This window comes from Neoarius graeffei, chromosome 1 (assembly GCF_027579695.1).
Source record: "Neoarius graeffei isolate fNeoGra1 chromosome 1, fNeoGra1.pri, whole genome shotgun sequence".
In the NCBI taxonomy this organism is placed as follows: Eukaryota; Metazoa; Chordata; class Actinopteri; order Siluriformes; family Ariidae; genus Neoarius; species Neoarius graeffei.
Window position 1 is genome coordinate 79,396,039 of NC_083569.1, and position 72,089 is coordinate 79,468,127.

A 72,089-nucleotide genomic window follows, 5' to 3' on the forward strand; every position below is an offset into this window, starting at 1 on the left:
CAATGTTGTTACAACATTGTAATGATGGTGTGCCTACGTTGTTTGTTATACAATGTTGTAACAATGTTGTAATGATGTTGTGCTAACGTTGTTTGCTAGTTGTGTCAACATTGTTTCTTAGTTGTACCATGACGTCTAAATCTGGTTGGATGGAGGTTGATTTTCAACAAGCCCCAACATTGTGGCAACGTTATAACAACATAATACCAACATTAAGACAATGTTAAATTTTATTTCCTCAAATCACACCGAACGCTAAGAGAATGTGAATATTAAACACATAATATGTTCAGCATGTTCTGAATCTTTGCATCTGTAACATGTGACTATGGCTTCTGTCTTGTTCAAGCAGTGTGATTCATCTTTCACTTGAAATTAAAGAACATCTATATAGTTATGGGTAAATAAAACACAAATCAATATTTTTTCTACTGAAATATTTTTATTCTGTTCTTTACATATCAATCATGGCTTCGGCCTCCACTTCCCCACCTCGCCTGCGGCCTCCACCTCCTCGCCTGTCTGGTGCATATTTGAGGTGGGAACTGATGCACGAACACACCTCTACTTCAGTGGCACCTGTTTGTGTGTAGCCAGGACACTGTCTGTGAAAGATAATAAAGTTGAGAAAAACATATCAAGATTTCATATTCAACTGAAACAAAATCAGTAAATTATATAACAGTATCAAGTAGAGATAATTACAATTATTAATTGTAAAAAAAAAGGTCAATAAATAATTAATTTGGAAGTTTTTTTGCCAACTGTTAATGATCATAAGAGAATTCAGCCTATTATGATTTTAGTCATGAAAAAATTTTTTAGTCAACTTTGAATAATGATAATATTGATAATGGAAAATTAAAATGTTGCCCGAAATATTCCCATTACATGACGCATTAAAACAGTTTAATGCATCATTTCACATGAAATAATCTCTTTTAAAACAAAACATATGTTCCCATTTGACCATAAATTAAAAGACAAAGTGGGTAACAAATTTATGAAATAACATATGTTGAAATCCATTCATTAGCTTTCTAGTTATCTAGAAATGGAAAATTGTGAAAAAAAAAAAGCATTTCAACTCATATGACCATGATCTTAAAAAGAGTGACTTAAAAATCAATAGGAAGCTTCACTGCTACAAATAGTATCTGGATGAAATGAAACATACACCATCTATACATTTTAGACATTCCTATATCAGCAAAATTTTCATTATTAATTGTAGCTCGCGTTTGGCTCAGTACTTAACACATAATTAAGAGTACACCAGCCTATGCTTTCGACACATAAGGGTGTCAAAAAATCCTATTCATCACTAATTTGTTTTGACTAGTCATTATCATGTCCCCTGCATGCAATATAAAACAAATGTAACAAAACTAGCTGTCATAATTAAAGACAAAACAATTCAATATCACAATGCTACAAAACGTATATTACATACCTCGCACAACTTTGTAAAGATTCAGGTCAATAAAAGCCATTTTCCCTTGTTGCCTTTCAGATTAAAGAGAGACATGACCTCGTTGGACAACACCCTAAAAATAAATACATTAATTAAATAAGCATTTCTTAAAAATGAATTTTGAATCATGTGAGGGGTATGGTGGTGTTTCTTAATATTTTCACTGACTTGGCCCATACCATTCAAGTCATGAATCACATATAACATGTTTCATATCATAATTCCAGTGCCAGTAATTTTTATTTCAAGGTTAAAATCATGATTCACAATGCCATTTTGCATTTCACAAACCCTGAAAATTACTGATCACTGAGAGCAAGAATAACACATACAAAGATTTATCCAAGGTCATAAAGTACCATCCTTTTCATGATCGCTTTTCTTTCTTAGAATTTTTCATTTAGAGTGAAAAATAAATTATTCACCCTCTTACCTGTTCAATATTGCTTGCACATTGATGCTGATTTTCGCTCCACCAACACGCGATAACAGGCGAAACTGAAGTTAATGAAAAATAATTTATCATATAATGAATCTGAATATACCTGTTCCTCAATTACATGTATTAATATCCATGGGATCAATTTCTAAAACATTATTCAATCGTTTCGATTTATAAACATAAAAATATGATTGTTAGGTTAAATTTTATTATATGTAGGTTAAATCAAGATATATGTAGACATATGTAAGTTTAGTTAAGAATTCAGCGAATTATTCTGTGTCAAAATTATATTAGTTGACCTTCTGTCTCGGCTGGACATTGTTTGGGAACATTTTGTTTATGAAATGTGTATTTTGAACAGAGAAGTGTCTGAAGGACCCACCAAGGTCTGTTTTAGTGTCAGATCGACCCACACACACACTTTAATGTTGGATGTAATGGTAGCCTTATTGCTGAACAAAGAGTTAAGACTCATATTATATTTTTATAGTATATATTATAGTATATATTACTTGTAGTATATTTTAGAGCTTTTTAAGATCCTTTATTATTTTGGACTATTACATATACTATGGCAGTGATTTTAAACTGTTCCTGTGTAGCCTGACCTTCGTCCAGTGGAGAAGAACACTTCTTTGTTAGACCAAACATAGTCTTTGTTTAAAACATTGTCGTAAAAACATCTCTCGCGCTTTGACGTACGTAAATGAAATTGCTGAATTGCTGAAATATTATTTTGCTTATGATTGAAGGTTTCATTCACACACACATACATATGGAATTAAGATGTGATTTGCTGACCTAGCACATAGACACAGATATCAAAATGATGTCACTCACTCACACCCTCCCATAGACACACACACACACACACACACTAGGGGTGGCACGGTTCACAAAAGTCGCGGTTCGGTACGTATTGCGGTTTGAGGTCTGCGGTTCGGTACGTATTGCGTTTTTTTTGTTTTTTTTTTAAATCTTAAGTACTCTGTATTTGGGCATATAGCCTACTATTTACCTTAAGTAAACATAGTTTAGGATACAGCATTTAAGAGAGGTTAAAATTATAGTTACAATGAAATAATCATGCACAAACTGAGTTTGAGTTGACATAAGCACATTTTATGAACAATCTCTGATGAAAAGCCAGGTAGTATTTTGAAACAGCAAGAGGGAAGACATGGATGATTTCAACAGCTTTTTTATTTACTACAGTATTTATACAAAGTGTCAGGAGTGTTTGCTGCCATGTTGTGGCATCTAGAGGAACCAGGTGTCTTTTGTCACATACAGAGTTTTCATAATTGGAAGAAATAAAAATGAGTTCTTAAAGCTTACTTTTGAACAGATGTGTGTGTTAAAACTTAAACTTTTATGTGGCGACCAACCAACCACCTATATACAAAAACCGAATCAAAAACTCTTCTAATCCCTGAGAGTGAGGATGTATTTTTTCACTTGAAATTAAAGTGCAGTGTTTTGAAACGTATGGCTGGATTTCTTATCTAATCTTAAAGTGCCACTGTATTCTTAGAACGATTTATAACAAAATACACACAGCCAATATAAAATATTGCAATAAAACCAATCACTGCACTGTTTAAAACAAACCTCCCCTCCCCTCGCCGGAAAAAAAAAAAATCTAGTTCGCCCATTATCCTGTGTCATTCTGAGATGCGCAGATAGACAGTAAAGGGAATTCCGAATTCCCTTTACTGTCTATCTGTGCATCTCAGAATGACACAGGATAATGGGCGAACTAGATTTTTTTTTTTTTCCGGCGCCGCGCGGCGCCGGAACGCTATCACCCCTGTTCGCGCGAAAGAGAACCATGTGGTTTCATACGGGCATTCGGCTTTTTTTTTTTTTTTTTGGCGAACGTCTTAAATAGGGGTACCGCGGTTTATACGCGTATTGCACCGCAACAGGCGTATCGTACGGTTCGGTTTTTTTCCCATAAGCGTGCCAAGCCTAACACACACACACACACACACACACACACACACACACACACACACACACACACACCTCTCTGAGGTCACATACAAACACACACACACATTTGACAGACACAATAGCCGTTTGGAGAGATTATGATTTGTTATAAAAGGTGTTTGTAATCTTTCATCTTTGACGAAGTGACTGTGCGAATAAACCGGCATGTGAAACCTCTGGTTCCTTGTCTGTTTCTCTCGACCTGATCATTCTCGTCCCGGATCCGAGGGGACTCACGAAGGAATCTCGGGGTCTCTTTCTGGGTGAACCCCAACAATTTGGTGTCAGAAGTGCGATACTGCCAACCAGGTGAGTAAATTATTTTAAATTTAATGTATAATTTGATTGGTTAGACTTCCGCCTGGTTGGTAGTAATTTCAAAAAAGAAAAGAGACCCATTATAATTCAGGTTGGTAATCCTCGTGTAGAGGCACGGGACGTTTTGGGGAACCTCGTAGACTTTTTAGATTTTAGACTTTTTAGACTCTTGTTTACGGGACGAGACGGGGCTGGTAGAGCCACGGGATTGGACTGGTAAACCTCGTAATTTGTTTACGGGACGGTGAGCCTCGTGAAGACACTCCACGGGAGAGCTGTCACGAGAAGAGCGCGCTTTTAATCTTTGGTTCCTTCGTGCAGCCACCATGGGGGGAAAATTGTATTATATTAATTGTATTATATTAATTGTATTAAGGTACCCGGACCCCGAGAAAAAACCCACAGGATTGGATGTGGTTTAGCATTCTACACAGATTCTAGACAATTTGGCCGGCTCAGTTTTGATTTATCCTCATCCAGGTATTTGCAATCTCTGGGAGCTGTGTAATGTATCTTTAATTGTTTTAGCATTTATATAAAGCATTACTGGATATGCACAAAATAATGAAACAACAAATCAGTACTCTGGACATGAACAGTCAGAACTGTGTTCCTGGTGTGCATAAATGTCAAACCTTTGGTCAGTCAAACCTGTATAACCAACTTCCAAAATCCTTATTTCCTTTATAAAGTCCTTATAAGATATAAATTAAAATGATTTACCTAAAATTTGAATGATAATTACTTTTTATTCAATAAACTTTAAGAATGAATACAAAGCTTCAATGTTTGACAAAAAACTACAAAGTGTAAATGTTATGTGCTCTTTTATCATCGTGGGAATTGATTATAGCTCTAAATAAATATTGAAGGTTTTTTTTGTTAAAAAGAATCCGTATAACTTTATTTGTACGCCCGTATACTATGTTTATTGAATCAAATCCGTATAAAATACGGACATTCTGTATATTGTGCATTTTAATCTCAACGAAAGCTTCACTGAATCTTTAGAACAAACTCGCATGCGTGTGAATCAATTTACTTGATTCACTCTTGATTCTTGACTCAGAAACTACGGAAACCTTATTTGTATTCCTGTTTTCAAATTGTAAACAATAATCACACTTTCATGCTGCATGAAATTAAAGTATGAACTTTCCTTAAACCATTACGTGTGCATGAACTCAACAAATGCCGTTGATGCGTCTGTATCGATTCGCTTGATCGAGTCATTTATGTTTCGTCCCGAAGAAGATCCGAATCGTTTGTGAATCTCATCACTGTTAGAAATCCAAGAGAAGAGATCCTCTTCCCTTAACATCATCAGAGGAAAAATCTGCTTCTTAATCAATTAGTTTCAGCGTTTGGTGAGTAGATCATCTGCATTTTATTTTATATTCATTGTGTGTTGATAGTCCGAAACTTGTAACTGGAAGGTTATCAGGAAAGTCACGAGTGGTCCGCGAGCACTCTACAAGACTATTAATGCGTTTTAATAATTAATAGTGCAGCTATTAATGCAGTTTCATGTCTAGATCTTATAAATGATGAATACGAAGTATGTGACGGCAAAATAACATGAGAACTCCAGTTCCCATGATGCTTGTGAACTGGATAAAAGAAAAAAACAGCTCTTTAGGGCAAACTCTCGTCTCATCAGATTTGGGCAGTAATTCTATGCGTTCAGACCTTAAATAATGAAATAACTGTACAAGCAAATACAACACAAAAACCATTTTAAAACATTCACTTAAATTAAACAGACATGGTAAAAACAGAAGAAATATATTTAAGGCTTAGAGTTTGATTAATTCAGCCAAATCAAATATCACTTTCAGATTTGAAGATATTTATCAGGAATCATTTTTAAAATATTGAGTATTATACCACTTCCTGTTTAAAGGCATAATAAAAGGCATCAAATATATTTACCCTACGTGTGAATGGAAATGCCGAGAAGTTTAATGTTTAACCTAATGTTTAATGTTGATCTAAAACATTTTAAAACTGATCGTGTGGTGGTCTAGTGGTTAGGATTCAGCGCTCTCACCGCCGCTGGTGTAGTGGTATTTTTATTAATCATATGTAATTCTAACCTTTAAATATCCTATATACTCCTGTTTCTGACGCGTTTTAGCGAAATGTGGACTTGTCTTGTCTGGGAAGCATGAAATTAGTTCAACAGCGAGCTAACCCTCTTTTTACTTCATTTTTGACATTTTTTGAATAATTGTCGTCCTATTATAATATATAATATTTTGAATAATTGTTCCGTAGCAATATGCTCTGTCTCTTTCTCAGTCAGCATTGAGATAAGACTCCCAGACTGTTACAGATAGCTATAATATAAACAAATAACTCATGCAAGAACAGCAGGCAAGGACAGCCACAGAAACCTGCAATGAGCAGAGAAAATCATTATTTTTGGCACTTTCTAACAATAATAAATTTAATTTATACTTTTTTTATTAATTAATTAATTAATTAATTAATTAATTAATACTCTGTCACATATCGAATCCAACAAAGAGTGCTTATCAGCTATTCAATTTTATTCAAATTACATTCAATGAAAGTGTTTGTCATTTCAATTTGCCCTGTTTTTTATCTCCTTATCTTTCTTTAAACTTATTGCTACTTATGAGGCTAAGCTTAAACATGTTCCTCCTAATTTCGAACTATTGATATGAAATGCTCTGATTAACTGTTTGCTGAGTTTTAAACCTCCATACTTTTGCCTTTAAAAACCACAGAGGATATGGAATGGATAGGCTTTTAATGTATTTAGTTAACCATAATTTTTTTCAGCAAGAAACAGTTAACAAACGTTTACTTGAATAACTTTTTGTTTATAAATGGGAGACTTGGGTTTATCTTTGTTTAACCATTAAGAAAAAACTTCATAAATTATCATGATTATGATACATTGGCTTGTATAAGTATTCATTGTCCTTGAACCTTTCCGCATTTTGTTGCACTGCAACCTGGAACTTAAATTGACAAACTATTCATGTGCATCCTGTTTATAATAAGCAATACCTCTCTCTCTGGATCCATGTCATCCTACAGTCTCTTCTCGAGCAAGGCGTGGTGAAACACTTTACACAAGATTTACGTAAGATTAATGAATTGATTGTTTCTTCTGTAATATCACAGGTTCCTGCCATTAATGATCTCTGTTCTGCCTTTTTTTCACGCACATGAGGAGATAGCGTTTGGACTCAAGGTTTCATTTGACTCTCCTGCTGTTTTTTTTTTTTTCCAGCTGTAATTCATAACGTGCTCTGTGACCTTCTCCCTCCCTCAGGACTCTGTGGTCTGTGTGTTCTGGTGTCTGCTGAGTCACCCAAGACACTGACACTTGCGCCTGCTCCAACATCTGGCGCATAAGGGCTTTAAGGTTTCCAGAACCAAGCTGCAATATTGCATGGACACTTAAGTATTTGAACTTTTGAAGTTTTGAACTTTCTCAAGGCTGTCATTCTAGACACAAAACCTCCTCCACTGCAACATCCTTTGACCTGGACTGACGCTATGGTGGTCGCTTATCACTCCCTCAGAAGCACCCTTTGTTCCGCCCCTGGGTTACCTGCTCACTTCAAGCCCTTCCACCTCTATGCCTGTGGACACCGGGGCACAGCCTCTGGGGAACATTGGGGGGGGGAATGCATCATTGTGCGTTTTTATCCAAAACATTAGACAAGGCTTACTTGCGTGTCTGGGGGCTGTCTCCGCATGTGCTTTGATGGTTGTAAAATTGACAGACCCATTAAATTAATTAATCAGTAATTTAATAGATAATTAGATTAACATATGACTATCTATTCTCTGTTCTACTAACAATCTCGAAGTTCGTGTCACATCCTCTTTTGATAATGTAGGTTGCGCTCTCGCACGCCTCCTTAATTCTCGGGATGTTACTTGGGATGACATTGCTATTGTCTGTCTAAAAAATTGTACATACTACTAGTATCAGGTCTGATCTCTCCTCCAACCCTCTAGGGATGGGGGATGTACTCTGTGTTGGTGTTTGTTCTAAACCCTCAGATGGTTCTTGTTTTATAATTTATAATATTATCACACCTCTGTGGTTATTCTGTGTATTCAGTCAATATCAGCCTGATATTCTACATGAGACATACGCTCGCTCTTTCTCATTTGATGGTTGTCATCTTGATTGTGGACAAATTCTCTAAATGGGTAGAAGTTTTTCCCTGTTCTCGAGAGAACACGAAGGTAGTTACTTGTTTTGATACCTCGTTATAATAATAATGATACATTTTATTTATAAGTGCCTTTCAAAGTACCTAAGAACACTGGACAGTAAAAAAGAAAAACAAACAATAAAAGCAGAACAATGAAATAACAACAATAAAATAATAAGAAATCAATAATTATTGCTATAGTTATGGGGTTTCAAATGCCATAGACTCAGACAAGGGTACCCGTTTTACCTCAAAAGTCACACAAAACCTTTGTAAGTATCTCTAAACTAAACTGGTGTTTTCACATTCCTCAATCCTCTGGTATCGTAGAACGTACTAATCGAACATTGAAAGACAAATTAATTAAGGTCATGCAGGACACAGGTTTGCTTCTGTAATCCATAATTCATTCTGGCTGAAATTTGTGTGACACCAAGAAATTATTTTTGGAAATAAAGTTCTCCCCTGGAAGAAGGGAACTCCGGCTCCGGGTACCTCTGATTTGAAAATGCATATGGATGAGTATTCTGCAGCCCTTATAGATAAGTTGTATAAAATTTGTACCAAGGTCAATAATACAATATTATCTCCACCACACACCCCTTTCACGTGGGAGACAGGTGCTGGTGTGATTTTTTTAAAGTAATGATTTGGACAATTGGGAAAACGATATAATGGGCCTGCAGACATAGTCGCCATTACTTTTGCTGCTGTTTTAACTGATCTTTTTCCACAGTGGATCCATGCCACTCGATTGAAGAAGGCTCCATAACAAAGTTGTGTTATAATAAGTTTGCTGCTATTAACGCTTTTTGTGTCCCTATCTAGTCTCCCTCTGGCCAGTTTTCTCTCTCTCTCTATTTCTGAGCTCTACACAGATTCGACTGAGAATCCTCAAGATGTTGTGAACAAAGAGGGGAAGAGATCTTGCGCCCCATTTGGAACCACCCCACCTCACTACAACCATGATGGTCCACATCGCGGGTTTCGTGACTTCATCATTGCTCGGGGCAGGGCTACCCGCCCGAGCCTTCAGGACCACTTCATTGCTCGGGGCAGGGTTACCCGCTCGAGCTGGACTTCATTGCTTGGAGCAGGGTTACCCGCTCGAGCTGGACTTCGAGACAACATCTTCTGGACTAACTTCGCTAACTGGACTGCACAAGCGCACACCACACGAATGTGTTATGTCTTTCATCTGATGCCGTCTTCTACTATTATTACACATCTCTATGCTCTGAAACTCTGTATTCTTACAGGACTCTGTTCTCACTATAGGTCGATATGCCTTCTAATTTCATTTTTCACTGTTTTAGAACAAATTACTCTGAAAGAAGTAGCATGTATCTGGGAATTAAGAGGTTTTGAGTTTCTCTAAGCTCCGGTGAGGTGGGACGAGGGCTGATTGGGCATGTCCGCCCTCTGAGCACCAATATACGTCAAGAAGGGCAAAGATTAACTCAGGATTAATTCTCGATGTAATCACATATATGATCATGAGGATGCTAGGATTTGATAATAGTGATACTATTATCAAAGGGGGGGATTGTTAGGTTAAATTTGATTGTATGTAGGTTAAATCAAGATATATGTAGACATATGTAAGTTTAGTTAAGAATTCAGCGAATTATTCTGTGTCAAAATTATATTAGTTGACCTTCTGTCTCGGCTGGACATTGTTTGGGAACATTTTGTTTATGAAATGTGTATTTTGAACAGAGAAGTGTCTGAAGGACCCACCAAGGTCTGTTTTAGTGTCAGATCGACCCACACACACACTTTAATGTTGGATGTAATGGTAGCCTTATTGCTGAACAAAGAGTTAAGACTCTTATATTATATTTGTATAGTATATATTATAGTATATATTACTTATAGTATATTTTAGAGCTTTTTAAGATCCTTTATTATTTTGGACTATTACATATACTATGGCAGTGATTTTAAACTGTTCCTGTGTAGCCTGACCTTCGTCCAGTGGAGAAGAACACTTCTTTGTTAGACCAAACATAGTCTTTGTTTAAAACATTGTCGTAAAAACATCTCTCGCGCTTTGACGTACGTAAATGAAATTGCTGAATTGCTGAAATATTATTTTGCTTATGATTGAAGGTTTCATTCACACACACACACACACACACACACACATACATATGGAATTAAGATGTGATTTGCTGACCTAGCACATAGACACAGATATCAAAATGATGTCACTCACTCACACCCTCCCATAGACACATACACACACACACCTCTCTGAGGTCACATACAAACACACACACATTTGACAGACACAATAGCCGTTTGGAGAGATTATGATTTGTTATAAAAGGTGTTTGTAATCTTTCATCTTTGACGAAGTGATTGTGCAAATAAACCGGCATGTGAAACCTCTGGTTCCTTGTCTGTTTCTCTTGACCTGATCATTCTCGTCCCGGATCCGAGGGGACTCATGAAGGAATCTCGGGGTCTCTTTCTGGGTGAACCCCAACAATATTTTTAATATACTCACCAAATTGTCTTTCATGGTGCGATCATGTAACTGCTCTTCCAGTATTTCCAGATCAGCCAGAGTGTCACATGTATCAAATGTCATGGGGGGCTCTATGTTCTGATGGGAAGATTCAGACTGCTGGCAGGCTATATTGTTCACACCATTGCGGATTTGTACCAGCAGCTGAATGACTTTTTTCTGGAACTCTGTGTATTGTATGCAAATGGAAATTGTATTACATATATGAAAATATACTGAACAATTACTATGTAACAAATATAAACATATTTTAAACTTGAATAAAATGAATCACACAGTCACTTACTAGCTACACTCATGGGATATATATCCGGAGTTTCCTGCGTTCTTGAGGTGCTGGGAGTGGGCGTGTCCCGTGACGTATGTGCCGGGGTGCACCTGTCATCCCTGGATGCCCTTGGTGCAGGAGTGTGCCTCTTGTCCCTGGACGCCCTAACTGCTGGGGTGCAATTTTCAATGACCCTGGACACCCTCGGTAACGGGGAGCGACTTCTTGAGTTCCTGGGTGCCCCTGACACTGGCGATTCTGCAGAACTTGTCATGTGGTCAAGAGGAAATTTGCCAGTTATATCATCATCATCATCATCATCACTCTCTATACGACACAAACAGATAGAAAATACATCTCAGTAAGCTATGATAATGTTCACAAGTACAATTGTAACTGATATGAAATAAACATTGTATTCTAATATCTATGAAATTACCATTCAAATACATTAACATTAAAATGAATAGCATACCACAAGGTGAAGGTTGAATTCGGCGCTTCTTCTTCTTGATCACAGCTCGCGTTGTTTCATCTGCAAGTTAGAGTAGACAAATCAAAATATGCCATTATCATGATTATATAATTCTGAAATGAAAACTTTCTGAAAACAACCTGCCAAAGAGAAATATGGATTCAATTTTTCTGACAAAAATGTATTAGAATGCATCAAAGTAAAGCTGGACAGTGATTACATGTAAGAATAAGAATTCATACCACTTGATTCCAAACTATGGTGATCCGTTCTGTCACAAACTGCACCACCTTCAACAAGAAAATATATTTATTTTTCAATTACTAAATAAATTGAAAAAAAATGGAATCACTTACAATGAAGGAAAGCCATGTTAACTAAATATTAGAATTTAAGTCTGTAATCTAATATCTACAAAAAATTTGTGGTAATCCAAATGTATATGCCCCTTAGTTGTCTAGCGATTATCGATCACTGATTGATTGATAATGGCTGACAAAAATGTGTGTCCAAGGATTCAGTTTTATACAATGAAGAACATATATATTTAGCAAGTTTGATTTCGATACATACTAATAGAAAAATGTGCCAATTATCTTGCCATATATCATTTCAAAACATTGCAATGATATTTTCTATAACTTACTTTCATATTCAAAGTCATCATCCTCTGTGGGATATCTTTTTCACTTATTGCTGTCAGTGTCAGTTGTCAAGATGTAATCCTGACATTCTTGCATGTTATCTGTAATTTTTAATTGATGGTTCATGGTTTAATATTCAAAAACAATTTGTATAAATTACTGTACAATATATACATTTTTGTTGCATACATATATTATATATATAAAATTATATATATATATATATATATATATATATATATATATATATATATATATATATACACACACACACACACACACACACACACACACATTATGACTTCAAACAGTGATAAAGACAATCAAATGGATCATCATCAATAGAGTAATATATGATCATCTTTAAAGGAACAGTCCACCGTACTTCCATAATGAAATATGTTCTTCTCTGAATTGAGATGAGCTGATCCGTACCTCTCCGAGCTTTGCGCGACCTCCCAGTCAGTCAGACGCGCTGTTACTCCTGTTAGCAATGTAGCTAGGCTCAGCATGGCCAATGGTGTGTTTTGGGGCTGTAGTTAGATGCGACCAAACTCTTCCACGTTTTTCCTGTTTACATAGGTTTATATGACCAGTGACATGAAACAAAGTTCAGTTACACAAATTGAAACGTGGCGATTTTCTATGTCATTACTGAAAGTCCGCACTATAATGACAGGCATACTAACACCTTCTGCGCGCTTCGACAGCGCATTGATACTTTCACTCAGGAGTTATGTGTCAAAGTATCAATGCGCTGCCGAAGCGCGCAGAAGGTGTTAGTACGCCTGTCATTATAGTGCGGACTTTCCATAGCATAGAAAATTGCCACGTTTCAATTTGTGTAACTGAACTTTGTTTCATGTCACTGGTCATATAAACCTATGTAAACAGGAAAAACGTGGAAGAGTTTGGTCGCATCTAACTACAGCCCCAAAACATACCATTGGCCATGCTGAGCCTAGCTACATTGCTAACAGGAGTAACAGCGCGTCTGACTGACTGGGAGGTCGCACAAAGCTCGGAGAGGTACGGATCAGCTTGTCTCAATTCAGAGAAGAACATAATTCATTATGGAAGTACGGTGGACTGTTCCTTTAAAGATATTTGCTAAATATATTCAATTACCCAAGGTAAACTTGACCTTTATCAAAGGAAACCTGAACCACGATTTCCCCGGCTCTTTTCATTCCTTAATTGATCAAGTGACTGCTGTTGGCTGATCTTGGCCAAAGAACTTCACTCCCCTGCACCCAAGTGGATGGCATTACTGTATGTAATATCACCGTAGTGAGATGATCCTCAACAACAGGAACTAAAATAATCAAAATGTATTTATAATTACAGCGCATATCTTTCCAACACAAACAAAACACACGAGATCATATTCAGAACAGGTCTTCAAAAACATTTGTCTTCTGTAAAACTGTGATTGTGAAAAACGTACATTTTTAGAAGCACCACTTGTAATCTATTGTGATGTTTAAATGTTTATGTGAGTGGCTTTCCACTGTATAGCATCAAGTGTTTACTTTTTATAAAATCTAGTAGTGCTCATATGATATGTCTTCTTCTTGCATTAAAATTTGTCATAATTTACAAATAAAATATCAGATTTGATCTCATCTCATCTCATTATCTCTAGCCGCTTTATCCTGTTCTACAGGGTCGCAGGCAAGCTGGAGCCTATCCCAGCTGACTACGGGCGAAAGGCGGGGTACACCCTGGACAAGTCACCAGGTCATCACAGGGCTGACACAGAGACAAACAACCATTCACACTCACACCTACGGTCAATTTAGAGTCAGCAGTTAACCTAACCTGCATGTCTTTGGACTGTGGGGGAAACCGGAGCACCCGGAGGAAACCCACGCGGACACGGGGAGAACATGCAAACTCCACACAGAAAGGCCCTCGCCGGCCCCGGGGCTCGAACCCAGGACCTTCTTGCTGTGAGGCGACAGCGCTAACCACTACACCACCGTGCCGCCCGCCTTCACGTGATCTCATCTCATCTCATTATCTCAAGCCGCTTTATCCTTCTACAGGGTCGCAGGCAAGCTGGAGCCTATCCCAGCTGACTAGGGGCGAAAGGCGGGGTACACCCTGGACAAGTCGCCAGGTCATCACAGGGCTGACACATAGACACAGACAACCATTCACACTCACATTCACACCTACAGTCAATTTAGAGTCACCAGTTAACCTAACCTGCATGTCTTTGGACTGTGGGGGAAACCGGAGCACCCGGAGGAAACCCACGCGGACACGGGGAGAACATGCAAACTCCACACAGAAAGGCCCTCGCCGGCCCCGGGGCTCGAACCCAGGACCTTCTTACTGTGAGGCGACAGCGCTAACCACTACACCACCGTGCCGCCCCCTTCATGTGATATAATATCTAATTTCTATAACTAGTATTAGTTATTATTTATCAAGACTTACGTACCGGGTGTATCCTCAATCAGCCTGGTTTGTCTGTATTCGTGTGAAAGCGCAGGGCGATGACTGCCTGTCCGACGCGTGTAGAGGTGTGTGTGTGTGTGTGTGTGTGTGTGCGGCTGTATGTAATATCACAGTAGCGGGATGATCCTCAACAACAGGAACTAAAATCATCAAAATGTATTTATAATTATAATGCATATCTTTCCAACAAAAACAAAACACAAGAGATCATATCCAGTGTTAAGACTTCTAACATTTTCAGCAAAATAAATTATTTGGTGGATCTAATATAGACAAGGTTGGATAATATAACCAATTCCTCTAAAATATCAAGGCACTGTTTATAATAGGTGTTCTCTATCTAACTAGATCTATATCACACATTTCTTGCCATTTTCTATACTCCGAGCCTTGTGTTGCTCTCAATTTGCATATTAAAGGAATTTGTGACATGGCTGACACTTTTAAAAATTGGCAGTCGTGGACTGTTTAAGACTGATAAACTCTTAAGAATAAGTTGCCTGCTTATGAATCACTGATTGCATTCAAACATTTAAACAGTAGTGTTTGTTTTAGCAGATTTAGAGGACATCTGGGAGGCGATATATATTTATAGAGTCTCTCTCTCTCTCATATATATATATATATATATATATATATATATATATATATATATATATATATATAAAAGTTACTGTTACAGACGCCACACACACACACACACACACAAAATATCCTTAAACAAAGATTAGATAGAGATTAACCAGACTAACAATAACTTAGCATTAGAAAGAGATAATTAACTTACAGCTTTTTTTACTTACATCAATATAACTTTAAGTGGAGGATCGCGAACAAGCTATTAATGAAATTTGATGAATGTTTGAACGCTGATCATGATTAGAGATCTAACACCACGCATGCGCGTTTGTAAAGCCTTTGCGAGGCATAATGTGCTGCGCTCCGGGAAGTCCGCTGCTATGCTCTGCAATGAGCCCCGTGTTGGCGCTCGGTAAGCGGACTCCCCAGAGCGCAGCACACTATGCCTAGCAGGGGCTTCACAAAGGCACATGGTGTTAATTAGCTCGGGTCTTGAGCCAAACGCCGCTGTTCATGTGCTGCTGGTTAACTGGCGAATGGTCTCCTGTGGCCGTGTATGAGAATGCACGCTTGCGTATTCAGCAGATTATGAGCCGTAGCCCGATGCTCCAATTAGGGACTATGTGTTAATGATCAGCGTTTAATCAGTCGTCAAATTTGATAACTAGTTGGTGCGCTATCCTCCACATTATCCAACATTAAGCTGTTTCAACACCAGTCGACAGTCACCATTACATTTTAGCACGGGCGCAGAGAGAGGGGGGGATTCGTCCCACCCAGATTTAAATTCACCTCGTTCGGTCCCCCCCACTTATAGGGAGGAAAAAACGTCTATGCTGTCTTTCTTTGCATAAGGCAAACCTCACGGAAAAATCAAAAGACTAATTACTAGGGCTGCACAATTAATCGAAAATCGCGATTTTGGCTGCCACGATTAAATTAAATGAAAATCGCGATTTATTTCCATTTAAAATGCGAACTCTGCTGCATATCTGATCAAGCACTTTTTGACCAGTACTCCGCCAAACCATTAGGGGGCGAACCGACGCATGTAAGGTTTCATTACTCCGCCTAAATAAGCAAGCAAGCCAAGTGCGCAGAGCTTCAGTGCAGCGGTATCTTCTTCAAGGGGTGATAGCGTGAGAGTAGGTAGCAGATTGAGGTGAGAGAGAAAAGCTAACTATGTCGGAACAACAGACTATTTAGCACTGGAGGCAATGCTGTGACCTGCCTTCGCTCATGTTTAAAGCCAGAGCATGTTGATAGGCTGGTCTTTCTAGCTAAAAACTTGTAGGCCTCAGTATAATGCTATGTAATTGTTGCAATTGAGTTTTCAGTTCCTTCATCCTTTGGTAATTTCTTGGATAAATTTCATTTATTTGTCATTTGGAAATCAGAATTTCTCTTTTAAATTTCATTCTGCACTGAAAGCTGTTCATATTGTTTGTTTGAATATAGTGAAATAAAATTTAAGTGATTTCCCTAACATCAAGCATAACTCTGATTAATAATCGTGATTACAATTTTGATCAAGATAATCGTGATCATTTTTCCATAATCGTGCAGCCCTACTAATTACCATTCGGTTTATTGAGGTGCACAGCAGTACATACATAGTTGCAACAACTCACATAAAACAAAACAAAGACTGATATTCAGTTGGTTGAGCTGCGCGGACTGCACAGGTTGTGAGCTCGAGCTTGGTTGCTATGGTTACCCACAACAAGTTTGACAGGCATATCGGGGACAGCTCCTAGTTCAGGACCCCAACACGGCATGATGAAGGGTGCCAAACCGAAAAGGCAGAAAACGATTGCATCGTTTTTTTTCAAAAAACAATGACTGTAAGTAAACTGTGCCTTACTTTATCATATCACCTTGCAATTTTTTGATAGTCTGTTCAAAGTAATGTCGTTGTGAAAGTAAAATCGTACGGAGTAGAGATGCCTTTCTGGTAGCCTCCTTCTTTCGGTGGTAGCCTGTAGATACAGTGCTCAGAAGGCAGTTTTAAGGGCATCAGAGTATATTCCTCGCACAACACATGTTGGGGGTGGAGTTGGGGTTGGTTTGCTGGTAGCTTTGTCCCCCCCCCAGTTAAAAAAACGTATCTGCGCGCCTGCATTTTAGTCCACGTTTTGTACATTTAGAATCTAATGCTTTACAATATGGCCGCGGTCTAACCGTCAACGTTATGACTTGAATATGTTCACTGCACGCTTTGTCTCCTGCGTGGTTAATTTTGAAATGTGTTTTTCGGAGGGAAAACTGGTAATAGACTGAAAGATCTACATATTTAGAATTAGATTTGTGTTAAACAAGCAATACATATCGTATCATATCTTAGCTAGAATCTTCAGTCGAACACACTGCTTCTCAAACATGGAGAAAAACGCGGTAGAAAAATCCCTGGATGTAGCGATCAGCTCGATCGATTACGCTGAAAGTCGATAGGTGGCAGTGTTTCAGTCACGGTATCAGATTATTAATTATGGATAAATATACGTTATATTACAATCGGAATTTAAATTCTAAGTTTAAGATGAGATTCTTGTCAAAATCTAACAAAAATTCAAATATGCACAAAATGACTGAATCACGACGTCTAAACAACTTCGAACCGACGTCAGTAAGAAACACATGCAACATCATTATGTCGGATTCTCGTCGCACGACGTCGCGACTTAAATACAACGTCGCTACAACGTCAAGGCAATGTTGTGTGCCCACTGGGTAAGCCCCAAGTTCTTTTTAACATTTTTAATTTTCTTGTAAACCCTTGTGATAATTCTCCAGTTGTACCCTCGCTTACTCTTTGTGAGAGTTTTCTCAAATTTTTTTATTGAAAAAAATCTCTGCTCTTAGGCCACCTGCTTTCCCCCCCTCTTCCCCATATCTTATTCTTTTTATATTTGTATATGTAAATAATTTATTTTAATTTATCTAGAAGTTTTCTCTATTTATTTTCTCGGTTTATCTGTAATGATGCTGCTGGAATCTTAAGTTCCCTGAGGGAACCTGGCCAAAGGGATCAATAAAGTTTTATCTAATCTAATCTAATCTCTTCTGCAGGCCCTAGCTCTGATTTCACCGTTCCTCTTTTACATGCTGTTTTTGATCAGTTTGAACCTGCATCCCTCCCTTTACTGGCCAATGTAGTTCAGCATTTGCGACCTACAAACTGTTCTGCAGACAGCATTCCCTCTCGTCTTTTTAAAGAGGTATTCAGTATGGTGGGCTCTGATATCTCATCTCATTATCTCTAGCCGCTTTATCCTGTTCTACAGGGTCGCGGCAAGCTGGAGCCTATCCCAGCTGACTACGGGCGAAAGGCGGGGTACACCCTGGACAAGTCGCCAGGTCATCACAGGGCTGACACATAGACACAGACAACCATTCACACTCACATTCACACCTACGGTCAATTTAGAGTCGCCAGTTAACCTAACCTGCATGTCTTTGGACTGTGGGGGAAACCGGAGCACCCGGAGGAAACCGACATGGACATGGGGAGAACATGCAAACTCCACACAGAAAGGCCCTCGCCGGCCACGGGGCTCGAACCCAGACCTTCTTGCTGTGAGGCAACAGTGCTAACCACTACACCACCGTGCCGCCCTGGGCTCTGATATACTTTTATTTATTAATTCCTGTCTTAGCACCGGATGTGTTCCAGTTGCTCTCAAGCATGCTGTTGTGCAGCCTCTTATCAAAAAGAAAAATCTGGATCCCTCTGTGCTGTCTAACTTCAGGCCTGTCTCTAAACTGCCATTTTTGTCCAAAATTTTAGAGAAAGTGGTTTTTATTCAGATCCAATCATTCCTAGTGGCCAATGATATCTATGAGAAGTTTCAGTCTGCTCGACATTCTAAACTGAATACTTGATCTCCACCTGGTTTGTGAGCAGCTAGAGACATTTCTACTTGAAGTTTCTTTTGTAAGTTGTGCATGTGTTTAGCTAGCTTGTAAGCTAGTTCAGAGTGTGTTACTAGCATTTGTTCATAAAAGCGAATGGACTCTTAGCCGCTGTCTAGCTAATCCAGCTAACGCTATCGGCTATGACTCATCGTTTCAACACAGAACCCTGAGGATTTATCTGAAACGCTGCTAGTGTGTGCAACAAGTCGTCATTCGGACGTTGTCGCTTGCTGCCTGGGAAAGGCTACATCTGCCAATGTTGCCAACTCCTCAGTAAGGAAAGTCACTATTGGCTGCCCCCAAGTCTATTAAGCTGGTGTCTCTCATCTGGTCTTGCAGAAACATATAACTGTGTGTCATCAGCATAATGGAGGAAACTAATACAGTGTTTACGAATAATATCACCCAAAGGTAACATATATAAAGAAAAAAATCAGTGGACCCAAGACAGAACCTTGCAGAACACCAAACTTTACCTCAGTATGTCTAGATAAATCACGATTTACATCAACATACTGATAGCGATCAGTTAAATAAGACCTGAGCCAGGAGAGGGCCGTTCCCTTAACTCCCACAATATTTTCTAGTCTATCCAGAAGAATGGAATGATCAATGGTATCAAATGTTGCACTAAGGTCAAGCAACACAAGCAGCAAGACACAGCTGTGATCAGAAGCCAACAGTAGGTCGTTTACTACTTTAACCAGAGTTGTCTCTGTGCTATGATGAGGTCTGATTCTTGACTGATGCGTTTCATGGATGTTATTCCTATGTAAATATGAGCATAACTGCTGTGCCACAGCTTTTTCAAGGATCTTGGCGATAAAGGGGAGGTTTGATATTGGCCGATAATTGGACAGCTGACAGGGATCAAGGTCAGGTTTTTTAATCAGGGGTTTGATAACTGCTAGTTTAAAGGATTTGGGTACATAGCCGATCCAAAGATAAGAATTTATTATTTTTAGAAGCGGTCCAATTACTTCAGGTATTATCTGTTTGAATAGACGTGTAGGTAAGGGATCTAGTACACAAGTTGAGGCTTTGATGCAAATATTAATGAAAGTAATTTCATTTCTCTAAGGTGAGTAAAATATTCTAATTGCTGATCTGATACAGTTATACTGTTAACTACCGGGTCACTTACATTGTCTGACCTTAAATTAGTAGTTTGAATTTTTTGTCAGATATTTTCAATTTTGTCATTAAAAAAATTAATGAAGTCGTTGCTACTACATACTGCAGGTGTGCATGTGTCTATAGTGGACTTATTCCTGGTTAATTTTGATACAGTTTTAAATAGGAATCTAGGATTAATTTTGTTATCTTCTATTAGGGAGGAGAGATATGTTGATCTCGCAGCACTAAGAGCTTTTCTATACTTCAGGGAGCTCTCCTTCCAAGCTAATTTGAACGCTACCAATTTTGTTTGACGCCATTTACGTTCCAATTTTTGAGTGGTCTGCTTTAAAGTGCGAGTGTCATCATTATGCCAGGATGCTAATTTTTTCTTTCTGATCATTTTCCTTTTAAGTGGAGCTACATTATCTAAAGTATGACGGAACATTGACTCTAAGCATTCAGTTGCCTGATTGAGTTCTGCAGGGGCTGACAGTGACCCAGTCAAAGTTGATAACTCTGGGAGATCATTTATAAAGCTCTGTGCAGTAGTTGACGTGAATGTACGTTTAATACAGTAGCGTGGTGAGGTGCATATATTATTACTCAGACATAGTTTGAATGAGATGAGATAATGATCTGAGGTAGAGGTCTGCGCGGGTCGGATTTTTCAGTCCGGCTCCCGCCCGCCCGCCCGCCCGCAAGCAAGCAAAGAATTATGATTTTCAGTCCCGCTCCCGCCCGCCCGCAAGCAAGCAAAGAATTATGATTTTCAGTCCCGCTCCCGCCCGCGCCTGCCATATTTTGTCCCGCTCCCGCCCACAAATCCCGCATGATGCAAACGTTCGCGTTATTTCTCAGGAAAGTTCTTGTCTTGACACAGCGTGATGGTGCCTCGCCCCCTACTTTGAGTGGATTTGAGCATAAATATCTACAGCTCACGTTCACGTTTATTATTATTTACCTTGTTTCTGAATTCAGCATGTAGCGTCTCTAATAATAATAATTAGTGTTGTCAAGCGATTAAAATATTTAATCGCGAATCGCACATTATCATCATCACATGAGAAACCATTTTAATTCTCTAATCAGCATAAAAAAGTGAATGGGCTTGCTTTGTAGCAATGGTGTGTTGTGTTTTGTTTTTTTTATTATTGCAAAGCAGAGCTAGCAAGAGGAGTGAACTTCACTCTTGTTCCACTTCACTCAGTGTAGTGATTTACTGTTTGAGTTAGTCTACAGCTTTATCAGAGAGACACTGTAGGTTACACAGTGACGGTAGGCTTGACATGCTTGATTATAATATAAAGTACACTATTATATTAACTTTAAGTTGTTCGTTGATAAATATTGCATTGAATCTGATCTTTACTGTTTCAGCTCACTTAACACATTTCGTACTTTTCACACATGCAAACTCCTCACCTTTCGGCGAAATTCGCCGTTTTGGTCCCAAAATAGGTCACTTGTGTGAATCGTGTAGATCCGAAGAGATTTTTTTTTTGGGGGGGGGTAGGCAGGCTACAACGCTATTGTTGCCAAACATTTCACTTACAAGGTTACAGCCAATCAAGATAAACAGTTACTAACACGCTTCTTTTCCATTGGAGTTCTGATCAGCTGGTGCACAACCCACTGCTGGTTGCCAGTCCTCGCTTACGAATATTCCACAGATTCAGACCACAAAGTCACCTTTTTATAGAGAGATCTGGCAACCTCATCTCGCGACTTAATCTGAATACCAATGGAACAGTTTCCAGCGCGCTCGGGGGTGAATAACCATGGGCGGATCTACCGGGGTGGCATATGCCACTCTAAAAGAAAGCCTTGCCACCCCTGCTGCTACCCCAGTTGGCAGCGACGAATTCAAAAAAAAATTACGGCCAATTTGACATTTACGTGCGCGAATTTCCAATGTCCGACTGTGGCGAATGCAGCACGAGATAACGCCAGAGATTGGTTGTTTTGGAAAATTGAGAGGCGCGAAGCGAGGGAGGCAGGAGTCGCGAGGAAAGGAGACACGGGAGGAAAGGGGTAAAAGCTGATTAACTATCTATCAAAAAAAATGAAATTATAATGAATGAACAGTGCTAGCATAGTTGTGATGCTGATTTTGAGAGGATAAAAATCAGGTTGGAGAAGGTTATTTAGCTAACTATACATGTAAGGCAAAAAAAAGTGTGTTTCCGGTAACCCGACCGATCGAGAATTTCCGCGTCGAAATTGCCGACCGTAAAGTTTTTATTACAAATTTCCCTCGATATTTTAGTGTAAGCAGCGTTAGTTTGTCATAATTTTTTTGTTTCAACGCATTCAAGTTGTGAAAGAAACGATAAAAAGTAAAATGTTTTGCCACTTCTATCAGCCCTCCTGGCTGTAATGCAAATTGCTTCCTCTTCAGTATACAAGTGCACTTCCATGGCAGGGAAAAACACTACATTTTGCCGCCTATGTAGTCCCCTATTTATACAAATAGGAGTCATTCAGGATTCAGCCATGTTTTTGCTCCGTGTTTTTGCACGACCCAAGTTCTACAGTAGGCTAGGCGAGGCCGTCTGCTTTTAATGGAAGTAGCCTAGCCTAGGACGTTAAACCATATTTTCACGTTATTTCTTGATAAGGTGTTTTCACATTATCACACGAAAATATCATGAAATAACGTGATAATTTCGTATCATGAAATTACGTGATATGTTATTACATGATAAATATATTGTAAAAACGTGATAACTCTGTTAACAATATCTTTTCACGTAATTACTTGAGTCTAAGCCAAATTTTTTTTTTTTTGAGTGTGGCAGCAATACGCTTCCGCAGATCATAACTCGAACTCTTGCGATATTTTTTTTATTCGTTTAAAGATTTAAAACACTTATTTTATTATGATGTGTGGTATAAAGGATTCTGTGCCAAAATGCTATTTTGTAAGATGTTTACTTGTGTTAATTTTTTCGAACAAAATAAAACAAATTAAGAAAAAAAATTTCCTACCTACCGACCTTATTTTAGTATTTCATGTTACCTGAAACACACTTTTTTTTTTTTTTTTTTGGCCTAATGTTAGCTAGGTCTGACATTAGTTTTGTGTAAAGTCGGCCACAAAAGTTAATATTGATTCACCGTCTGTCAAGGAAAACATTGCTATTGGCTGAAGCTTATGATTCAAATATTGAGGATCTTAAACATGAGTTACATCAGACGAGGAGAGTACTAGACAGAAAAAAGGGGGAACAGGAGAGTCCTACCACTCTCATGGAGTTCACTGTTTTTGGACCCATACCAAGATAATAATGATGTTTTTTTTTGAGTTGTTCAGGTTGTGTAAAATAGCGGTTGTCTTGCCTGTGAGCAGTGCATCCTGTGAACGAAGTTTTTCATCTCTCAGGCTCATAAAGACTTATTTGCAGTTGACTATGACAGAAAAGAGACTATCAAGTTTGGCTGTACTCAGCATTGAATCAAAGCGCACAAAAGCATTAGATCTTGATAAATTTGTGAAGCGTTTTGCTGAGCAACATGGAAATCGCCGCATTCAGCTGTTGTAGGCATGACAAGTTCATGTTATGCTCACTGGTGAGACTTTACAAAGCGTGAGGAAAAAAACTATAAAATGTGACACTGGTGTAAATGGTTTAAATCATGCTGAACTTGAAGCAGTGTTGTTATTGTTGTTTTTTAGTGTCTGTTCTTTTGCATATACAGTATAAAACTGTCCAGAAACGGTATAGACCTCATCTGAGAATGTGTGTTCTTCGTGAACAATAAAGGCATGAGATTAAGTTTATCTGTACGAGTTTGTAAATGGCAGTCTGTGCCCTTTTGTAGTGTGTACATACTATTTGTCGTCAAACTGTGATTAAATTCAGTATATATACACGTCTGTAATACGTTGCCACCCCTCAAAAATTCCTGCCCCCCTCTTGCCACCCCATAAATATTTTTCTAGATCCGCCCCTGATTTCACATAGGTGATGTCTTTAAGAAAATTGACAGACAGGGATTGGCCAGGTGTGTCCTCTGGGGTAGGTCTGTTAGATAGCACAGGCAGTAATATATACCTTTTTGTAAATAGCCCACTGTGTTGTACACAGGGGTGAAAATTAACTTCACAAAATATCAAACTTTACCGGCCACTGACAAATAAATGGTACAATTTACCGGCCACTCAACAGTAACTTATTAAGACATGTTTATGGAAAGTTATTTTGTACTGTATTAAATTCAAGATGTCACTGGTTGCAATTTTTTTTGTAACGTAGACTACGAAATGTACTTTTGCGCGCGTGCCGTGTCCCCGTGCATCCTTCTCACCTTTTTCACCCCTGACCAGTTTGCATGCCTGCTTTTACACTTTTTCTGCCTGTTGATGCGTCGCGCTGTCCAATCAGAGGCGGCCAAATTTGCATATTACAGGAAGGATTTCTGGGATAGCATTGAGTTTACAGACGCTGTCTTCTTAAAACTGAATAAATATTTAAAAAGAGCCAAATGAGCCAGTCTTTTGAACGGCTCTTTTCAAAGAACGGATCACAAAGATGCGGATCCCATCAAAGAGCCATAAATCCCATCTCTACTAGTTTCAAAAGCTTATGAAAAACCTACATCATGTCACAGAGCGTTAATCTCGCGATAAAAAAATTATCGCCGTTAAAATTGAGTCAAGTTAACGCGATAATAACGCGACATTTTTTACAGCACTAATAATAATAATAACTTCTGAAGCACTATGAGATTCAGTAAAGGAGCTCTGCTCTTCTGCCATGATCGGAGATCTCAAACACGGAAGAGGAAAAGAATCGAGAAACGAACGAGAGATATTTATCCTCTCCTGGATCAGAATCAGAATCAATTCTGATGACCAGCTCATCTAAGGTGTCATTGAGGCATCATGTTATTGTGGGTCATTGGAGGCTGGGTGTGAACTGCAAGTCATTAGAGTGATCAAAGGATTTCCTGTTAGGCAAGGCAAGTGATCAATGGCAAATTTAAGATGCCATTCCTCACTCAATCTGGCAATCTGACTCTCTGCAAATTTAGGCATCTTAAAATGTTTTTATTAATGCCAAATAAAATATCCAGCACAAATTATATATGATAGACATAAATTAATAATTTATAAATTTTATTTCAAACACGTTTTTAGTTAGCGGGACTGCAGCTTATCACGGCTCCCGCCCGCGCCGCATATGTGCACTCCCGCTCCCGCCCGCACGCGCATATGTGCCCTTCCGGTCCCGCCCGGGCCCGCAATGAGCTTTCAAAATTTGTCCCGCACCGCACTGCTTTGCGGCGAGTCCCGCGGGACTCCCGCGCTCTAATCTGAGGTAACTTCAGACTGTGGAAGTGTGACTATATTTTCTACGTTTAACCTGAATGTTAGTATTATGTAACCCTGTTAAAATCCCCACACATTAAAATAAATAGATGTTAAAATAGAAAGCATATTTGTAAATATGTTACTTTTTGGTTAAAACGGTGATGAAAATGGTTTAAAAGGGTACTTCATAAAGGTTAAAATAATTTGATAAAAGGATTAAAAGTGTAATAAGTTTAAAAAGGTTTAAAAGATACAAATGTAGATTGTTAAATATTTCCTTTTATTTTGAAAAGTTCATGGTGAAAGGAGGAAGTACTGATTGAGAATAAGGATACTACTGGGGTCGTTCATTGGTTGAAGGTGTGTGATTTAAGGTACAGACAGGAAGAGAGAGAGGAGTGTGTTAATTTTGGGGAGCGAGACAGATGGTACGGATGAGAGATGGCGGAGTCACATCACAGCGAGTGTGTAAAGTGCATTGAGAAAGTGTGTAGTTTTCAGACTGTCTGCTCGACATTCTAAACTGAATACTTCATCTCCACCTGGTTTGTGAGCAGCTAGAGACATTTCTCCTCGAAGTTTCTTTTGTAAGTTGTGCACGTGTTTAGCTAGCTTGTAAGCTAGTTCAGAGTGTGTTACTAGCATTCGTTCATAAAAGTGAATGGACTCTTAGCCGCTGTCTAGCTAATCCAGCTAACGCTATCGGCTGTGACTCATCGTTTCAACACAGAACCCTGAGGATTTGTCTGAAACGCTGCTAGTGTGTGCAACAAGTTGTCATTCGGACGTTGTCGCTTGCTGCCTGGGAAAGACTGCACCTGCCTACAGCCAGTGTTGCCAACTCCTCATTAAGGAAAGTCGCTATTGGCTGCCCTTAAACGAACAGTCCACCGTATTTCCATAATGAAATATGCTCTTATCTGAATTGAGACGAGCTGCTCCGTACCTCTCCGAGCTTTGCGCGACCTCCCAGTCAGTCAGACGCGCTGTCACTCCTGTTAGCAATGTAGCTAGGCTCAGTATGGCCAACGGTATTTTTTGGGGCTGTAGTTAGATGCGACCAAACTCTTCCGCGTTTTTCCTGTTTACATAGGTTTATATGACCAGTGATATGAAACAAGTTCAGTTACACAAATTGAAACGTGGCGATTTTCTATGCTATGGAAAGTCCGCACTATAATGACAGGCGTACTAACACCTTCTGCGCGCTTCGGCAGCGCATTGATATCTGAGCTCCGTATCAATGCGCTGCCGAAGCGTGCAGAAGGTGTTAGTACGCCTGTCATTATAGTGCGGACTTTCCATAGCATAGAAAATCACTGCGTTTCAATTTGTGTAACTGAACTTGTTTCATATCACTGGTCATATAAACCTATGTAAACAGGAAAAACGTGGAAGAGTTTGGTCGCATCTAACTACAGCCCCAAAAAATACCGTTGGCCATACTGAGCCTAGCTACATTGCTAACAGGAGTGACAGCGCGTCTGACTGCGTCTGACTGACTGGGAGGTTGCGCAAAGCTTGGAGAGGTACGGAGCAGCTCGTCTCAATTCAGATAAGAGCATATTTCATTATGGAAATACAGTGGACTGTTCGTTTAAATTCGCTAGAAGTCGCTAAATGACGTCAGCGCCTAATTTGCATAAGGCCAAACAAAATAATATATGTTTTTCCTGTTTCCTGGGTTTTCAAAATAGGGTAGGTTGGTAGGGGAAAAAAAATTGTTTATCCCAAAAGTTTATGACAAATTTTCTAGGGTAGGTAGGAAAAAGTGAGAAGTTTCCTTTGAAAACTTTTTTTGCAAAATACTCATTCAAAACTAAACCTAGTCATCAGATATCGTTGATGATATAAGGATGCACTTGTATATAAATTGTTCTAATAATGATGGCATATTTTCATTTTCCAGGTAAAATGGGAATATTTTGGTGGATGATCTATTTGGTGGTGGCCAGAGTTAAAACAGCTTTGAAAACTGTAGGGCATCAAGATCAGTGTTACCTGCAGTCACTGTATGAAAAGTCAGTGCTCAGGGAGGCACTAAAGATTCTGGACGACCCGACTCACATCCTGAATCAGGAATTTGTGATGCTACCCTCAAGTAGACGATTCAGGATGCCAAACTGCAGATTAAATAAATATAAGAGCTCATTCATCCCAGCTGCCATGAAGATGTTAAATAGTAACAAATAGCAGTGTATTTTTCATTATTCAGTATTTATTCAACCTATATATTGGGCTTATTGTAGCCTTGACTGCTGTTGTTTACTTTTCCCTCCCACGCTCTGTGCTGTGCTCATTTTGTTGAGTTGCAATTATGTTGTGTCTCCGTCTGTGTTGTGTATGATGCAGTGAAGCACATGTTCGTATTTATGTGGTGTTATGTAGTGTGCAAGCTACTGTAGGTCTGTGATGCTGTGACTGGAGCCCAAGATGAATTTCCCTTTTGGGACAGTAAAGTATACTTTATCTTATTCACAGTATCACTTATTGTAGTATCCTGTGTAATGTGCACGCCTAAGTACTTGATTGAGGTTTTGATGGTGATACCATTTGCTGCTACAAGGTGGCAGTTATGTAAAGCTCGTAATTCACACTGATTAGATAAATACAATATTACAATTGTTCAACTGTAAACCTGATGCTTTAGAAAATAAATCTATAATCTGAATAGCCTTTGGAACTTGATCAAACTTTAACAAAATAAATAGTGTCATCTGCTAGTTGATTTATGACTATTTGGTTCTCAAAAACATCTAACTGTTTAATGTCTGATGTTTTGACAAGAATTGACAGCATTTCTGCTTCATTTAAAACGAGTGATGGTGAAATTGGGCAGCCTTGTTTTATACCTCTGTTAATTGTGAAATGATTGGAGGTGCCGTCTGACAACAATATTGAGCTCTTAGTGCCGTGGTAAAAGGATTTGATTACAGTCCTAAAGTTCTCTCTGAAACCACAGAGTTCCAATGACTTTACAATAACAGGATGGTCTCCCATGTCGAAAGCTTTATAGAAATCCAGAAAAAGAATAAAGCCATCATCATCATCAATATAATCACTATATTGAAGAAGGTCCAGAACTTGGCACACATCATGTATTGATCTACCTCTCATAAAACCTGATTGGGTATCACTTATTATTTGAGAGAGTACTTTTTTTGAGACGGTTGGAGAATGTGTGTTTGTTAGTAGTTTGCAATCATTATTAAGGAGTGTTATTGGTCTCCAGTTATCTATTTTTGGATCTTTATCTGGTTTTAGTATAAGAACTATGACACCTTAAATCATAGTTGGTGGAAGTGATACATTTTCTGTAGATTCTTTTAGTGTTTCAAAAAGGGTTTTGATATGATCCTAAAAGTGTTGATAAAAATGTGCTGTAAGGCCATCTGGGCCAGGGGAGCGGTCTGGAGTCAGCCAATGCAATGCTCTCTCAAGCTCCTCAAATGTGATTTGTGCCTCACAGTCATTTCTGAAATCCTCATTTATTTGAGGAATGAAGTCTTTATTCGACCAAAAAAGACTTCTGCTGAATCAGAAGAGAAACTAGAAGAGTATGACTTAATAAAAAACAGTGTGTTTCTTTGGCTATTTTCTTTGGGTCTGAGCATTCATTATCATTAATGATCAATGTTCCGATATTTTTCTCCTGAAGGTTTTTCTCTAATTTGCAAAAATAAGTTTTTCTCTCCCTCGAAAATTTTCTTATTCTAAATTTCAGAAATTCTGATTTGGAGATGCAAGAAGAAAGGCTGGCATCTTCAGAAACATCAGCAATAATATTTTGAACCCCTTGACAGCAGATCTCAGAATAAGCTGGCATTGAACTTCCAATAGCCCTTGTTTCGTTTGTAGGCATTACTAGGTTTCAGAGTTAAACACTTCAAACAGTGGTCAGATAAAGGAGCAGAAGATATACAACAGTTAGCAACAAATTATTTTATATAATCAGAAATTAGCCTATAATCAAACACATTACTCAAACAAGAGTTATGAGTGTGGAGATGGATGTAGGGCTTTATTCAGACTGGAATAATGATTTTCTAGATTATCAAAAACAGTGCATAGACAAGCAACTAGCATCTTTGGAACAATCAAGTTTCATGTAGTGGTTCGCGCTGTCACCTCACAGCAAGAAGGTCCTGGGTTTGACCCAGTGGCTGCCGGGGGCCTTTCTGTGTGGAGTTTGCATGTTCTCCCCGTGTCTGTGTGGGTTTCCTCCGGGTGCTCCGGTTTCCCCCACAATCCAAAGACATGCATGTTAGGCTAATTGGTGGCTCTTAACGGAGCGTAGGTGTGAATGTGTGTGTGAATGGTTGTTTGTCTCTGTGTGTCAGCCCTGTGATGACCTGGCGACTTGTCCAGAGTGTACCCCGCCTCTCACCCATAGTCAGCTGGGATAGGCTCCAGCTTGCCCGCGACCCTGCACAGGATAAGCGGTTACAGATGGATGTAAGTTTCATGTAATATGAGCTTCACCTTGCTGCATAATAGCATTCTGCTATATTCAGTGAGTAATAATTATATGTCAGTGATAGTGATGCATTGGGGGGGAAGGGGGAGGAGGGACCATGATAGCGTTCTTTCTTATGATAGCGGACACCCCAACTTTCTGGTGATATACTGCTCCCTATTTGTTTGGAGTGTGGAGTAGGAATTCACCAAGGGGCCAATTCTTCCACACAGCACCTTTAAAGTGCATATTCTGGACCAATTTCGTTTTTTTAAATATATGAAAGTATGTCCCTTTACACACTCATCCAGAAGGGTAATTTTCCACAAGGCCATCTGTCTAGAGCAGAAAACAATAAAATAACAAAATGTATCTGGAAAAATCCCAAGGGAGTCTGGAGCCAGAATCGTGACGTCACCTGCGGAAGCGCCAGCAGGCTGTGTGAGCTTTGCGCAGTTTCAGTGCACAGCCAGTGTAGCCCAAGCGCTCCCATTTCTCTCTCACTGTCCGGTCTTTTGGGAAACAATGACTACTAATCCCATCATGATTGGTGTTGCTACAAACTCCTACGATACATCTGTTAACCATTTTAATCATTACGTGATAACGTTGAAGAAATTTGCAGAAAACCACCAGATCGTTTTCTCATAAACAAACCAGTGCTGACGTAGGATTCAGAGGGAGGCGTCCCACACGCGACGTCACGAAAATTAATGTTTGCCAGGAAATCCAAATGGCAGTTTTTTTCAGAGGTGGACCAATTCGCCTCAAATGGCCTGATTTCAGCTGAATTTTTCTGGAATTGTGCAAGGTCAAAAAATTGCAGAGAATGCAGAATGTTACAGATATTTGACCAATATTCTTCTTCAAAGTTTAATATAAAATAGGAGAATTACATTGATCTTGTTCCTGAATTTACCCGTGATATGCGCCTTAAAGTGCATATTCTGGACCAATTTCAGTTGTTTTTTTTTTTATATGAAAGTATGTACCTTTACACACACATCCAGAAGGGTAATTTTGCACAAGGCCATTTGTCGACAGCAGAAAAAAATAAAATAACAAAATGCGTCTGGAAAAATCGCAAGGGAGTCTGGAGCCAGAATCGTGACGTCACCTGCGGAAGCGCCAGCAGGATGCGAGAGCTTTGCACAGTTTCAGTGCACAGCCTCTGTAGACCAAGCGCTCCCATTTCTCTCTCACTGTCCGGTCATCGGAAAACGATGAGTACTAATCCCATCATGATTGGTGTTGCTACACCCTCCTACGATGCATATGTTAACCATTTTAATCATTACGTGATAACGTTGAAGAAATTTGCAGAAAACCACCAGGTCGTTTTCTCATAAACAAACCAGCGCTGACGTAGGATTCAGAGGGAGACATCCTGCACGTGACGTCACGAAAATTAATGTTTGCCGGGAAATCCAAATGGCAAGTTTTTTCAGAGGCGGACCAATTCGCCTCAAATGGTTTGATTTCAACTGAATTTTTCTGGTATTGCGGAAGGTAAAAAACTTGCAGAGAATGCAGAATGTGACAGATATTTGACCAAAGTTTAATATAAAATAGGAGAATTACATTGATCTTGCTCCTGAATTTACCTGTGATATGCACTTTAAAGCTGAAAGTCTCCACTTCAGGGCGGCACGGTGGTGTAGTGGTTAGCGCTGTCGCCTCACAGCAAGAAGGTCCGGGTTCGAGCCCCATGGCCGGCGAGGGCCTTTCTGTGCGGAGTTTGCATGTTCTCCCCGTGTCCGCGTGGGTTTCCTCTGGGTGCTCCGGTTTCCCCCACAGTCCAAAGACATGCAGGTTAGGTTAACTGGTGACTCTAAATGGACCGTAGGTGTGAATGTGAATGGTTGTCTTTGTCTATGTGTCAGCCCTGTGATGACCTGGCGACTTGTCCAGGGTGTACCCCGCCTTTCGCCCGTAGTCAGCTGGGATAGGCTCCAGCTTGCCTGTGACCCTGTAGAACAGGATAAAGCAGCTAGAGATAATGAGATGAGATGAGACATTGATTTTCGTGACGTCATCTGTGGGACGCCTCCCTCTGAATCCTACGTCAGCGCTGGTTTGTTCATGAGAAAACGACCTGGTGGTTTTCTGCAAATTTCTTCGTTATCGCGTAATTATTAAAATGGTTAACAGATGTATCGTAGGAGGGTGTAGCAACACCAAGCTTGACAGGATTAGTACTCATCGTTTTCCAAAAGACCGGACAGTGAGAGAGAAATGGGAGCGCTTGGTCTACACAGGCTGTGCACTGAAACCGTGCAAAGCTCGCGCAGCCTGCTGGCGCTTCCGCAGGTGATGTCACGAATCCAGCTCCAGACTCCCTTGGGATTTTTTCAGACACATTGTTATTTTATTTTTTTCTGACGTAGACAGAGGGCCTTGTGCAAAATTACCCTTCTGGATGAGTGTGTACTTTCATATAAAAAAACACGAAATTGGTTCAGTATATGCCCTTTAATCTACCCCCAGCTTGCGAGGCCTGTTGCAGCTTCACAACCATTCACACTCACATTCACTCCTGTGGTCAATTTAGAACCTCCAATTAGCCTAACCTGCATGTCTAACCAATGTCTAACCTGCACCTGGAGGACTTCCATACAGAGAACATGCAAACTCCACACAGAAAGGCCCCTGTTGGCCATTGGGCTCAAACCCAGAACCTTCTTGCTGTGAAGCGACAGTGCTAACCACTACACCACCGTGCCGTCCAAAACAAAATATGTTTTATATTTTAGATTCTTCAGAGTATCCACCATTTATTTGAAACATTATGCTCCTTTTGGGGTGGCACGGTGGTGTAGTGGTTAGGACTGTTGCCTCACAGCAAGAAGGTCCTGGGTTTGAGCCCAGTGGCCAACGAGGTCCTTTCTGTGTGGAGTTTCCATGTTCTCCCCGTGTCCGCGTGGGTTTCCTCCGGGTGCTCTGGTTTCCCCCACAGTCCAAAGGCATGCAGGTTAGGCTAATTGGTGGCTCTAAATTGACCGTAGGTGTGAAGCTGAGTGTGAATGGTTGTCTGTGTCTATGTGTCAGCCCTGCGATGACCTGGCGACTTGTCCAGGGTGTACCCCGCCTTTCACCCGTAGTCAGCTGGGATAGGCTCCAGCTTGCCTGCAACCCTGTAGGACAGGATAAGCAGCTACGGATAATGGATGGATGGATGGATGGATGCTCCTTTTGAATTTGATGTCAGCAACATGTTTCAAAAAAGTTGGGACAGGGACATGTTTATCACTGTGTTGTATCCCTTTTAACAACACTCTGTAAATGTTTGGGAACTGAGGAGACCAACTGCTGTAGTTTTGAAAGAGAAATGCTCAACAGTTTGGGGTCTCCTTTGTCATATTTTGCGCTTCATAATGTACCAAATGTTTTAAATGGAACTGGACTGTAGGCAAGCCAGTTTAGCACCTGTACTTTTTTTTTTTACTGTGGAGCCATGCAGTTTTAATATGTGCAGAAAGTGGTTTGGCATTGTCTTGCTGAAAGAAGGAAGGCCTTTTCTGCACTGTAAAACGTTTCAGCCTTGTTTAGTTATGTCCACTTACTTTTTCTCTTTAACTCCCTGAGCTCTGAAAAGTGTTTTAATTTGAACTAATCTGTGCAAGTTTTCAAAGGTTAGACTTGAATTACTTAGTTGTCTTGACTAATTGAGACTTTTTCTGAGTTGAAACAAAGGTAATCATCAAATTGAGTTAACTTGCATTTCCAAGTTAAACCTATTTGAAATGTTTTACAGTGTGAAAAAGATTTTGTCTGGATGGCAGCATATTGCTCTGAAACGTGTAAATATCATTCAGCATTAATGATGCCTTCCCAGATGTGCAAGCTACCCATGTCATGTGCACTAATGCACCCTCATACCATCACAGACGCTGGCTTTTGAACTGTGCACTGATAACAAGCCGGATGCTCCCTCTCCTCTTTAGCCTGGAGGACGTGGTGTCCATGATTTCTAAAAAGAATTTCTACTTTTGATTTGTCAGTCCTCAGGACAATTTTCCACTTCGCCTCAGTCCATTGTAAAAGAGCTCGGGTCCAGAGAAGGTGGTGGTGTTTCTGGATATTGTTTATATCTGGTTTTAACTTGCATTTGTGGATACAGTAATTACCTGTTTTCACAGACGATAGTTTTCTGAAGTGTTCATGAGCCCATACAGTGATTTCCACCACAGACAGGTGTCTGCTTTTAATGCGGTGTCGCCTGAGGGCCTGAAGATCACAGGCATCCAATGTCAGTTTTCAGCCTTGTTTCTTGCGTACATAGATTTCTCCAGATTCTTTTCAAATCCATTGTGGTGGTGTACAGAGGAAAAATAGCAAAAAAATTGTCACTGTCCAAATACTTATGGACCTGACTGGAAGTTAAGTTTTCATTTAAATAAGTATTTAAATATGCATCAGTCAAAAAACATGACCTAATAAAAAGATCAATATCCTGAATGAGCAGCCTGTCACCTTCTTAAACAGACAGAACACAGTGACGCTCATGAGGAAAGAAGTGACAATGACTCTGATAGAGGAATCAGGGAATCAGGTAAACTAGTCAGTGTAATCTCCTCAGGATGACTTTTCACTGCAGTCACAACACTGTCACGTGCAGCAACATGAAACATCAGAGCCGGAACGTGTCACTGACCAATCAGGTAGCGTTATGTCATGAATATTAATGAGACTCCCCTCTGCCATCCTACATTTAACATCTCATATTTGTTTTAATTTAATATTTTCAACCCAAATGAACCGCATTATTTCACGTTTGTACCAGCAGATGGAAGGATTTAGTGGAGATTGAGGCTTCATTTCGATTTGGAAGAACAGAAAAACCCTGACACTTTTATTTCGAAATAAAATACAAGTTTATGTTTGAGGTTTGAAGGAGAAACAGTTTTGTTTGGTTTTATTTACACAGACATCAGCAGCTGAACTTCATCCATTTTACTGATCAGATTAAATTCTGCAGTAAAACTCAGTGTGAACTGTAAATAATCTTTATTAATATTTGATTTGTAATGACAAAGTTCCACAATCAAAATGCATAACAACAGACAGTAGAAGTAAAATTATTTGTTTATGCAAAAAAACTAAGCCCAGGTATTAAAATAAACTGTACAGCATTTTAAAGGGGAATATGTATTACTAAAATTAACCAGAAAAAGTAAAATATTTTTGTTTATTCTCACCATTTAGTAGATGATTACATTTGTGAGTTGAAAATTCATTCAGTGTTTAATACAGGAGAGATGATCAGTGGGGCTGAATTTTTACCTCCATCATTATTACAAGGACAGAAGTATGGATAGAGTTTCTCAGTGAAAGACTGACCAGTGAAAGAGTAGATATGAGATCTGGACTTCACATCATAAAAGGAGACCAGACCCTCCTCATAATCCACAAACACCCCCACCGTCTCCAGCTTCTCTCTCAGTGTGAGGGGGACAGAGGGACCAGCACAAGCCTGATACTGATTCTCATTCCTCAGTACCACAGTCCAGAATCCATTCTGAGGAGTCGCTGTAATCATCCCCTTCCTGTTAATGTTCTCTCTCACAACTCCTAAATCCCACTTAGTTTTCCCTCTGACCTGCACCTCATAATAAAATCTCCCTGAGGAGAAACTCTGCTTTCCCAGAACACAGGGACACGGATCAAACCTCTGTGGTGTATCAGGGAGATTCTGTCGTTTGTCTCCACATGTCACTTGTTTTCCATCAGCAGGCAGGATGAGATCGGGTTGAGCTGTATCAGGATCCAGAGTCACATCCACTGAGAGAAACACACAGTGTGTGATATGAGTTTGCAGGTAAAAAAGATTAAATCATCATCCAGTAGTGAGGATCATTTGTAGCGTTTACATATCTTAACACGCATTTTAATAACAGGTAAACACCGGTTTCTGAGCAGAGAGAGGTTCCGTTTAGCCCCTTGATGGAAACTCCGTAGTGGCCACATGAGCTGTGGAAGTCACTTGCTGGTCGGACATTTTGAACTCCGACTCAACTTGTGGGACACCGTGGATGCGAGTTTCTTAAAATACTGCCACCGTTTACGTTTGGCTAAGCAGCTAAGTGTTGTTTTACTAGACTCGGGATTTTAACAGTGAAGCGCAGTTTACTGTTTCAAACGAAATATGGGTTCATTTTGTCCGACCACCAAAGCTAACATTGTTAGCGAGGCTACAGACGGCGCTCCAAGCTTAGCGACCCTCAAAAGAATTCTTGCACAAACACTCGGGTGACCAGATTTCCCGAGTCTGAAACCGGGACACTTTTGCGCGCGATCATGCTCGTGCACGCGCACCTTTTTTTTTACGTAATCGTGACAGTCAGAGAGGTGCTCTTATCATTTTGTTGAAGCTCACATTTATCAACATCTCACATGAAATAACACAAACAGGCATGTTGTTATCTAGTAGCATAGTGGTATACAGATCAGTTAAATTATGGTCAGACAGCAGATTTTGTAATGGCTGAGAATAGGCCAGGCTATGTCCATAGGCCACATTTAAACTGATTTATTTCACCTGTTTGTGAGAACACCAAGAAGAATGCATATGCACATGTAGGCTATATCTCTAAAATTGTATGCACTATAGCATGAACTTCAAAAGTAGATATGTGACCTCAACATAGCCTCGGTCAGAATCAACCTTACTAACCATTCCCCACAACTGAATGAATAAAGCAAGAAGATGTGTACAAAAGTGAACACTTTAATGGAAGGTGCAACAAGCTGTTCAACACAGCAATAAACTGTCAGAATGGTATGTTAAACAGAAACAAAAAAGAGACAAGTGATTTGAGAATATATACTACGGAAGCCGAGAGAGGCCCTTCATATAATCCTTTTTTTTATTCACCTTGTTATCCCGAGATAACGACATAATTAATTCAGGATCTCGAGAAAACAACACAACTAATTCAAGATCTCGAGAAAACAAAACTGTTATTTCAAGATCTCGAGAAAACAAAACAATTATTCTGTGATCTTGAGTAAACAGCTGAGAAATGGTTCATTCAGGTGCGCCGAGAGACTTGTGATATGCTGACTTTGGGGCTATTTCTCATTCTGTATAGACGCAACTTTGGTCATTAGAATGTCTGGAATAATCGATCACCTAATAAGGCAATATTTTGATCAGGGGTTGACACAGGGAGAGATTGCATTAAGTCTTTTAATAAGGGATAATTTCAAAATTAGTCCGCGGCACCTCCGCAGAAGACTGGCCCGGCTTCGTCTCTACCGACAGAGATACAGTGATCCAGCTGAGATCATGAAATAATTTTGTTTTCTCGAGATCTCGAAATAACGGTTTTGTTTTCTAGAGATTTCGAATTAGTTGTGTTGTTTTCTCGAGATCCTGAATTAATTATGTCGTTAGGTTGGGATAACAAGGTGAATAAAAAAAGATTATATGAAGGGCCTCTCTCGGCTTCCGTAAATATACACTCAAACAAAACAGCAGTAAAGGAGGAGAGGGGCGACAGCCCGAGGAAAGCCCCCACAGGAGCGCACAGCATTTGCAACATAGGCAACCCAACTCAGTACAAGAAGAAAACACTTACAGTGTGTGCAGTAGGCTTCGTGCACATTGTTCTGCACCTCTCGAAGGAAGGGGTAGGTGCCCTGTAAATCTTTGGAAAAGGTACATTTTCTTTTCGGCATAATTGCTGCGGCATTACTGCTGCTAGCTGCTAGACAAAGAACATTCGCGCCAGTTAATGTTTATTTTATTGTTGCATGGCAACACGTTCTATTGTCTGGAATAATGTGGCTAAATAAACACCCATGCCAAAAGGCCAGGGGGCAGTAACCAGGAAAGTTTGCGATTCCTGTCAATTCATCAAAATAGTAAATGCAGACATTTCTCCGCTAATGATTCCCACACTGCTCAGTCGCAAACGTCGCGAGTGGCGAAAACCGGGACATATCCATGTCCCGGCAGATTTTTGTCGGGACTCAGGACACACAACCCCAAATCGGGACTGTCTCGGTAAAACCGGGACGTCTGGTCACCCTAACAAACACGACTTTATGCTAACTTTAATATGTTGGAACGCACTGCGTGTGTTTATAATGCGTTGTAATTGAATTATGGTGTAGTTTTGTTTGAGGAGGAAATGATGCCCATGAGCACTGGGAGGAGGGGGAGGGGATGACCTGGTTCTGCAGTTAGCAGTAGCCGCGCAGTGAACGCAAACGCGGGGCGATTTGTCAGTCAGAAATGTTACAATTTTGCAGATCCAAGCCAGTGTATAGCGTCATGCGGGAAACTTGCTGATTAAAGTGAAGGGGCTTCGAAGTTGGTTAGACTTGGGCCCAGGAGAAGAGCACAGTCTTCCCAGTGCCTCCCGAATGGACGCTGCGGCAGGAATGTAAATGCTAGCGGTGGGCGGATCGATCTAAAGTATCAATCAAAAGCATCGATCTAAAGTATCGATCGTATCTCCATTAAAGCAACTCAGAATGGAATGTTTCCTTGTGCCAGCTGTTTACACTAAAGGGTCGATTCAACAAAGATCTTATTTAACCTTTTCATGTGTGAAATGTGTGGAAAAATAGTCCAAGTTTTAAGATTTTGTAGGATTTTCATTGTTCAAAATTGTGCTTAAATTGAAATCCATTTAAGTTACTCGGAACATTCTGTCTTATTTAAGTCATTTAACTGTCCATGCATGTGGGGGAAAATGTTTCATCCTCAGTTCATGCTGAACCATATCAGTTATAAAACACGAACATCTATATTTTCATACATATACATGTATCTGCAATTGCTTCATTATTTTAGATTAAACTAATTTATTCTTTTGAAAACTGATTAAAATTATCAAGTTAAAATATTAAACATATTCTTATACTAGCTTCACTGAGATGTCAAGGTTCTTTTCCTTTCATTATAAAATTAATACTTTGGCTGCTGCTCAGATTAAGAAAGCAGTTTGAAGACGTCACTCTGGGCTGTGATCATCTAAGACTTGGGCTTTATTTTGTCAAATGTTTTTGAACCAAGTCTGACTATTTCCCGCTCTTTATTTCGCTCTTATTTTCAGACTTTGTTACTTTGGGTGGTCGTCTTCTCCAAAGAAGCCAGACGAATACAGCTTGCTGTAGCAGAATCTGTCAGTGAACTGATTGATGGACTGAAAGAGAGACTTGGACTTGAAGGTGATTTCTCACTCCAGTTTGAGGATCCAGATGTTGGCAATGCATTACGCAACTTGACAATGTCTGAATTACCAGCTGAGCGTGCAGTCCTGCATATTATGTGGGACTGTAATTCATCTCTACTTAACCAATCCAGTGACCATTCGATTGGTTCAGTCTCCGCTCTTGATACAGCCAGTGTTCACTCTGAGCATTTCAGGTCTAGCTCAGACTCTATCCAGAGCAATTTAAGGCATGTTGCTGAGCGGCCCTCTCCGTTCCCGATCCCCAAGTTCTCATATGATGTTGAACTGAAATTGCGTAAGGGTAATGAGATGTACAAAAAGTCAAAGAAGGGCCTTGACGTGACGAGACATTAAAATGGACATTTTGGATAAAATTGCACAGGCAATTTTTGAAATCAAAAGCTACCCTGACAAAGATGAACTTCAATCAGTTGCCTCTACTCTGGTCCTTAATGAGCTAGGTAGCATCACAGGCTACGAAGAATGGAAAACAAGTATCCAGTACAAGCTTGGAAACTACAGGTCAAAGCTGCACCAGGCAGGCTGCAATGAGGTGGATGTGAACAGGAAAAGAAAAGGTGGAGATGAGGATGACCGCCTGTTCACCCTGAAAAAGCCCAAACATGGAGAGGTCAACCATGTTCCAGATTATCCACACCACCATGATTATTCTACTCTTGAAGAAGAGAGTTGCTCTGGTTGATGAAATGAAGAAGAAGAAGAAAAAGTACCTGACAGTGATGTGGCACAAGATGGAGCTGACATTTTCCCTTAGGCGGAGAGAGTTAGTAGAGGGGCAGCCTATGGTATCTGATGTCCAGGAGAGATGGCCTTCGCTGTTTTCCTTTGAGGAGGTAAGATTGTGCTCATTTATGTCGTAACTTTATTATTCAAATGCTCAATCCAGCGTGTGTAATTGGGCAGGTCTAATTTTACCACATTGACTATAACTGATGAAATGCGCGATCTGTTATAAGGTATACTGGCAAGCTATACTATACCCCGCCCTACCGCTCCACTACAGGCCACTCCACACACTCCAACTCACGACACTATCAGCCCCACAATTCATAATAGAATGTGTCCTCCCAAGGAGTATGTCCCCTAATTCAACTTGTAAATTGGAAACAATTGATGTCATAGTCAGATTGTTAGTCCTTAGGGTTTGTCTTTACAGATGCCAGTGAAACTTAATGAAACTTTTTTGCCAAAACTAAATGATATACATTTTTATAGAGTAATTGTATTGTAGCTTCCTAGGAATTTTCTGTTAAGAAAAAAAAAAACCCTAACAGAATCATGATTGTCCACTTATTTTATTTTATTGTTTGTGTTCATATATCTGAAGAATTTAATTGAATCACCAGCAAAGACCTCCTGGGGACTTTCACTACATCCCTTGACAAATATGTGCCTCGCCTGCTTAGACTGTACCGGGCTCGGGAAGGCAGGCTTTGGTCAGAAGATGGAACACCTCCTTGATAACCTTGATGAACAGGTAAGTGATGTGCCTGAAGCTAAAAGCATTCATAAGTTGAGGGAAAATAACCTGTCATGCTTTTCAACTGCCAAAGCTTGAGCACTTGCTGTGTTCAGTAGCCAAAGAAGACGTGACCGCCCATGCCTCTTTCCTTTGTTGAAAATGTGAAATATTTGCCTGGGATTATTAGGAAAGCATGAATATACTTTTTTCATTCCAGAGAAACAGAAAAGCTAAAAAATGCTTTGATGGAAATGCATCAGTAAAAATTGATGGTACCAGTCATTGCTTTGGTGTTCTGAATTGAAACAGAAAATGATCACAGTATTTTTGATTTGTAAAAGTACAAATTAATGCAGGATTACAGTGGAATTTCTTTCCCGCTTTCCTTTTGCATTTTGTATAAATTCACTTTGGCACTATACTAATTGATATGCTTGTGTGTTTTCCACTGGGTACTGTTAGACATCGGACATTGCGTCTCACCGAAAGACAGCAGCACTGAGGGGCCTGCCTATTTTTGTTCGGGACGACATCGCTAAATTCTTCTTGACGTGTTCGGTGAGTAATAGCAAGTTTATTTCTATAGCACATTTCCTACACAGGTAATTCAATGTGCTTTTTTTTTTAAACTTCCACAAGCTGAATGGCAAGGGTCAGTAGCATGTTACTAAAATTTAGGTTGGAATAAGAAGAAATGCATTTTGTCTTTCAGTTTTCTTTAACACTCAATCATGTTTGTTCCTTCTCTTCAGGACACTGACCCTGAAGAACGAGTGCTCAGAGGTGTGTCTGTTGCCATCCTCACTGTCCTCGAAGACAATGATGCTGCCATTTCACCAAATGTGCAAGACATGGCTATTGTGTTGGAAGGGGCCATTGTGCTCCATGACCTACCAGACCTCAGTACTGCCTTTGCATCCCTCTTTGGCCTTCTGTATGCCATGAACATTGATTATCCAAAGGAGATGAGGTATACCTTTGAAGCACTTTAGACTATCTTTTTCTGAGCTTGGCTCTCGATGCTCACAGCGCATAAGGGGTCTCAAAACAAAGCTATTGCTGTGAGCTAGTCATTTTAAGCATGCAGATCTCTGCCTCTGAAACAAAGATTCATGAAACTTTTGGAGATGTCATCTGCCAGTTCACAAGAGGTGCATATTCCGTGTTTCCACTGTTCATGTTTGTTGTTGGTGCTCAAGTAAAACTTGGGTGTATGCACTATCTTGCATGTGCAGTCATTTTAAGCATGCAACTCCAGTTTGCCTGTGAAATATACATTTTGGTATTGTTGGATGTCAGTTAACAAGAGGCGGTGGCGCTTTATAATTTTTTATTCTTGAAATATTCTAAAAATGCACGTGTTGTGTGACATAATCCAAATTCAAGACGTTTTTGTATGCGTTTGTCTCGATCATTTTACATTTGTAAGAGGCACATAACCAGTGTTTTGCCTGTTCAAGTTTGCTACTAAAATATAGATGAAAGTCTTCTGGATTTACCCGGAAATCCAGATATTTGACAAAACTCTTGAAAATCTCCGGTTTCCCGAATGGAGAAACTTATTTTTTGGATTTTTCGCGTTCCTAGACGCGGCGTAATACTTCACATCGTCCTTGCATGGGCGCAGTCCTTAAATAGCCCAAACACAGTTCATTGATTAAAGACAGGTGTTCTTTGATAACAGCGTGTGTGCCGGAGCTCGTTAGCGCGCCTTCAGGTGCACGTGCTAAGGCGCGCGTAGAACTGACACCGTTCTGCCCAACACAATCGCACTAGAAAGCATGTTCACACTGCCAGTGTAGCTGCAGTCTTTTTAGTTGCGAATTACAAGTATTTCCTCTTGTGTGAATAATTCACCATGTCAAAACAAGCAAAACTTTCCTCCTTCTTTTGACGTGAAGAGAGGTAAGCAATTTATTGTATATATTTTTTTTCCATCAAAGTTGCATTTTGTGGCTTCGAAGCTAAGTTTTAGTGCCGTTGCTAGAACACATCAAGAAAACGTGGAAGAAACAGCAATAATGGAAGAGCCGGTTTCTAAGCTGCCTAAAACTAGCAATGGTAATTTATTTTTTGTGACATAATGTACTGTCTGTGATGACCTGGCGACTTGTCCAGGGTGTACCCCGCCTTTCGCCCGTAGTCAGCTGGGATAGGCTCCAGCTTGCCTGCGACCCTGTAGAACAGGATAAAGTGGCTAGAGATAATGAGATGAGATGAGATAATGTACTGTTTTGGGATTTTGCTGAGTTTACCTTCAGCTGTCTGATATTTTTCAAAGTAATGAACTGTGTAGCAGGAAAATCACCGCGTTTTCTAAATGCACTCCTGAAAATTACTCATTAACTCGGGGAATTAAATTTGATATTTTTGACATGTTAATCATTAATGTACATGAAAGAAAAAGGCTTAAAAGTTATCACTTGTTTTAGTGAAAATAAGTACTAAAATGCACTAGAATGCAGGGTTTTGTGTGTTATGTTATTAAAATTTTTTCGGGGGACGTTGCCCCCCCCTCCCCCCCCAATCTTAGTTTGACTTTCAAAAGTTCAGGATTTTTTTCTTTGCTCCACTTTCATCTCTACTAAAATTTCAATGTATGTGCAATTTTAAACTTGTCTAGTTCATTGTGATTAGTGCTCATTTACAACTTCAAGATACACTTGGACAGGCAATTATTTTATGTATGCATGTCCTGTTCACCACAATGTTTACCAAGAGGAATAAACATAGTGTTGGTTAACTTAATGCTTTGTGCTCTTCATTTTATTTCAATATTAATTTATTTATTACAGCAACATGCATTTTTATCGATTTATAAAGCAATATTTCTATCTCACTGAATCAAGAATTGTGTGTTTATTCAGCAGGAATTTCTGTATGAAGATAGAAATCCATGTTATTGAAGCAAGAATTTCATGGTTAGCCTCGCAAGATTATCAAAATTATGTGAACAAGAAAATCCAAGTCTGCAGAACTCGTCTAAACTTGAAAACTAATAAAAGTCAACGACAGTAGTCAAAAGTTGAGACAATTCAAAAATCTATTGCATCATGTTGCCTTGATAATTTGAGTTTTCTCAACATTTTTGTTTTTACAGTGTAGTGAGGAGGATAATTAGCCTAGTAAACTAGACCCACCCGCCTAGCGGCCAAAAATATTTTTTGCCTGCAAGTGGGTCTAGCCTCGCACCATATCAACAAAAACACCTCGGGCATCAAATCGTGCCCACCAATCACAACGCAAGGTTTTTGTTTGGATTCTTTGGGCGGGCTTTTGCAGGAGTGACGACAAAGCTGCACGACGCTGGAGAAAGCACAACAGGAAAGATGGATACGGCTAGTGAACAGTGCGCGTTTGACTCCGCTTTGGAATCAGTTTTAGAAGAATTAGACTTGGAGTTTTCGTTGAAACATGAGCAGGAAGAGGCTCTCCGCTCATTCCTTTTCAAGAAGGACGTTTTCGCTGTTTTGCCGACCGGCTATGGCAAAAGTCTGATCTACCAGCTGGCTCCGCTCGTAGCCAAAAGGATGGGGCTAGTTTGTGCAGTACGAAGAATTAATAAACAGCTTTGAAACATTACTTTTTGATTGTTTCTTATTTTCCCGTTATTTTAAATTTAAGGGAAATTATTTCACCAAACACCACTAAATAAAAACTCTCAAAAACAGTTTAAGCAAACCCTTGAAAAACACTTGAAAAAAATAAGTGTATGTTAAGTATGTGGTACAGACTCCAAACTTGTGGTCATTATCTCCAAACTTCTTAATATCTAGAACCTGTTTATTAATTAATACGCGTTTTGAAAAATTATTTATTTCAAGGTCTCCCCCACTGCTTTCTGTCGCTCTGACTACGTCACAGTCACTGTTGCGCTGATTGGTCAGAGCGTTGGCCTATACGCACAGAGACAATTTGAAAGACAGCGGGTTGTTCCACCCCCACCCTTTGGAAATGTCTACGAGCGAGGCCGGACTAAATATTCACATTTAGTCTGGCTTGCCAGGCTAGAGGATAATGAGAGACACTTTAAGACTTCCTTTTAGCTGGAGAGATCTACAGATGAAAATAAGTCTGATGATGCAGTGGTGTAATGATGATCTGTACATTTGAATATGAAAGGAAACAGAAACCTCACTGTACCTGCATACTGCTGAATCCTCTTCAGTTCTGTGGAAACTAATTACAACAAAACATCACTTTCATTAGATTTCAGATGGTTTTATTGCAGGATTTGAATCAAATAAAGCTAAAAATGAACAAATATTAGTATAGACTTGTGCCAAGAAAACACATCATATAAAAGTTTCTCACCTGCTTCCTTTAACTTGTCATCGAGTGTTTTAGTGAGTTTCTCATTCAGAGTGTGCTGAAGCTGAGACAGAGCTGTCCTCACAGTGTCCCCACTCAGATCAGTGTTAATACTGATCTCAGTCCAGTTCTTGGTGTGTGGAGGGCTGCACATGGAGGAGTAAATCTACAGTAGAGCAGGAGAGAGGAGAAATCCCTCAGCATGGTGAGTGTTGTTCTGTGATGTTCTGCATTGCCAGTGAGCAGAGAGAGGAACACTGACCTGTAGGAGGTGGAGATGCTCCTCAGTGTGTGAGAGCTGCTCCAGCTCAGTGTCTCTCCTCTTTAGCACAGTGATTTCCTGCTCCAGCTCTTTAATAAGTCCTTCAGCCTGCCTCTCTGCTGCTTTCTGCTTCTCCTCCATCACCTCGAGCAGCTCAGCCTGACTTCTCTCAATGGAGCGAATCAGAGCAGTGAAGACTTCAACACTGTCTGCTTTCTCTTTCTCTGTGCTTCTCTAAAGGAGCAACACATTTTCACTTTCTTTACATCACACTGAATAATGAACTAATATTTATTGCGGATTGTTAATTTCTACAGATTAAAGCAAACAATACATAAACTATTTTCCACACACTTTGCTGAGCTCGACTGAGTGTTTGATCTCTTGGATCTTCTTCAGTCGGTCCTGAATCATCTGCTGCACATCTGTCTGTGTTTTCCCCAACTGAGTCTGAGGACAGAGCAGAAGATAAATAATTGATATTATTTTTAATACTGGGCGGCACGGTGGTGTAGTGGTTAGCGCTGTCGCCTCACAGCAAGAAGGTCCTGGGTTCGAGCCCCGGGGCCGGCGAGGGCCTTTCTGTGCGGAGTTTGCATGTTCTCCCCGTGTCCGCGTGGGTTTCCTCCGGGTGCTCCGGTTTCCCCCACAGTCCAAAGACATGCAGGTTAGGTTAACTGGTGACTCTAAATTGACCGTAGGTGTGAATGTGAGTGTGAATGGTTGTCTGTGTCTATGTGTCAGCCCTGTGATGACCTGGCGACTTGTCCGGGGTGTACCCCGCCTTTCGCCCGTAGTCAGCTGGGATGGGCTCCAGCTTGCCTGCGACCCTGTAGAAGGATAAAGCGGCTAGAGATAATGAGATGAGATGAGATTTTTAATACTTTTGTACCTTTTTCGTCCTGGAATTTGATCTCAGAAATTTCCAATGTGATCTACCACTGGATAAATTAATTTGTATTTTCTATAATAATGTCTAAAGTTTGTTAATCAGTGTTTCTCACCTTCCTCTCTCTGCTCTCCTCCTCTATAGGAACAGTGTCGTGATTCTTGTGGTCTGTCTCAGTGCAGAACTGACACACACACGTCTGATCATTTCTACAGAACAGCTCCAGTGGTCGCTCATGTTTCTGGCATATGTAGTCCTCCAGGTTCCCCACAGGGTTTATTAATTTGTGTTTCTTAAAGCTTGAAACAAGATTATGAAGTTCGAAATGAGTTTTACAGAAAGTTGCACGACAATCCAGACAGGATTTCAGAGCCTTCAGCTTCTCTCCAGTGCAGGCATCACAAAGAACCTCAGGTTTGTCAGGACCACGTTTTTTCTTGAAGTGATCTGCAACCTCTCTCAGTGTTGTATTAATCTTCAGTTCAGGTTTCTTGGTGAATTTCTCTTTACATAATGGACAGTGACAGTGTTGACTCTTCTCCCAGCACTGTGTAAGGCAGCTCTTACAGAAGTTGTGTCCACATGGAGTGGTGACTGGATTGGTGAACACATCCAGACAGATCGAACACAGCAACTGCTCTTCAGACAGGAGACTGCTGGAGTCACCAGAAACTAGGGTTGATAGAAAATAACGTTATACATTGTTTATAAATAGTGTAGAAATACTGGAATTTGTTCCAACCTTGTCTCTACATAGTACACTGCGTCTGTAGTGTAGGTGTGAAAATCAAACACCAGAATTTCTCCATAATTTTTCTGGACTGATCCCAAAACATCCCGGGTTTCAGTAATTACCTGAGCTGAGCAGTAATGGCGGAGTACTCCGTATGGACAAACCAGAGAATGAGTGTAGCAGCTGTCTGATTTCTAAACTGGATATCGCTGCCATCTCGCCCTTACATGGAAGAAGTGAATGAACGGAGAATTGAACAAACAACTGAAAGTCAGATTGTTTTGAAACAATCGGCCACAAGACCAGCCTTAAGGAAGCGAGAACGCAGACAGGTAAGCTGCGACTCTCATTTGGATATAAAAACACGTTGTTTACCTGCATTTAGATTAATACATGTAACTTGTATTGTGTGTTTAAGTTACCAGTATAAGATTTATTTAATTTGCTTCAGAATGTGATTGTCTCAGTTCATCTGATTATTTAATTAGCCTTTTACGTTTTATCAGTGAAAATGCATGCATGTACATGTACTGTATGTTGCATAAGTTATAACACCTGTTTTAACGAGAGTCAACCCACAATCAATGAAGTCAAATCAGTCTTAGTTGAGCAAGTCGGAAACGGTATTTCTTACTTTCACCATAAATTTTTATTTATATGACTTTGGTCTATAGCTGTTAGAGTTGGGTGATAAATCAATTTTTATTGATTAATTCGAATTTACAGTTAAGGATTATGTGTTTTTTATGAAAAACGGTTTTCTCTCAGTTTTAACTTCGGCCACCGATGCTCCCCTCTGTGCATGTGCAGAATGGATCGGGCACTGACACTATACAGGGAGTGCAGAATTATTAGGCAAGTTGTATTTTTGAGGATTAGTTTTATTATTGAAAAACAACTATGTTCTTGATGAACCCAAAAGACTCATAAATATCAAAGCTGAGTATTTTTGGAAGTTGGAGTAGGGCTTTCTTAGTTTTAGCTATCTTAGGAGGATATCTGTGTGTGCAGGTGACTATAACTGTGCATAATTATTAGGCAACTTAACAAAAAACAAACATATACCCATTTCACTCATTTATTTTCACCAGGGAAACCAATATAACAACTCAACATTCACTAATATACATTGCTGGCATTCAAAAACAACAACAAAAAAAACAAATCAGTGACTAATATAGCCGCCTTTCTTTACAAGGACACTCAAAAGCCTGCCATCCATGGATTCGGTCAGTGTTTTGATCTGTTTGCGATCAACATTGCGTGCAGCAGCAACCACAGCCTCCCAGACACTGTTCAGAGATGTGTACCGTCTCCCCTCCTTGTAGATCTCACATTTGATGAGGGACCACAGGTTTTCTATGGGGTTCAGATCAGGTGAACAAGGAGGCCACGTCATTAATCTTTCTTCCTTTAGACCCTTTCTGGCCAGCCATGCTGTGGAGTACTTGGATGTGTGTGATGGAGCATTGTCCTGCATGAAAATCATGTTTTTCTTGAAGGATGCTGACTTCTTCCTGTACCACTGCTTGAAGAAGGTGTCTTCCAAAAACTGACAATAGGACTGGGAGTTGAGCTTGACGCCATCCTCAACCCGAAAAGGTCCCACAAGCTCATCTTTTATGATACCAGCCCATACCAGTACCCCACCTCCACCTTGCTGGCGTCTGAGTCGGACTGGAGCTCTCTGCCCTTTGCTGATCCAGCCACGAGCCCATCCATCTGGCCCATCAAGACTCACTCTCATTTCATCTGTCCATAAGACCTTAGAAAAATCAGTCTTGTGATACTTCTTGGCCCAGTCTTGACGTTTCATCTTGTGTGTCTTGTTCAGTGGTGGTCGTTTTTCAGCCTTTGTTACCTTGGCCGTGTCCCTGAGTATTGCACACCTTGTGCTTTTTGACACTCCAGTGATGTTGCAGCTCTGAAATATGGCAAAACTGGTGGCGAATGGCATCTTGGCAGCTTCACGCTTGACTTTCCTCAGTTCACGGGCAGTTAGTTTGCGCCCTTTTTTTTCAACGCGCTTCTTGCGACCCTGTTGACTATTTTGAATGAAGCGCTTGATTGTTCGATGGTCACGCTTCAAAAGCTGGGCAATTTTAAGAGTGCTCCATCCCTTTGCAATATATGTCACTATTTTTGACTTTTCTGAGTCCGTCAAATCCCTCTTCTGACCCATTTTGCCAAAGGAAAGGAAGTTGCCTAATAATTTTGCACACCTGATATAGGGTGTTGATGTCATTAGACCACACCCCTTTTCATTACAGAGATGCACATCACCTGGTATGCTTAATTGGTAGGAGGCTTTCAAGCCTATGCAGCTTGGAGTAGGCCAACATGCATAGAGAGGGTAATGTGGTCAACATACTCATTTGCCTAATAATTCTGCACTCCCTGTAGAGGATGTGCAGTCACGTGACCCGCACGTGTGTACTCCGCCCACTCCGCCACATTGGACGGCATCAGGATAGTTTACCTTGCGCGAGCGTAATGGATCCAGGCAGTAATCCCCAAGAAAATTCGGAAAATACCCCATCTACATCGCACGATTACTTGTCTAAGTTTGTTCAGCATCTTGAAGGTGACGTGAGGCAGCGTTACGTGGAAAAATGTTCCAGGTTGGGGATTGCAGATCCGTACAACTTGCCGCAATCCTTGTTCAGGGAAATTCGGAGCTGTGGTGCCGGCGATTTGCCCGATCTGGCCTACCACGACATTTACAATTTTCTTGTTAATCGTGAATCGTGTTACACTGGCAAAGCCCTCAAAGCTTACAAGAGCCTGGAAGCTTATAAATATTTTGTTGCGGGATGGGTATCTCAACTATACCTCTGGAAGGTACCAAAGAAGAATGTCTACTTGATAACCTCATGGGTAAGTGGCATTAAGATGTTTATCATAAAGAGACTATGCAGGACGTTTTATCTTAAGAATGTTCGAAATTTAAACTCAGTTCCAGATAATGACAGGGTTGTAAATATGTATGTTTTTGTCTGAAAAACAGTAAATCAAAAAGCTGCGCACATTTGCGCAGCTTCCGCGAAAACGTGGGCAGCTTTCTGATTTACTGTTTTCTTCTCATACTTCCTATTTTTCATGGACTGTAACGACATTTGCTCATTTAGTAATTTTAATACAGAATTTACTCTGATGAAATTATTCAGACACTCCAACGCCCCCCCTAAAAAAAAAAAAATCGGGTCTGCGCGGTGAAAAAGGCGCATCCGCCGTTTGCATCCCTGTTTAAACTCCTAGGTTAACCGACTTTAACCGGCTAACGAGGCTCGGTGGCCGGTCAAGATTTTTTTTAGTTTTTGCCATCCCTACTATGGTTTGGCCTTTCAAAGGCATATATGAGCCAAAAAGATAAAACATTGTCATAGACTAGGCCAGGGTAGTAGGGCTAGGCATAGCCATTTTAAACGTTAGAGACTGTCTGGTTTCTAAGTATGCAGTTATCATTCAATCCGAAAATCAACTTAACAGATGTACTAGGAGTATTGAATTAGAAGATTACACCGACCTGATATGAAGTATTCACTACAAATTCGGCTGGTAGAACTGGGGTTCCAGTTTTCTCTTCGCACAGCGGACACCCATTTTGCGCGTCTCTCCGCGTCTGCGGGGAATCTATAAAATAACAGGCCCTCCTTTTGGCCCTGTCTATTGGTACAACCAAATGCTGAACAAGATATAACCATTCTCGAAAGATCTACTCCCACACATGTGATAATTAGAACAGGTTCGTCTAAGTTCTATGCGCGACCTTGCCATCCAAAATGATGGATAACGAATATCACGTGACCTCGTGACGTCACGTGCACGCTCTCTATAGACCTCCTCCCACGTGCTTGCCATAGACACACACAAACAACATGGCAGCGATTGGGGGAAAGCCGCAACTTGTGCCCAAGAAAGGAGTAACTTCCTCCGTGATCTGGAAATGGTTCGGTTTTGCGGCGTCGGACGCAGACCAAACAAGTCCTCGTTGTAAGGTGTGTTTGAAAACAGTTGCTTCCAAAGGAAGCAGCACGACGAATTTATTCCAACCCCTTAAACAGAAGCCTGCAGCGGAGTGGGAGAAGTGCTGCTCCCAGTGGAATGAACACAGCCGCAGCACGAGCGCACCATCCACAGCAAAGCAAGCAGCCGTCCCAGACACATTTTCCAACTGTGTGCGTTATGATAAGAATGGGGCGTGGTGGAAGGCAATCACAGATGCTATCGCGATGTTTATTGCAAAAGACATGGTGCCCATACATACAGTGGAAAAGCCGGGATTTTTTTCCCCTATTTTGTCAGTTTTACCGAAAAGGACACAATTTTATTTATTTTTTTTTTTTGAGGGGGCATTTATTTATTTATTTATTTATTTATTTTTAAGTTATAGGGTGCATTGTATCAGTGCCAGTTTGAAACTAAGCTATGTTAGAGAAAGCTTTCTAAAAGTTACTGTATGTTCTCACTGTTTACAATGGCATGGTCTGCCATCTCATCTATACAAGCTTGTTTTTGGCTTCGTTTTGGTTTCTGGTTGCACTTTAATCCCAAAGGGGAAATTTAAGTGAAAACAAAATAAAGATAAAACTTGTTTTGAACCATTTCTTTGTCATCTGTAGTTTGATTTTTAGTAGGGGGGAAAAATTGAATAAATCGGATTTTTTGTGAAAAAAATCAAAGGTTTTTTTTTTTTTTTAGGCCATATCACCCAGCTCTAATAGCTGTCAAAGGCCTCAGCCTTAAAACTGGTTCCTGCTGTGACGTCACGCACTCAGGGCTGGCTGGCTCAGCGGGGCAGCTCGAATACCAACTTTGCAGTTGATTTTAACTCTCAAAAAATATATATATTTTTTTTATTCCCATTTATGAAACATACAAAAGTCAAGGATGGAGATACTATCCACTCAGAAATTTATTTAAAAATAAAGGATCTGCGTATCTGCTTTAAAAAGGTTTATTCTACCTTTTAAAGGTGGAGTATGAGATTTTTTTTCAGGAGTATTTTTTACCATATTGCTTGAAAAGCTCCTCACACCCATGTTGCAAGCAGTACAATAGAAGGTTTGACCCAAAACCGAAATATTTTAATCCAGTCTACAGTGTAAAATAAAGGAAAAACGCCATCCAATCATATCGAGGTACCACCTCAAAATGATTGGATACTGACACGTCAATCAGACTGAAGCCCGCGAGCAGCCCGTCCCTCCTGTGTGGTATGAGAGAGAGCGCGCAGAGTGTCACACAGAGCGCAGGATTTTCTCAGTGTGCTGACTCCAAACAACGGGGATTTACACGAAAACGGAAGGAGATATTCACAAACTTCTTTCACAGTGAGTGCCACAAGGCACCCCTGAACACACTGATGTAATTTTTTTGTCTTTAGTGTAAAAAATGAGGTCACTAGAGCGAGTTAAAAATGAGTGACTTTTCTGCCAAGTTTATAATGGCAGTCTATGTGGCTGCGCGGCTGTGCTCTCCTCACTTTCAGGCTTCTCATTCAAAAACTGCAAGCCCTATCGTGTAGGTAGACACATTGTCTGAATCAGGACAAGTGTGGCTACTACTTTTGAGAAAATTATGTGTGTGGAGTGAAAATTGGGGCTGAAAACATAGTTTAAATGAGAAAGTTTGAGCTATTTTTCCAAGCTCTCTACACTCTGCTCCACTGGTGTGTAACGCAATAGAGATCTTGCAGTCACGTGACCGGAAAGTACACAGCCGCCATCTTGTCGGTAAAAAACACAGCTGAATACTGCTGCACTCATGTACAGAATGGATCAATTTCAACCGACGGACTACACGGCTCATTTTTATAATGAACAGATAACTAAATATATGTCTAAAATAAACGATCTACAGATTACTGACCCTTATGGCTTACCGGACGTAGTTTTCACGACCGTGTCAGTGGATATTGAACTGCCAGCGGAATACCCAGATGTGTATAATTACCTCATCAACTTTCCCTTGCTGTTCAGTGGTGAAGCACTGCGTGCTTATAAATCTCTGGACAGTTACCTTTACAGAAATTCAGGATTTGTCAGCGACTCAGCCCCCCTCAGATGTGGCATCTTGTAAACAAGAAAATAATCCTCATTGGACGGGTAAGTCACTTAAGTATTGAGTATAGCACTGACCAGCCGATTATAGAATAGAATAAGGTAATTCCAGCTGTAATTCCAAATCGTCCGTCTTGTTTACCATGGATCTGGCGTTGGAGAGGTAGAGGCTTAGCAGTGGAGATTTGAGTGGCTGTTTTCTGAGCTTAGTCAACAGGCCGGCTCTGCAGCCTCACTTTTGCTTCCGCTCCCGGCGCCGCCTCCTTCGCTTTGCTTCCGATAACAATCCACGGAGACCCCGCTGGTCTCGCTATCTCGTCCAGAATGTTGTGCATGCGATGGAAATCACTACAAACCATCATTTTCTGCTGGAAGCCAATGTCCAGTAAGTCCATATGGTTGTAGTGGATATTGAAGTCCGGTACAGACGAACAACATGCAAAAATACACACAAAAAACATAAAAAACGTGCACAGGTAGGGAGAGCTTGTAGCCGCTGTAGTAGAATTGTATATAGTAGGGTTTTCCAGAAGAAAAGGTAGAAGCAGAAGTAGAACCAGAAGTAGAAGGCGGAAATATGGCGTTTGACCGACAAGATGGAGTCTGTCACAATCTGGATCGGCTGTGACGTCACATGCAAGTGCTCCATAGACACCCATTATAAAGGCTGATTTTCTCAGGCTTTATAAGGGGGAGGAGGGGTGGAGACGCACGGGGGGGGGGGGGGAGCATGGCGAGGGCGAGCGTGTTTCTTTTCAAAATATGGCTTGCAGGAACCGTTATTCCAAAATCTCGTACTGCACCTTTAAATGAATCTTCAGATCAGACCACTTTTCAATATCTTGCTTAAGATCTTTAATTAATGGGAGAAAATTGTCTTTTTACAGCTGTGACTTATCCCCACTGATGCAGCAACTGAGGTGTTTAATATTCCTTGTCTGGAATTTAAATTGTTTTCCAAATTAATTCTGGATATAACCTCATTCATTTTATAACCTGATAAATTAAACTTCTGTCATTTCAATTACAAATGGACTAGACATCATCTCATCTCATCTCATCTCATCTCATCTCATTTCATTATCTCTAGCCGCTTTATCCTGTTCTACAGGGTTGCAGACAAGCTGGAGCCTATCCCAGCTGACTACACGTTAGGTTAACTGGTGACTCTAAATTGACCGTACAGTGGTGCTTGAAAGTTTGTGAACCCTTTAGAATTTTCTATATTTCTGCATAAATATGACCTAAAACATCATCAGATTTTCACACAAGTCCTAAAAGTAGATAAAGAGAACTCAGTTAAACAAATGAGACAAAAATAATATACTTGGTCATTTATTTATTGAGGAAAATGATCCAATATTACATATCTGTGAGTGGCAAAAGTATGTGAACCTTTGCTTTCAATATCTGGTGTGACCCCCTTGTGCAGCAATAACTGCAACTAAACATTTCCGGTAACTGTTGATCAGTCCTGCACACCGGCTTGGAGGAATTTTACCCATTCCTCCATACAGAACAGCTTCAACTCTGGGATGTTGGTGGGTTTACTCACATGAACTGCTCGCTTCAGGTCCTTCCACAACATTTCGATTGGATTAAGGTCAGGATTTTGACTTGGCCATTCCAAAACATTCACTTTATTCTTCTTTAACCATTCTTTGGTAGAATGACTTGTGTGCTTAGGGTCGTTGTCTTACTGCATTACCCACCTTCTCTTGAGATTCAGTTCATGGACAGATGGCCTGACATTTTCCTTTAGAATTCGCTGGTATAATTCAGAATTCATTGTTCCATCAATGATGGCAAGCCGTCCTGGCCCAGATGCAGCAAAACAGGCCCAAACCATGATACTACCACCACCATGTTTTACAGATGGGATAAGGTTCTTATGCTGGAATGCAGTGTTGACCAACAAACATAACACTTCTCATTTAAACCAAAAAGGTCTATTTTGGTCTCATCCATCCCAAAACATTTTTCCAATAGCCTTCTGGCTTGTCCACATGATCTTTAGCAAACTGCAGACGAGCAGCAATGTTCTTTTTGGAGAGCAGTGGCTTTCTCCTTGGAACCCTGCCATGCACACCATTGTTGTTCAGTGTTCTCCTGATGGTGGACTCAGGAACATTAACATTAGCCAATGTGAGAGAGGCCTTCAGTTGCTTAGAAGTTACCCTGGGGTCCTTTGTGACCTCGCCAACTATTACATGCCTTGCTCTTGGGATGATCTTTGTTGGTCAACCAATCCTGAGGAGGGTAACAATGGTCTTGAATTTCCTCCATTTGTATACAATCTGTCTGACTGTGGATTGGTGGAGTCCAAACTCTTTAGAGATGGTTTTGTAACCTTTTACAGCCTGATGAGCATCAGCAACACTTTTTCTGAAGTCCTCAGAAATCTCCTTTGTTCGTGCCATGATACACTTCTACAAACATGTGTTGTGAAGATCAGACTTTGATAGATCCCTGTTCTTTAAATAAAACAGGGTGCCCACTCCCACCTGATTGTCATCCCATTGATTGAAAACACCTGACTCTAATTTCACCTTCAAATTAACTGCTAATCCTACAGGTTCACATACTTTTGCCACTCACAGATATGTAATATTGGATCATTTTCCTCAATAAATAAATGATCAAGTATAATATTTTTGTCTCATTTGTTTAACTGGGTTCTCTTTATCTACTGTTAGGACTTGTGTGAAAATCTGATGATGTTTTAGGTCATATTTATGCGGAAATATAGAAAATTCTAAAGGGTTCACAAACTTTCAAGCACCACTGTAGGTGTGAATGTGAGTGTGAATGGTTGTCTATGTGTCAGCCCTGTGATGACCTGGACTAGACATATTTGCATCATTTATAAAGTAATAAATCATCAGCAAATAAACTGTTTGCATTGCTTCTTACCAATTGTAATGCCACTTATTTGTTCTGTCTAATTTTTTCGGCTGAAGGTTAAACTGCTAATGTAGATATGGAGGGTGATTGAGGGTATCCTTGACCTGTGCCTCTACTTAAGGGAAAGGCTTCAGAAAGAATTCCAGTTGTATACTTGTGCCTTTGGAGATTTGTAGATTATCATATTTATAATTTTCACCGAGACGTCATAAACCTAGAGCACTTTTTAAACAGATAAAACTGTTCAAGTCTATCAAAAGCTTTTTCTGCATCAACCACCATTCGTCTTCAATCCTTCTTATACTTCTTTGCATCCTTTATTCAAGATAAACATGTTTTTGTATCAGTTTTTAAATCTCTATTTTGTATAAATTCAGTTTGATTGTGATGGATAATATTTGGTAAAACCTGTGTGAGTCTGTTCTAACCTTAGTCAATTATTTATTTATTTATTTATTTATTTTTTAAATCACATTTGATTAAACTAATAGTTCTGAAGTCAGAAGGTCTATCACTGTCTCTGCCTGGCTGTGGTGTTACAGAAATAGTTCATAGGTACATTGTTTGTGGAAGCGTATGATTGTTTTTCACAGAATTTGCAACTTCTATCAACAAAGGGGTAGTGTTTGACCAAAAAGCTGAATAAAATTATATTGTTAGACCATCCAGTCCTTGAGCTTTCTTTCAAGGAAATTTTTTAATATCAGATTTAATTTCTGTCCAGATAATGTCTTTATTGAGTTTTTCTTTTTGCTCTGATGATAAGCATTTCAAATTAAGTGATTTTAGAAAGAGGAGAGGGTCATATTCCTTTATTTCTGATGTAAAAAAAAGTTTCTCATAATATTATTTAAATGCTTTTGTTAATGATCTGATTATTTCTGTACACTAAATCTAATGTTTAATGTTTCAGAGATACGGATTGTCTCTAGCACCTTCTTAACGATTGAGGTTAAATATTTAAATGAGTTATTGCAAAAAATGTAATGAAGTTACAGTTAGTTATGAAGTTAGACTTGGATCGCAGGTCATTTGCTTTCTTAAATAAGACATTTTCCAGTTAAGTTGTCCAGAATACCAATGTTTTTACGACTGATCTTGTGGGTCCCCCATTTACACTGGTCTGGATAAATAAATCAATGACTTTTAATATGCTTTGAAAATTCAGTATCCATAAAATAAATTTATTTATTTTCAGACTTTATTAATTGTGAATGAAAGTGTCAGATTTTGGGGAGTATTTCATGATGCTCATTTTCATGGTTTATTTCATGTCAGTTTTTTATGGCTTTCATAGCACCATTTAGATAGACAGATAGGTGGCAAGCAACATATTTAGAGTCACATTTAATTATTTATGATCATTTTAATTATTTATAATCTTTCAAAAATAAATTTATTTATTCCCGATTCTAGTTCAGTATAATTTTTGTCACTTTTAACTGCAGATCTAATTACTGAAGCAATTCATTATCTTATCTCATTCATCTCTAGCCGCTTTATCCTGTTCTACAGGGTCGCAGGCAAGCTGGAGCCTATCCCAGCTGACTATGGGCGAAAGGCAGGGTACACACTGGACAAGTCGCCAGGTCATCACAGGGCTGACACATAGACACAGACAACCATTCACACTCACATTCACACCTACGGTCAATTTAGAGTCACCAGTTAACCTAACCTGCATGTCTTTGGACTGTGGGGGAAACCGGAGCACCCGGAGGAAACCCACGCGGACACGGGGAGAACATGCAAACTCCGCACAGAAAGGCCCTCACTGGCCCCGGGGCTTGAACCCGGACCTTCTTGCTGTGAGGCGACAGCGCTAACCACTACGCCACCCGCAATTCATTATATCGTTAAATATTTGAATAAAGTCAGAAAATTTCTCCATAATGGCACATTCAGTGTCAATAAATGGCTTATGTTTGTGGTTTATTACACACAGCTTATTTTTATATGAAAAGAGTGGCATAAAGTGAACAAAAGATAATTAAAACATTAATTGCGATCATTCACTATTCATTTCATTTAGTGACAGTCCTTCATTAAATGATGTACTGCATGGTATATGCGCTACAAGTCCATAACCACAAACTATCATCTATGAGCTGTATAACTTACATAATGAATGTGGTTGATCCATGCTTCTCCTTCTTCTGTCTTTTGCTGGTGATGAAGATTCAGCCATTTTCTTCCTCCTGTGTTTTGAACCTTTTCAGTCAGAAATCACATCATTCAGTTCACACATGTAACAGTATGAGGTGTTACTGATTAGTCTGTTTGACTCCACAGGCCTGTCTGCAGTGTTAAACCTCAGCAATGACACTGGAAGCATTTAGACTGTGATATAAAACACACGTAAACATTCTCATCTTCATTAGATTGTAATAAACACAGGATTTCACTGATCATTCTCACAGCTCTCAGCTCAGGAACTGGATCATTCACAGTTTCTCACTGACTGATATGTTTCTATAAGTGTTTATGCTTCACCCAGTGATCACCTCTGGACTTCTCTCAGACACACACACACACAGTATAAAGTATGATTGTATTTCAGTGTTCATGTTGGAATCAGTTTAGTTTTGAACAGTTAATAAAACACAGCAACCTTTAAACCTGTTTTTCAGCTTTGTTGTCTCGGTTGATCACTGATCATTAAAGACAGTTTTTAAACTAAACTCAGTAAAAACACTTATAATCAGCTTGTATTTCAGTGTCAGTGTTTCAGCAGTGTGTTAGAGACTCTGTCTCTGTGTGACATTGTTAACATGTACAGTTTATCCTGATAAATCACACACTGACAAAACCTCTGAACTATAAAACATTCACTGAAGAACATACCTTTATTTTACTCGCCTCTTTTCAGGGAGTGAGAATTGTCTGTGTTTATATTTCAGAGTCGGTGAAAATCTTGCAGTTCATTTCAGAAATTAATGTGAAAATAACGGTTTCTTCTCGATGTGAGCTGGAACTGCTTTCACTTTAGTCCCTTCCTTGTTCCCTTTGTAGGGGTTGATAAAGGGGCGGTTCCTCATATGATCACAGTGCAGTTTGTCTCCACCTCCCTGACTTCACCTCTGCTCATGTGGATTTATACAGTCATTCAAACTGCACATGAAATAACAATAATGTGGTTTATTTCTCCTGCAGATTATCGTGATTATCGGAGAAGATCGTGGGTCACGTCATTTCACCTTTGTCCCAGCAGATGGCAGCATTTGGCCCAAATGGAGACTTCATTCATTCATGATCACATGCTGCAATTATTTTATTCCTGATTAACACTTGTTTTGGTCATGCTGTATTTTTAAGTAACATTTTTAGTTCTAAATAAAACAAGAATAATGTTTGTACTTTTGTTGAAAGGAGAAACTCATGTTTGTTCAGTTTTATCCACACAGACATCAGCAGCTGCTTTTAACAAATTTTATTGATCATTTTAATATCAGTGTGAACTGTAAATGATCTTTATTAATATTTGAATTATAATGCAGTTCCACAATCATACAATTGAATGAAATGTGTGATTATGTCAGTTATGTATCTGTGTTTTTTTAAAGCTTATTTTATATCTGTACTTGGAAAAAAAAAAAAACAAAGAGAATCTTCACTTTGAAGTTTCAGTACAGATGGATTATGATCCATCCATCCATCCATTATCCGTAACCGCTTATCCTGTCCTACAGGGTCGGGGGCAAGCTGGAGCCTATCCCAGCTGACTATGGGTGAGAGGCGGGGTACACCCTGGGCAAGTCGCCAGATCATCACAGGGCTGATACATAGAGACAAACAACACACTCACATTCACTCCTGTGGTCAGGGCCGTAACCAGGATTTTTCAAATACCGAGGTCAAACATTGCGATACATCTTATTTGCCAAAAAAAAAAGTCCTAATATGGTGACTTTTCATACATTTTGGAAACGAGTCAAAATCACAAGCCCAACAAGATGAACATGTAGGTGAACATGTTTATTTTAACAATTTCAAAACTGCACGATCACAAAAGTATTTTGTGTGTGTGTGTGCGTGCGTGAGTGAGTGAGAGAGAGTGTGTGAGAGTTTGAGTGAGTGATGGAGTGTGAGTGAGTGAGTGAGAGAGAGAGAACGCAATCTAGCCGAGCCTGAATGGACTTCAATTGCTTTTTAAAAAATATCTGCCCTTTTCAATAGCAAAATACTAGTCGGTTATTGGACAAAACCGACTAAAACGCCACATTCGGAGACTGAGCCTCACTGGAGATGGGAGTCAATAAGAGGGGCGGGACAAGACTTCCCGAGAGGAGGCTCATCTCCAGCTGGTGATTGGAGGAGGAGCTGTGAACGCGGCTGGGCTGTTCATGATTGACAGAAAGCAGTCAGAGGCGGTACATCATGTTGTAAATAAAATGTGAACATAAGTTTGCTACCCGTTTTCATTTCCGTTCGAAAATACAACCAATGATCAAAACAATAGTGTCTTGTGTTCACGTTAGCCTATAGTCTGGTAAGTTAGCAAAATAGCTCAAGTCTCATCAGCACCCAATAACTTCATAAACAACAGGTCACGACTGTCCAGCCTTTTCTGATCTGAAACGCACCAAATCAAATCGAGAGAGAGAATAAAAGAGTTTGTGCCGCCTGGAAAACGAAAATTCTATCTAGCTAAGTGGCTTCCACTGTTGTTGCTTGAAATGCTCATTAAAATTGCACTGTTAATGATCATAAGCATTCCGGACTGGCAAAATTAACTCCCCTTCTTCCCTCTTTCTTTTTCTCTCACTTGTTGACTTTCCAGAGCTGAGTTTGGTTTGTTTTAGTGTAGTAGACTTCTTCATCTTGTGTCAATTTTCAGATTCCACGACTAATTGACAAACTGCCTGGCTGCGGAGTCGGACCGTGATGAGACACTTCTCAGCTCTTGTATATCCCGTGGTGCTTAGCTGACTATCGCGAGGCTGCCTGATATGAAATGTTCCAATGTCGGATATTTCAGCTCGGTTTAAAAATGATTATGTGGACTTTATTTTTAGACAAACAAATGAGAACAGGGGGATGCAAGCTGAATTTAGAATTTTCCACCGATCAAAGTCAGAACGAGTTTCATCATATATTAATTTCACATTTCTGAGTGAAAAAAAAAAATGCCGAGGACATGACCTCGGTGTCCTCAATGGTAGTTACGGCCCTGCCTGTGGTCAATTTAGAACCTCCAATTCGCCCAAGCTGCATGTCTTTGGACTTTGGGGGAAACCGGAGCACCTGGAGGACATCCACGCAGAAACATGCAAACTCTACACAGAAAGGCCCCTGGGCTCAAACCCAGGACCTTCTTGCTGTGAGGTGACAGTGCTAACCACTACACCACCATGCTGCCCCTGGATAATGATCCAAGTATTAAAAATAATCCTTACATTTATAAGCATTTCAGTCTGTTCAATAACTTTTGAGCCTGTGAAAATGGAGTAAATGTGCAAAAAATGTTTGTAATTTCTAAATGATTGAGATATTTTTGTGAAAATCCTTGAATTAAAGGTGATATGTGGAATAATTTTCTGCTTCATTTTTATTGCACTGAGATTTATGAAACATTACAGAGAAATAAACATTGTACTATCGTATAACCCTGTGACTTTAAACAAATAAATGTATTTGATCTGATTTGTGAGGATTCTGTTAAAGCTGATTTTCACTTCTGGATCAAATCCACACCGGAAGTTCTACCTCGACGCTTCCGCAGTGTGAAGGTTTTATACTTCTTGTAAGTTGTGTGTCTCCTCTAGGGGGCGCTGTCACATGAAATACACCACTATTTACTGATTTTTTTTTTTTTTTTTTTAAATTGAGGCAGGAAATGTACAATAATATATAGCAAGCGCAAAAAGAGCACACAATGTTAACTGAACAAACCCCCCCACACACACACACAACTAAGGGGTCATTTCTAACCAGTTTAATACAATAATATTCAGTAATTTCTGCTCTGTTTTATTTTTCATTAATTTTAATTATTTGTAATATGATGATAGTTCTCACCTCATTATTATCTCATTATCTCCAGCCGCTTTATCCTTCTACAGGGTCGCAGGCAAGCTGGAGCCTATCCCAGCTGACTACGGGCGAAAGGCGGGGTACACCCTGGACAAGTCGCCAGGTCATCACAGGGCTGACACATAGACACAGACAACCATTCACACTCACATTCACACCTACGGTCAATATATGCCGCTTTTCCACTACAAACGCGGCTGAGCCGTGTCGGGCTGAGCGGGGCTGTTGGAGTTGCATTTCGACTACAACCGCGCTGAACCGTGCTGGCTGGAAGTGGGTGGACACATTGGGTGGAGTTAGCGAAAGTGGGTGGACGTCACGTGATGTCGTTAAGCAGCGCAAACAGTGACATCAGTGACAGTGGCGGAACAAGTCAGAGCCGGGCCGGGGGCGGGGCAAATGACCGGGCACTTTATTAAAGCTTATCATAACATCTTTTTAGGCTACAAAATGTCCGCAACTGCGGTGTTTACCAATTTCAACACTACCGGGTGCAACTATGTTATTTAGTACATCAAGTCCTTCAAACGAACATGTAACTCAGAAACAAAAAACATTAGGATACTGTACATGGCTCATAATAAAACATCAATAGCCTATACTGCGCACATTATTTGAAGGGCATACGAATGAGCGCTCAGAGGCTGCAACGGTGACAGGAAGAGTCAGAAATAAAAGGAGGGCGGTGCAAACCTCACTGAATGCACTGTGTTTACCAATTTCAACACTACGGGGTGCAACTATGTTAGTTTGTATATTAAGTCCTTCAAACGAACATGTAACTCAGAAACAAAAAAACATTAGGTGACATACTGTACATGGCTCATAATAAAACATCAATAGCCTACTGCGCGCATTATTTGAAGGGCATACGATGAGCCTTGCGCTCCGCGAACTCGTCCACGATGCTCTGTACGTCACTGATTCAGTGATCTTTTCAGCGGTAGTCTCACGACCCGAATAGTAAACAATAAACATGGAGGACATGGAGTCGTTAGTGTTGCTGGTCTTGGTGCTGTGGCTTGTTGTCACCGACAACGCGGACAGATACTGGCAAGAGCGTATAGATGAGGCGAGGCGCATAAGGCTTCAGAAATTCTCGTAATTCGTAATTATTCTCCTTCCGGGTTTGCGGTGTTTACAGATCCCAGCGCGCTCGCGGGGCGTGTGTGGGCATGTGAGGACACTCCTCCTCACCAATCAGTGCACAGGGGAGTGTCTGCTCACGCCCCCAACCTCACTCGGCACGGCTTGGCTCGCTTCAGCCCCACTCCAAAACGGTGCGAGTTTTAGGGGCTAAGCAGGGCTGAAACGAGCTGAGTCGTGCCGGTTTTTGGTAGTCGAAACGCGAGCCGTGTCGGGCTGAAGTGAGCTGAAGCGAGCTGAAAAAGGGTAGTGGAAAAGGGCCATTAGAGTCACCAGTTAACCTAACCTGCATGTCTTTGGACTGTGGGGGAAACCGGAGCACCCGGAGGAAACCCACGCGGGGACGGGGAGAACATGCAAACTCCACACAGAAAGGCCCTCGCCGGCCCCGGGGCTCGAACCCAGGACCTTCTTGCTGTGAGGCGACAGCGCTAACCACTACACCACTGTGCTGCCTGCTGATAGTTCTCTCAAAGAAAATCAAGACGATTTGTGTTTTAATATATTTACATTTTTGTCAAGGGTTTAAGGTTATTGTTTTCTGTGTACACCCCTTTATTTCAGTAGGAAAAAATTAAAAAGTAACCTCTTAAGTGTAATACAAATAATTAAAAAGATTTATTGTTACCTGGCTGTTACTGTGGGGTATTAGAACATATCTTGAAAAACAATTTTTTTTCATGTGTTTTTATTTTTGATTTTATTTACAATAGGTACATCTATGGTGTTCGCGTCCTTTTCGACCCATATATAATTACCACTGAGAAACAGGAACAACAGAATCTTTTTCAGTGAATGAACTTTAATGTGACCATAACATGAAACAAAGAACAATGAAAATGAACAAGTCATGGCACAACATATAGATTTGTAAGGTCAAACAAACCCCTAATAATCCACCAAATCAAACCGATAAGGCCTACACTCATTTGTGTGCCTAAAAATCTCTCTCTCTCTCTCTGTGTGTTTGTGTCTAGCACTAGAAGTCCCAGAGAGGGGCCATTTGGCCTTTTTACCTAGAAAACCCAGAAGAGGGCCAATTGGCCCCAAGTCCTCCCTGTAGACACTCATTTTGTTATGGAAATGTGGCTGTTAGTTACCTTACAGCTTAGAAATGAAATCTTACAATGCCTGTTGAATCTCTGCATCTTCGTTCCTTGGAGAGGAGCTTCTTTCACCACAAAATTCTTCAGGGAACTGAAGCGATAGTCCATGTGCACTGAGGTATTTATCCATCAAACAATTGTCTGGTTGCAGTCACATGAGTCGTTATGGTCACATGGGAATAGAATAGAATAGAATAGAATAGAATAGAATAGAATAGAGAATGTGAGAATAGAATGTGTTTTTATTCCTCATTCTCACATTCACACAGAAGTAGCCAACATGACTTCACCACTGAAGTGTGAAGTGTGACCCCCTCACCCCACACACTGCCACTAACAGCCTCATTACCATAACAAAATGAGTGATTAGTGTATTGGGGAAAAGCAGTCGGGCCAAATGGACCCCTAAGCTGAACTAATGGCACAAACCATATGTCAACATAACCCAAAAACTTCAAACTAGTGAGCTATTTATATACACAATATCATGATGTCATGCTAGTTCATAAACTTGAATGGTTGGCAGAGGAGCTAGCTATATCAATTTTAGCTAGCAGTTCATTTATTTGTTCAGTTTTGGTTGTAATAATTGCTCCAGAAACTACTTATTAAGAACTGGGTCGAAAACGACCCGAACACCACAAGTGCTATATTTTTAATTAGAGCATAACAGAATTTTGGAAAAAAAAATTTTTTGTTTTATTTTGTAAAAATACAGGTGGCTGACAAAGTCAGAAAGCCTTGAGGCAAGAATCTAAACCCAAGGGCTTCGTTTACAAAGTCAAAGTTGAAAACGGGTCGGTGACGACCCGAACACAAGAGGAGGGTTAAGTTGGTAATTGCTGTCCTCAGTGAAGAAGTTGATGCTGACCCCCACTCTCCTCGCTGGATCCAGTACTAACCAGATCCAGCTATATAAATTTTGAAATTACATCTATTTGTATTTACCAGTTATTTAACAGTTTAATTGCATGTTGTTTAAACTTTGACCTAGCCTGAAAATTCTAGGCTCTGCTCCGCTTCAGGCAGTGGTTGGCGATGCCTGAGATGCCCTGTTTGGCTCCACTGAAGACTGTGACCTGGCTTGTGGCCTGGGCTAACTTTGACCATAGCTGATATGTATCTGAATCTTTGTAACATTGGTGAATAAAAAAAAAATACATCTGTATACATTAGTTGTGAGTATTTGATTTAGACCGGTTGTCTGTAGTGTCCGTACGTACCTTAATAGAAATAGCTATTTTACTCAAATAAATGACATAATAGTGAATTTAATACTACTTTTGTACTTGAAAAATATAAACAGTTAAGGGTTTATATGAAACAAGATCAAAAGGGAGGATACCATTCAGATTCCAGAATATGTTAGTAGTTAAAGCAATTTGAGTTTAGAAATTTCATTACGTTAGACCTAAGAAATACATTTTGATATGGATTTATAAGCATTCATTGCACATGTTCTGTTTTAAAGTTTATGAATGAAGGTTATTTTACACTAAATATTGTCTATAATCATTGGCATTTATTGATAACTTCATGATGAGTATGTAGTGTTCGTAGGCCCTCAATACATGGCTCCATATATCTGTTTTTTTTTTTTTTTTAATGTAGGTCCGAATAAGAAAAAAAAACCTTTCAGTACCACATTCCCAATATATTTGGCAGCAAAAATTATCACTTTACCTCTTGAAACTGCTTAATCAAATTTTGACCATTTTTGCAACACAACGCATACACCTGATTGTGCTGTAGCCGATACTGAAACGCAGTAAGCCACAAGTGAAAACAGTCACTATGTGGTCTGATGATGGGATAGAAACACTTAAAGGATGCTTCTTGTGCACAGACTGGAATGTTTTTCATGACACGGACATTGATGTGACTACAGATAGAATCACGGACTACATAAATTATTGAGTAGACAGTGTTCTTACCAAAAGAGAACTTGTGGTCTACCCTCATAATAAGCCTTATGTAACCAAGGACATAAAGGATTGTATTAACCAGAAAAAGGCAGCGTTCAGAAACAAAGATCAGGCTGGGTTAAAAATGGTACAAAAGGAACTGAATCAATTGCTTAAAAAGGCCAGGAGACATCAAAAGGACTTAATGGAGAGCCACTTCACCACCATGAGCTCTAGAAAACTCTGGGACTCAGTGAAGACCATTGCAAACATGGTACCAAGCAAGGGGCAGATAGTTACTTCAGATGATCAGCTGAAAGCTAATAAACTGAACAACTTTTATCTTAGGTTTCAGACTCAGGACTTTACCAATGAATGCATCACTGTCCTAAACTCTTTAAGCACTGATATGAGCGTAGGGCATGAAGTAGATGGTTAAGGATACAGTCACTGTTCCAACAGCTGTGTACCAGGAAAGCTAGGGGTCCAGATGGGATCTTTGCCCGCCTTTTAAAAATGTGTGTGGAGGAGCTTGTCCCAGCCTGGTGTCCTCTTTTTCAGCAATCACTTGACTCACACACTGTCCCAGACTTATGGAAAAAGACCATCATCATTCCAGTCCCTGAGAAGCCTTGTCCCCTAGAGAATAATGATTTTAGGCCTGTAGCACTGACATCTATTGTAATGAAATGTTTTGAGAAATGTCCCTTGTAAAAAACGAAGGTAAACCAGAATTTAGACCCCTGGCATTTTGCCTACAAACGGGGTAGGAGTACGGATGACACTATAAGTAGCATCACCCACATAGTCCTAAAACATTTTGAGGACACTAAGGCCTGTGCACATCTACTTTTTATAGATTTTAGTTCAGTGTTAAATACTATTCAGCCCTTTCTACTATTGGAGATGCTGAAAAGATGGGTGTAAGCTCTTTTATTGTTAAATGCTATTCTTTTTTTTTGAACTAACAGGATGCAATATGTGAAGGTCCATAAAGCAGTCTCAGACCCCAAATCCATCAGCACAGGGGTGTGTGAGCCCCCCTGTCCTTTTTACTATTTATACCAATGAGCGTGTGAGTAAACACCCACAAAACTCCACTGTTAAATTCTCTGACGATACTGCCATTCCTGGCTTACTACATGGTAGCCTCCTACCATTCTGAAATTAAGCAGTTAGTAGATTGGTGTGATGCTCACCATCTGGTCATTAACACTTCTTTTTGTTGGGTTGGTAACATGGTGTTTTCGTACCATTGTGAAGAATCTAAGATGGTGAGCCGACCATGAGGATCGACCATGTGGTCTTCTCAGGGAACAACTGCCAGGATCTCAGCGCAAGAGGCCACGTGGTATTGTACAGAGACTTTGATTGGCTGATATAGCCTGGACATTCATTTTGTCATTTTTTCACTGCATGCTATCAGGACGGGCGGCACGGTGATGTAGTGGTTAGCGCTGTCGCCTCACAGCAAGAAGGTCCGGGTTCGAACCCCGTGGCCGGCGAGGGCCTTTCTGTGCGGAGTTTGCATGTTCTCCCCGTGTCCGTGTGGGTTTCCTCCGGGTGTTCCGGTTTCCCCCACAGTCCAAAGACATGCAGGTTAGGTTAACTGGTGACTCTAAATTGAGCGTAGGTGTGAATGTGAGTGTGAATGGTTGTCTGTGTCTATGTGTCAGCCCTGTGATGACCTGGCGACTTGTCCAGGGTGTACCCCGCCTTTCGCCCGTAGTCAGCTGGGATAGGCTCCAGCTTGCCTGCGACCCTGTAGAACAGGATAAAGCGGCTAGAGATGACGCGGTACACGGTGGTCCGGACTACCGTTGTGGTCCGGACCACGCCGTTTTCAGGTGTGGTCCGGACCACCAAGTTCAGAAGACAAATAAATTTTAAATTTTCAGCTACTTCTTCCCCTAATTTAGAATAAATTCTTTCCTTTGCCCTTTCTTCTGTTGCTTTGTAGTCTCTAGCACATTTTTTCTTATTCCTTAGAAGCTGTTCATAACCACCCTGAGACATAATGACGAAAGTTGGTAAAATTATTTTTCACTTCCCTCGTGGCAGCTCCCGCTTTTTTACATGCGTTAGAACTGGTATCTTTTATTGCGCGTGTGTTTTACGCATGCATTTCTCTTCCGGTTTGAGAAAAAATAACAAATGATGTACGACTTTGTAAAAAAACTCGTATTAAATGACAAACACAGTATGATTTTGGTAAGTTTTTATTTATATCGTAATATAATACAGCATACGGTGAACCGGACCACAATCCAGGAAAAATAATTCATTAATGCCCTCGTTTTGTATGGAAAATACGGTGATCCGGACCACCGCGTACCGCGTCAGATGATGAGATGATATGAGATGGTATCTGGACATTTCAAGGCTGATAAGCAGGAACTTTTTATGGTGATTTGTGAATTGCAGTGGACAAATTTAATAACAATTGTATTTCATTTTCTCAGGTGAATTGTGAATGTGGAAAGAAAGTTTCCTTTTTTTTAAATGGTTAACTGCATTCTGGTAAAAAGTGAATCATTAAGACAAAAGTAAGGGAGGATTAAATTAAAATAGGCCTAAAATTAGAAAAATAGAATTTAAATCCAAAAAGAGGACAAAATAACCTTTAGTTTGATTACTAACAACTGAAACCTGAATACTTGAACAAAACCTATAGGGAAAAGGGGGAATATAAAACAAGAATACCAAATATTTGATAAGTTTTATTTTATTTTTGATGTGATCTGCAATTGAAGTTTGCATTTCATGTGCATAATCACATATCTTGGTGTACCTATTTTCATACAATTTTCTCGATAAAAGTACGCCGGCAGTTAAAACTTCTCATGTTCTGTGGTCTCTTTATTATGTACTTAATTACTGCTCTTATCAAACCTACACACTGGTCCTAAGCACATTGCATATTGTAGGTGCTACATAGTCATACATCATCTGTCATACATCATCTGCTAGTTGATGTATGACTTTGGTTCTCAAAAACATCTAACTGCTTAATGTCTAATTTTTTTGACAAGAATTGACAGCATTTCTGCTTCATTTAAAACGAGTGATGGTGAAATTGGGCAGCCTTGTTTTATACCTCTGTTAATTGTGAAATGATGGGAGGTGCCGCCTGACAACAATATTGAGCTCTTAGTGCCATGGTAAAAGGATTTGATTACAGTCCTAAAGTTCTCTCTGAAGCCACAGAGTTCCAATGACTTTACAATAACAGGATGATCTCCCATGTCGAAAGCTTTATAGAAATCCAGAAAAAGAAAGCAATCATCATCAATATCTCATCTCCTCTGGCCACTTTATCCTGTTCTACAGGGTCGCAGGCAAGCTGGAGCCTATCCCAGCTGACTACAGGTGAAAGGCGGGGGTACGCCCTGGACAAGTCGACAGGTCATCACAGGGCTGACACATGTACCCTGTCCACACTGAGGATTTTGTACCGATACGATACTACTTTCGTACCGCAACACCTGTCCACACTAGCAACTATACCGGTACTGTAGCGGTATAACTGTATCGGTATGAAACCCACAAATGTACCGGTACGAAACCCATACAGTATCGGTACTGTAGCGCTTCGCTGTAGTGTGGACAGATGAAGCGGTTCTGTATCGATACAAATATAATGCGCATGCGCAATGAACCGTTCCTACTTCTTCCGGGTTATTCATACAATACAATACGCACGTGCTTTCCAGCTGTAAATAAAACGTCAAAATGGCTCAAAACGACCGTGGAGCTACATGGAGCAAAGACGAAGTTATGCGTTTGTTGGAGCTTTGGGGAGACGAGCGATGCCAGGAACAGTTGGAACAGGAGATTCGTTTTCTTTGTTTCTTTCTCAACTGCCTCGCACGTTTTATACGATTCGACTGAATAAATGACCACCAGAAATACAGACTGTACACTGACAACAAAAAGCACACACACGTTGTTTCATCCGCCATATTCTCGGAAGGAAGTTACTCTGTAACCATGGAAACATTTCGCGCACACGCATTTCAACTACCGTGAAAGAAAACCGCAAACATTTCTTGCTAGTGTGGACAGATGCACTAAACTGTACCGGTATACTTTGTATCGATACAGTTATACCACTATCGTACCGGTATATATGTGAACACAGCATTAGACACAGACAACCATTCACACCTACGGTCAATTTAGAGTCACCAGTTAACCTAACCTGCATGTCTTTGGACTGTGGGGGAAAACGGAGCACCCAGAGGAAACCCACGGGGAGAACATGCAAACTCCGCACAGAAAGGCCCTCGCCGGCCACGGGGCTCGAACCCGGACCTTCTTGCTGTGAGGCGGCAGCGCTAACCACTACACCACCGTGCCACCCAATCATCAATTTAATCACTATATTCAAGAAGGTCCAGAACTTGGCACACATGTATTGATCTACCTCTCATAAAACCTGATTGGGTATCACTTATTTGAGAGAGTCCTTTTTTGAGACGGTTGGAGAATGTGTTTGTTAGTAGTTTGTAATCATTATTAAGGAGTGTTATTGGTCTTCAGTTATCTAATATTTTTGGATCTTTATCTGGTTTTAGTATAAGAACTATGACACCTTAAATCATAGTTGGTGGAAGTGATACATTTTCTGTAGATTCTTTTAGTGTTTCAAAAAAGGGTTTTGATATGATCCTAAAAGTGTTGATAAAAATGTGCTGTAAGGCCATCTGGGCCAGGGGAGCGGTCTGGAGTCAGGCAATGCAGTGCTCTCTCAAGCTCCTCAAATGTGATTTGTGCCTCACAGTCATTTCTGAAATCCTCATTTATTTGAGGAATGAAGTCTTTATTCTACCAAAAAAGACTTCTGCTGAATCAGAAGAGAAACTAGAAGAGTATGACTTACTAAAAACAGTGTGTTTCTTTGGCTATTTTCTTTGGGTCTGAGCATTCATTATCATTAAAGTAGTTCTAGAATTTTAGAACCCACTATTGATGAAAATGTAGTATAAGGGTATATATTCAATGTATGCAAATTAAAAATAAAAAATTTCCCCATCAAAAGGGTGTATTTGAGTGACAAAACCGAGCTTCTGGGAAGCATTTCCTGAAAATCCCAGTCGGGAGTCACGTGACCGATGACGTAGTAAATTGACCAGGATGGCAGCATCCAGTATAAACACAAGCGAAATGAGTGAATCAGACAGCGATTATTCAGACGAAATTGCGTCTGAAGACGAAAGTGAATCGTGTTCCAGTCGAGGTGAGTCGATGCACAACATTTTTTCTACTAAATCAGAGGTCTGGGCCGAAATGTGCGTCGTGATCGGCAGTATATTTGGGGCGAACCGATGGTGTTCAAGCGGCCTTTCCAACAACACGGAAATGACTGCAGCTGTCAAAGTCTGCTTTGTGTGCGTTCGGAGCTTGGGGAGAAGAAAAATGCGGGCCTGAATGGGGACAGTCACGGCTGTATCGTAGAAGTGCAAAGCAGGAACTCGTCCAGGGATCGTCTAGTTCTTGTTTAGTTAAAGAACCCTTTAATTGTCCTAAAGGTTCGGGAAGCTCGTTCAAAGCACGCCTCAAGATTCTCCCATGGACTATAAAAACCACTTTTCCCTTTACACTCACCAGCATAAATATGTGCACTAGCCTTCAACTAGCACCAGTCTGCCCTCGTCCGCTTTACTTGCCGGTTCCACTCAGCGAGATCGTATCCATTATTCTGATCAGGATCAGGGAACTGATGCAGAGATACTCCGTCTTTGTTGGTTTTAGAACAGCTGTACGCGACACACTTTTTTACCATTCTTTAAATTCGTTTCTTAAGACAAGGATTTTTTTAAAGATGTTACCTTGACACACACACGGACTGGCCAGCGGGAGTTT

The 72,089-nt window shown here is 40.1% G+C and overlaps 1 protein-coding gene across 1 annotated transcript; it reads right to left on the bottom strand.

The window, feature by feature from the left end:
- Nucleotides 1-35,437: 35,437 nt before the first annotated feature.
- On the bottom strand, nucleotides 35,438-59,278 carry LOC132885252 (E3 ubiquitin-protein ligase TRIM39-like). The gene is made up of 7 exons (XM_060919717.1): nucleotides 59,233-59,278; nucleotides 46,452-47,008; nucleotides 45,802-45,897; nucleotides 45,448-45,681; nucleotides 45,189-45,351; nucleotides 45,018-45,053; nucleotides 35,438-35,987 (listed from the first exon to the last, which is right to left on the bottom strand). Exons 1-7 carry the CDS (start codon nucleotides 59,276-59,278, stop codon nucleotides 35,440-35,442), a joined length of 1,680 nt encoding a protein of 559 aa, XP_060775700.1. The 3' UTR covers nucleotides 35,438-35,439.
- Between the last annotated feature and the right edge of the window lie 12,811 nt (nucleotides 59,279-72,089).

Coding starts and splice junctions, on each gene's coding strand:
- LOC132885252 (XM_060919717.1), bottom strand. CDS start 59,278: ATGAAGTCTCCATTTGGGCCAAATGCTGCCATCTGCTGGGACAAAG. Junction 45,682..45,801: donor ACTCAGTCGAGCTCAGCAAA/GTGTGTGGAAAA, acceptor TTGCTCCTTTAG/AGAAGCACAGAGAAAGAGAA. Junction 45,054..45,188: donor TGACAAGTTAAAGGAAGCAG/GTGAGAAACTTT, acceptor TGTTGTAATTAG/TTTCCACAGAACTGAAGAGG.